Source organism: Chiloscyllium punctatum, chromosome 13, assembly GCF_047496795.1.
Source record: "Chiloscyllium punctatum isolate Juve2018m chromosome 13, sChiPun1.3, whole genome shotgun sequence".
In the NCBI taxonomy this organism is placed as follows: domain Eukaryota; kingdom Metazoa; phylum Chordata; class Chondrichthyes; order Orectolobiformes; family Hemiscylliidae; genus Chiloscyllium; species Chiloscyllium punctatum.
Window position 1 is genome coordinate 70,331,667 of NC_092751.1, and position 60,948 is coordinate 70,392,614.

At 45.0% G+C, this 60,948-nt stretch overlaps 1 long non-coding RNA gene across 1 annotated transcript; it reads right to left on the bottom strand.

Annotated features, from left to right (window-relative positions):
- Window positions 1–33,108: 33,108 nt before the first annotated feature.
- LOC140484510 (uncharacterized) lies at window positions 33,109–54,155 on the bottom strand. Its single transcript, XR_011962221.1, has 3 exons — window positions 53,711–54,155; window positions 36,106–36,238; window positions 33,109–33,614 (listed from the first exon to the last, which is right to left on the bottom strand). It is a non-coding gene; the product is annotated as an uncharacterized lncRNA (long non-coding RNA).
- Between the last annotated feature and the right edge of the window lie 6,793 nt (window positions 54,156–60,948).

A 60,948-nucleotide genomic window follows, 5' to 3' on the forward strand; every position in this document is an offset into this window, starting at 1 on the left:
TAGGAGATTTACCCTCTCCTCAGTTTATGGCACTGAGTCTGTGCTGGCTGGTTAAATATTTTTACCAGGGAGATTTACACTCTCCTCAGTTTAGGGCACTGACTCTTTTCTGGGCGGTTAAATATTCCTAACCAGGAGATTTACCCTCTCCTCAGTTTATGGCACTGAGTCTATGCTGCCTGGTTAAATATATATAACCAGTAGATTTACACTCTCCTCAGTTTAGGGAACTGACTCTGTGCTGGCTGGTTAAATATATATAACCAGTAGATTTACCCTCTCCTCAGTTTAGGGAACTGACTCTGTGTTGGCTGGTTAAATATATATAACCAGGAGATTTAAACTCCCCTGAGTTTCGGTCAGTGACTCTGTGCTGGCTGGTTAAATATATATAAACAGGAGATTTACACTCTCCTTAGTTTCGGGAACTGACTCTGTGCTGGCTGGTTAAATATTTCTAACCAGGAGATTTACACTCTCATCAGTTTCGGGAACTGACTCTGTGATGGCTGGTTAAATATATATAACCAGGAAATTTACACTCTCCTCAGTATAGGGCACTGAATCTGTGCTGGCTCGTTACATTAATTTAACCAGGAGATTTACACTCTCAGTTTAGGGCACTGAGTCTGTGCTGTCTGGTGAAATTTATATTACCATGAGATTAACACTCTCCTCAGTTTCGGGCACTGACTCTGTGCTGGCTTGTTAAATAGATGTAACCAGGAGATTTACACCCTACTCAGTTAATGGCACTGAGTCTGTGCTGTCTCGTTATATATATACACAACCAGGACATTTACTCTCTCCTCAGTTTATGGCAGTGAGCCTGTGCTGGCTGGTTAAATATACTTAACCAGGAAATTTACACTCTCCTCAGTTTAGGGCACAAACTCTGCGCTGGCTGGTTAAATATATATGACCAGGAGATTTCCACTGTCCTCAGTTTAGGGCACTGTGTCTGTGCTGGCTGGTTAAATTTATATAACCAGGACATTTACACTCTTCTCAGTTTAGGGCACTGACTGTGCTGGCTGGTTAAATATATATGAGCAGAAGATTTACACTCTCCTCAGTTGAGGGCACTAAGTCTGCGCTGGCTGGTTAAATATATACGACCAGGAGATTAACACTCTCCTCTGTTTAGGGCACTGACTCTGTGCTGGCTGGTTAGATATATATAACGGGTAGATGAACACTCTCCTCAGTTTATGGCATTGACTCTGTGCTGTTTAGTTAAATTTATATAACCAGAAGATTTACCCTCTCCTAAATTTCGGTCAGTGACTCTGTTCTGACTGGTAAAATATATATAACCAGGAGATTTACCCTCTCGTCTGTTTATGGCACTGAGTTTGAGCTGGCTCGTTATATATCTATAACCAGGAGATTTACACTCTCCTCAGTTTCGGGAACTGACTCTGCGCTAACTGGTTGAATATATATAACCAGGAGATTTACACTCGCCTCAGTTGATGGCACTGAGTCTGTGCTGTTTTGTTAAATTTATATTACCAGGAGATTTATAGTCTCCTCAGTTTCAGTCAGTTACTCTGTGCTGGCTTGTTAAATATATATAACCAGGAGATATACCCTCTCCTCAGTTTATGGCACTGAGTCTGTGCTGGCTGGTTAAATACATATAACCAGGAGATTTACACTCTCTGCAGTTTAGGGAACTGACTCTGTGCTGTTTCGTTAAATTTATATAACCAGAAGATTTACCCTCTCCTAAGTTTCGGTCAGTGACTGTGTTCTGACTGGTAAAATATATATAACCAGGAGATTTACCATCTCGTCAGTTTATGGCACTGAGTCTGTGCTGGCTGGTTAAATAAATATGAGCAGGAGATTTACACTCTCCTCAGTTGAGGGAACTGATTCTGTGCTGTCTGGTTAAATATATATAACCAGGAAATTTACACTTTCCTCAGTTTATGGCACTGAGTCTGTGCTGTCTGGTTAAATATATGTAAGTAGGAGATTTACCCTCTCCTCAGTTTATGGCACTGAGTCTGTGCTGGCTGGTTAAATATTTTTACCAGGGAGATTTACACTCTCCTCAGTTTAGGGCACTGACTCTTTTCTGGGCGGTTAAATATTCCTAACCAGGAGAATAACCCTCTCCTCAGTTTATGGCACTGAGTCTGTGCTGCCTGGTTAAATATATATAACCAGTAGATTTACACTCTCCTCAGTTTAGGGCACTGAATCTGTGCTGGCTGGTTAAATGTATAAAACCTGGAGACTGACACTCTCCGCAGTTTATGGCACTGACTCTGTGCTGGCTTTTAAAATTTATTTTACCCGGACATTTACACTCTCCTCAGTTGAGGGAACTGATACTGTGCTGTCTGGTTAAATATATACAACCAGTAGATTTACACTCTCCTCAGTTTAGGGAACTGACTCTGTGCTGGCTGGTTAAATATATATAACCAGGAGATTAACACTCTCCTCAGTTTATGGCATTGACTCTGTGCTGTTTAGTTAAATTTATATAACCAGAAGATTTACCCTCTCCTAAATTTCGGTCAGTGACTCTGTTCTGACTGGTAAAATATATATAACCAGGAGATTTAACCTCTCGTCTGTTTATGGCACTGAGTCTGAGCTGGCTCGTTATATATCTATGACCAGGAGATTTACACTCTCCTCAGTTTCGGGAACTGACTCTGCGCTAACTGGTTGAATATATATAACCAGGAGATTTACACTCGCCTCAGTTGATGGCACTGAGTCTGTGCTGTTTTGTTAAATTTATATTACCAGGAGATTTATAGTCTCCTCAGTTTCAGTCAGTTACTCTATGCTGGCTGCTAAAATATATATAACCAGGAGATGTACACTCTCCACAGTTTCTGGCACAGAGACTGTGGTGGCTGGATAATTATATGTAACCAGGAGATTTACACTGTCCTCAGTTTATGGCACTGAGTCTGTGCTGGCTGGTTAAATATATATCTAACCAGTAGATTTACACTCTCCTCTGTTTAGGGCACTGAATCTGTGCTGGCTGGTTAAATGTATAAAACCTGGAGACTGACACTCTCCGCAGTTTATGGCACTGACTCTGTGCTGGCTTTTAAAATTTATTTTACCCGGACATTTACACTCTCCTCAGTTGAGGGAACTGATACTGTGCTGTCTGGTTAAATATATATAACCAGGAGATTTACACCCTCCTCAGTTTCGGGAACTGACTCTGCGCTGACTGGTTGAATATATATAACCAGGAGATTTTCACTCGCCTCAGTTGATGGCACTGAGTCTGTGCTGTTTTGTTAAATTTATATTACCAGGAGATTTATAGTCTCCTCCGTTTCGGTCAGTGACTCTGTGCTGGCTGGTAAAATATATATCACCAGGATATTTACCCTCTCCTCAGTTTATGGCACTGAGTCTGTGCTGTCTGGTTAAATATATATAAGTAGGAGATTTACCCTCTCCTCAGTTTATGGCACTGAGTCTGTGCTGGCTGGTTAAATATATATAACCAGGAGATTTACACTCGCCTCAGTTGATGGCACTGAGTCTGCGCTGGCTGGTTAAATTTATATAACCAGTGAGATTTACACTCTCCTCAGTTTCGGGCACTGAGTCTGTGCTGGCTGGTAAAATATATGTAACCAGGAGATTTACACTCTCCACAATTTCGGGCACAGACACTGTGGTGGCTGGATAATTATATTAAACCAGGAGATTTACACACTCCACAATTTCGGGCACAGACACTGTGGTTTCTGGATAATTGTATATAACCCGGAGATTTACACTCTCCTCAGTTTAGGGCACTGAGTCTGTGCTGGCTGGTTAAATATGTATAACTAGGTGATTTACACTCTCCGCAGTTTAGGGGACCCCTGACTCTGTGCTGTTTTGTTAAATTTATATTACCAGGAGATTTATAGTCTCCTCCGTTTCGGTCAGTCACTCTGTGCTGGCTGGTAAAATATATATAACCAGGATATTTACCATCTCCTCAGTTTATGGCACTGAGTCTGTGCTGTCTGGTTAAATATATATAAGTAGGAGATTTACCCTCTCCTCAGTTTATGGCACTGAGTCTGTGCTGGCTGGTTAAATATTTTTACCAGGGAGATTTACACTCTCCTCAGTTTAGGGCACTGACTCTTTTCTGGGCGGTTAAATATTCCTAACCAGGAGATTTACCCTCTCCTCAGTTTATGGCACTGAGTCTGTGCTGCCTGGTTAAATATATATAACCAGTAGATTTACACTCTCCTCAGTTTAGGGAACTGACTCTGTGCTGGCTGGTTAAATATATATAACCAGTAGATTTACCCTCTCCTCAGTTTAGGGAACTGACTCTGTGCTGGCTGGTTAAATATATATAACCAGTAGATTTACCCTCTCCTCAGTTTAGGGAACTGACTCTGTGCTGGCTGGTTAAATATATATAACCAGGAGATTAACACTCTCCTCAGTTTACGGCATTGACTCTGTGCTGTTTAGTTAAATTTATATAACCAGAAGATTTACCCTCTCCTAAATTTCGGTCAGTGACTCTGTTCTGACTGGTAAAATATATATAACCAGGAGATTTACCCTCTCGTCTGTTTATGGCACTGAGTCTGAGCTGGCTCGTTATATATCTATGACCAGGAGATTTACACTCTCCTCAGTTTCGGGAACTGACTCTGCGCTAACTGGTTAAATATATATAACCAGGAGATTTACACTCGCCTCAGTTGATGGCACTGAGTCTGTGCTGTTTTGTTAAATTTATATTACCAGGAGATTTATAGTCTCCTCAGTTTCAGTCAGTTACTCTGTGCTGTCTGCTAAAATATATATAACCAGGAGATGTACACTCTCCACAGTTTCTGGCACAGAGACTGTGGTGGCTGGTTAAATATATATCTAACCAGTAGATTTACACTCTCATCAGTTTAGGGCACTGAATCTGTACTGGCTGGTTAAATGTATAAAACCTGGAGACTGACACTCTCCGCAGTTTATGGCACTGACTCTGTGCTGGCTTTTAAAATTTATTTTACCAGGACATTTACACTCTCCTCAGTTTCGGGCACTGAGTCTGTGCTGGCTGGTTAAATATATATAACCAGGAGATTTACACTCTCCTCAGTTTACGGCACTGACTCTGTGCGGGCTGGTTAAATATATATAACCAGGGAGATTTACACTCTCCTCAGTTTAGGGCACTGACTCTTTGCTGGGTGGTTTAATATTCCTAACCAGGAGATTTACCATCTCCTCAGTTTATGGCACTGAGTCTGTGCTGCCTGGTTCAATATATATAACCAGGGAGATATACACGCTCCTCAGTTTACGGCACTGACTCTGTGCGGGCTGGTTAAATATATATAACCAGGGAGATTTACACGCTCCTCAGTTTACGGCACTGACTCTGTGCGGGCTGGTTAAATATATATAACCAGGAGATTTACACTCTCCTCAGTTTAGGCTACTGACTCGTTGCTGGGTGGTTAATTATTCCTAACCAGGAGAATTTGTGGGCGGCACGGTGGTACAGTGGTTAGCACTGCTGCCTCACAGCGCCTGAGATCCGGGTTCAACTCCCGCCTCAGGCGACTGACTGTGTGGAGATTGCACGTTCTCCCCGTGTCTGCGTGGGGGTTTCCTCCGGGTGCTCCGGTTTCCTCCCACAGTCCAAAGATGTTCAGGTCAGGTGAATTGGCCATGCTAAATTGCCCATAGTGTTAGGTAAGGGGTGAATGTAGATGTAGGGGTATGGGTGGGTTACGCTTCGGCGGGGCGGTGTGGACTTGTTGGGCCGAAGGGCCTGTTTCCACACTGAAAGTAATCTAATCTAATCTAATTACACTCTCATCAGTTTACGGCACTGACTCTGTGCTGGCTGGATAAATATATATAACCAGGAGATTTACACTCTCCTCAGTTCAGGCAACTGACTCTGTGCTGGCTGATTTAATATATATAACCAGGAGATTTACACTCTCCGCAGTTTATGGCATTGACTCTGTGCTGGCTTGTTAAATATATATAACCAGGAGATATACCCTCTCCTCAGTTTATGGCACTGAGTCTGTGCTGGCTGGTTAAATACCTATAACCAGGAGATTTACACTCTCTGCAGTTTAGGGAACTGACTCTGTGCTGTTTCGTTAAATTTATATAACCAGAAGATTTACCCTCTCCTAAGTTTCGGTCAGTGACTGTGTTCTGACTGGTAAAATATATATAACCAGGAGATTTACCATCTCGTCAGTTTATGGCACTGAGTCTGTGCTGGCTGGTTAAATAAATATGAGCAGGAGATTTACACTCTCCTCAGTTGAGGGAACTGATTCTGTGCTGCCTGGTTAAATATATATAACCAGGAGATTTACACTCTCCTCAGTTTAGGACACTGTGTCTGTGCTGGCTGGTTTAATTTATATAACCAGTGAGAATTACACTCACCTCAGTTTATAGCACTGTGTCTGTGCTGGCTAGTTAAATATATATAACCAGGAGATTTACACTCTCCTCAATTTAGGGCACTGAGTTTGTGCTTGCTGGTTTAATTTATATAACCAGTGAGATTTACACTCACCTCAGTTTATAGCACTGACTCTGCGCTGGCTGGTTAAATATATGTAACCAGGAGATTTACACACTCCTCAGTTTATGGCACTGAGTCTGTGCTGTCTGGTTAAATATATACAACCAGGATATTTAACCTCTCCTCTGTTTGGGGCACTGACTCTGTGCTGGCTGGTTAAATAGAAATGACCAGCAGATTTACACTCTCCTCACTTTTGGGCACTGAGTCTGTGCTGGCTGGTTAAATATATATAACCCGGAGATTTACACTCTCCTCAGTTTAGGGCACTGAATCTGTGCTGGCTGGTAAAATATATGTAACCAGGAGATTTACACTCTCCACAATTTCGGGCACAGACACTGTGGTGGCTGGATAATTATATTAAACCAGGAGATTTACACACTCCACAATTTCGGGCACAGACACTGTGGTGGCTGGATAATTGTATATAACCCGGAGATTTACACTCTCCTCAGTTTATGGCACCGAGTCTGTGCTGGCTGGTTAAATATATATATAACCAGTAGATTTACACTCTCCTCAGTTTAGGGCACTGAGTCTGTGCTGGCTGGTTAAATATGTATAACTAGGTGATTTACACTCTCCGCAGTTTAGGGGACCCCTGACTCTGTGCTGTTTTGTTAAATTTATATTACCAGGAGATTTATAGTCTCCTCCGTTTCGGTCAGTCACTCTGTGCTGGCTGGTAAAATATATATAACCAGGATATTTACCCTCTCCTCAGTTTATGGCACTGAGTCTGTGCTGTCTGGTTAAATATATATAAGTAGGAGATTTACCCTCTCCTCAGTTTATGGCACTGAGTCTGTGCTGGCTGGTTAAATATTTTTACCAGGGAGATTTACACTCTCCTCAGTTTAGGGCACTGACTCTTTGCTGGGTGGTTAAATATTCCTAACCAGGAGATTTACCCTCTCCTCAGTTTATGGCATTGAGTCTGTGCTGCCTGGTTAAATATATATAACCAGTAGATTTACACTCTCCTCAGTTTAGGGAACTGACTCTGTGCTGGCTGGTTAAATATATATAACCAGTAGATTTACACTCTCCTCAGTTTAGGGAACTGACTCTGTGCTGGCTGGTTAAATATACATAACCAGGAGATTAACACTCTCCTCAGTTTATGGCATTGACTCTGTGCTGTTTAGTTAAATTTATATAACCAGAAGATTTACCCTCTCCTAAATTTCGGTCAGTGACTCTGTTCTGACTGGTAAAATATATATAACCAGGAGATTTACCCTCTCGTCTGTTTATGGCACTGAGTCTGAGCTGGCTCGTTATATATCTATGACCAGGAGATTTACACTCTCCTCAGTTTCGGGAACTGACTCTGCGCTAACTGGTTGAATATATATAACCAGGAGATTTACACTCGCCTCAGTTTCGGGAACTGACTCTGCGCTAACTGGTTGAATATATATAACCAGGAGATGTACACTCTCCACAGTTTCTGGCACAGAGACTGTGGTGGCTGGATAATTATATGTAACCAGGAGATTTACACTGTCCTCAGTTTATGGCACTGAGTCTGTGCTGGCTGGTTAAATATATATCTAACCAGTAGATTTACACTCTCATCAGTTTAGGGCACTGAATCTGTACTGGCTGGTTAAATGTATAAAACCTGGAGACTGACACTCTCCGCAGTTTATGGCACTGACTCTGTGCTGGCTTTTAAAATGTATTTTACCTGGACATTTACACTCTCCTCAGTTGAGGGAACTGATACTGTGCTGTCTGGTTAAATATATATAACCAGGAGATTTACACCCTCCAAAGTTTCGGGAACTGACTCTGCGCTGACTGGTTGAATATATATAACCAGGAGATTTTCACTCGCCTCAGTTGATGGCACTGAGTCTGTGCTGTTTTGTTAAATTTATATTACCAGGAGATTTATAGTCTCCTCCGTTTCGGTCAGTGACTCTGTGCTGGCTGGTAAAATATATATCACCAGGATATTTACCCTCTCCTCAGTTTATGGCACTGAGTCTGTGCTGTCTGGTTAAATATATATAAGTAGGAGATTTACCCTCTCCTCAGTTTATGGCACTGAGTCTGTGCTGGCTGGTTAAATATATATAACCAGGAGATTTACACTCGCCTCAGTTGATGGCACTGAGTCTGCGCTGGCTGGTTAAATTTATATAACCAGTGAGATTTACACTCTCCTCAGTTTCGGGCACTGAATCTGTGCTGGCTGGTAAAATATATGTAACCAGGAGATTTACACTCTCCACAATTTCGGGCACAGACACTGTGGTGGCTGGATAATTATATATAACCAGGAGATTTACACACTCCACAATTTCGGGCACAGACACTGTGGTGGCTGGATAATTGTATATAACCCGGAGATTTACACTCTCCTCAGTTTATGGCACTGAGTCTGTGCTGGCTGGTTAAATATATATATATAACCAGTAGATTAACACTCTCCTCAGTTTCGGGCACTGAGTCTGTGCTGGCTGGCTAAATATGTATAACCAGGAGATTTACACTCTCCTCAGTTTCGGGCACTGCCTCCGTGCAGGCTGGTTAAATATATATAACCAGGGAGATTTACACGCTCCTCAGTTTACGGCACTGACTCTGTGCGGTCTGGTTAAATATATATAACCAGGAGATTTACACTCTCCTCAGTTTAGGCTACTGACTCTTTGCTGGGTGGTTAATTATTCCTAACCAGGAGAATTTGTGGGCGGCACGGTGGTACAGTGGTTAGCACTGCTGCCTCACAGCGCCTGAGATCCGGGTTCAACTCCCGCCTCAGGCGACTGACTGTGTGGAGTTTGCACGTTCTCCCCGTGTCTGCGTGGGGGTTTCCTCCGGGTGCTCCGGTTTCCTCCCACAGTCCAAAGATGTTCAGGTCAGGTGAATTGGCCATGCTAAATTGCCCATAGTGTTAGGTAAGGGGTAAATGTAGATGTAGGGGTATGGGTGGGTTACGCTTCGGCGGGGCGGTGTGGACTTGTTGGGCCGAAGGGCCTGTTTCCACACTGAAAGTAATCTAATCTAATCTAATTACACTCTCATCAGTTTACGGCACTGACTCTGTGCTGGCTGGATAAATATATATAACCAGGAGATTTACACTCTCCTCAGTTTATGGCACTGAGTCTGTGCTGGCTTGTTAAATACATATAACCAGGAGATTTACACTCTCTGCAGTTTAGGGAACTGACTCTGTGCTGTTTCGTTAAATTTATATAACCAGAAGATTTACCCTCTCCTAAGTTTCGGTCAGTGACTGTGTTCTGACTGGTAAAATATATATAACCAGGAGATTTACCATCTCGTCAGTTTATGGCACTGAGTCTGTGCTGGCTGGTTAAATAAATATGAGCAGGAGATTTACACTCTCCTCAGTTGAGGGAACTGATTCTGTGCTGTCTGGTTAAATATATATAACCAGGAAATTTACACTCTCCTCAGTTTATGGCACTGAGTCTGCGCTGACTGGTTAAATATATATAACCAGGAGATTTACACTCGCCTCAGTTGATGGCACTCAGTCTGCGCTGGCTGGTTAAATTTATATACCCAGTGAGATTTACACTCTCCTCAGTTTCGGGCACTGAGTCTGTTCTGGCTGGTAAAATATATGTAACCAGGAGATTTACACTCTCCACAATTTTGGGCACAGACACTGTGGTGGCTGGATAATTATATATAACCAGGAGATTCACACACTCCACAATTTCGGGCACAGACACTGTGGTGGCTGGATAATTGTATATAACCCGGAGATTTACACTCTCCTCAGTTTATGGCACCGAGTCTGTGCTGGCTGGTTAAATATATATATATAACCAGTAGATTTCCACTCTCCTCCGTTTCGGGCACTGAGTCTGTGCTGGCTGGTTAAATATGTATAACCAGGAGATTTACACTCTCCTCAGTTTACGGCACTGACTCTGTGCGGGCTGGTTAAATATATATAACCAGGGAGATTTACACGCTCCTCAGTTTAGGGCACTGACTCTTTTCTGGGTGGTTTAATATTCCTAACCAGGAGATTTACACTCTCCTCAGTTTATGGCACTGAGTCTGTGCTGCCTGGTTAAATATATATAACCAGGGAGATTTACACGCTCCTCAGTTTACGGCACTGACTCCGTGCAGGCTGGTGAAATATATATAACCAGGGAGATTTACACGCTCCTCAGTTTACGGCACTGACTCTGTGCGGGCTGGTTAAATATATATAACCAGGGAGATTTACACGCTCCTCAGTTTACGGCACTGACTCTGTGCGGGCTGGTTAAATATATATAACCAGGAGATTTACACTCTCCTCAGTTTAGGCTACTGACTCGTTGCTGGGTGGTTAATTATTCCTAACCAGGAGAATTTGTGGGCGGCACGGTGGTACAGTGGTTAGCACTGCTGCCTCACAGCGCCTGAGATCCGGGTTCAACTCCCGCCTCAGGCGACTGACTGTGTGGAGTTTGCACGTTCTCCCCGTGTCTGCGTGGGGGTTTCCTCTGGGTGCTCCGGTTTCCTCCCACAGTCCAAAGATGTTCAGGTCAGGTGAATTGGCCATGCTAAATTGCCCATAGTGTTAGGTAAGAGGTAAATGTAGATGTAGGGGTATGGGTGGGTTACGCTTCGGCGGGGCGGTGTGGACTTGTTGGGCCGAAGGGCCTGTTTCCACACTGAAAGTAATCTAATCTAATCTAATTACACTCTCATCAGTTTACGGCACTGACTCTGTGCTGGCTGGATAAATATATATAACCAGGAGATTTACACTCTCCTCAGTTCAGGCAACTGACTCTGTGCTGGCTGATTTAATATATATAACCAGGAGATTTACACTCTCCGCAGTTTATGGCATTGACTCTGTGCTGGCTTGTTAAATATATATAACCAGGAGATATACCCTCTCCTCAGTTTATGGCACTGAGTCTGTGCTGGCTGGTTAAATACCTATAACCAGGAGATTTACACTCTCTGCAGTTTAGGGAACTGACTCTGTGCTGTTTCGTTAAATTTATATAACCAGAAGATTTACCCTCTCCTAAGTTTCGGTCAGTGACTGTGTTCTGACTGGTAAAATATATATAACCAGGAGATTTACCATCTCGTCAGTTTATGGCACTGAGTCTGTGCTGGCTGGTTAAATAAATATGAGCAGGAGATTTACACTCTCCTCAGTTGAGGGAACTGATTCTGTGCTGCCTGGTTAAATATATATAACCAGGAGATTTACACTCTCCTCAGTTTAGGACACTGTGTCTGTGCTGGCTGGTTTAATTTATATAACCAGTGAGAATTACACTCACCTCAGTTTATAGCACTGTGTCTGTGCTGGCTAGTTAAATATATATAACCAGGAGATTTACACTCTCCTCAATTTAGGGCACTGAGTTTGTGCTTGCTGGTTTAATTTATATAACCAGTGAGATTTACACTCACCTCAGTTTATAGCACTGACTCTGCGCTGGCTGGTTAAATATATGTAACCAGGAGATTTACACACTCCTCAGTTTATGGCACTGAGTCTGTGCTGTCTGGTTAAATATATACAACCAGGATATTTAACCTCTCCTCTGTTTGGGGCACTGACTCTGTGCTGGCTGGTTAAATAGAAATGACCAGCAGATTTACACTCTCCTCACTTTTGGGCACTGAGTCTGTGCTGGCTGGTTAAATATATATAACCCGGAGATTTACACTCTCCTCAGTTTAGGGCACTGAATCTGTGCTGGCTGGTAAAATATATGTAACCAGGAGATTTACACTCTCCACAATTTCGGGCACAGACACTGTGGTGGCTGGATAATTATATTAAACCAGGAGATTTACACACTCCACAATTTCGGGCACAGACACTGTGGTGGCTGGATAATTGTATATAACCCGGAGATTTACACTCTCCTCAGTTTATGGCACCGAGTCTGTGCTGGCTGGTTAAATATATATATAACCAGTAGATTTACACTCTCCTCAGTTTAGGGCACTGAGTCTGTGCTGGCTGGTTAAATATGTATAACTAGGTGATTTACACTCTCCGCAGTTTAGGGGACCCCTGACTCTGTGCTGTTTTGTTAAATTTATATTACCAGGAGATTTATAGTCTCCTCCGTTTCGGTCAGTCACTCTGTGCTGGCTGGTAAAATATATATAACCAGGATATTTACCCTCTCCTCAGTTTATGGCACTGAGTCTGTGCTGTCTGGTTAAATATATATAAGTAGGAGATTTACCCTCTCCTCAGTTTATGGCACTGAGTCTGTGCTGGCTGGTTAAATATTTTTACCAGGGAGATTTACACTCTCCTCAGTTTAGGGCACTGACTCTTTGCTGGGTGGTTAAATATTCCTAACCAGGAGATTTACCCTCTCCTCAGTTTATGGCACTGAGTCTGTGCTGCCTGGTTAAATATATATAACCAGTAGATTTACACTCTCCTCAGTTTAGGGAACTGACTCTGTGCTGGCTGGTTAAATATATATAACCAGTAGATTTACACTCTCCTCAGTTTAGGGAACTGACTCTGTGCTGGCTGGTTAAATATACATAACCAGGAGATTAACACTCTCCTCAGTTTATGGCATTGACTCTGTGCTGTTTAGTTAAATTTATATAACCAGAAGATTTACCCTCTCCTAAATTTCGGTCAGTGACTCTGTTCTGACTGGTAAAATATATATAACCAGGAGATTTACCCTCTCGTCTGTTTATGGCACTGAGTCTGAGCTGGCTCGTTATATATCTATGACCAGGAGATTTACACTCTCCTCAGTTTCGGGAACTGACTCTGCGCTAACTGGTTGAATATATATAACCAGGAGATTTACACTCGCCTCAGTTTCGGGAACTGACTCTGCGCTAACTGGTTGAATATATATAACCAGGAGATGTACACTCTCCACAGTTTCTGGCACAGAGACTGTGGTGGCTGGATAATTATATGTAACCAGGAGATTTACACTGTCCTCAGTTTATGGCACTGAGTCTGTGCTGGCTGGTTAAATATATATCTAACCAGTAGATTTACACTCTCATCAGTTTAGGGCACTGAATCTGTACTGGCTGGTTAAATGTATAAAACCTGGAGACTGACACTCTCCGCAGTTTATGGCACTGACTCTGTGCTGGCTTTTAAAATGTATTTTACCTGGACATTTACACTCTCCTCAGTTGAGGGAACTGATACTGTGCTGTCTGGTTAAATATATATAACCAGGAGATTTACACCCTCCAAAGTTTCGGGAACTGACTCTGCGCTGACTGGTTGAATATATATAACCAGGAGATTTTCACTCGCCTCAGTTGATGGCACTGAGTCTGTGCTGTTTTGTTAAATTTATATTACCAGGAGATTTATAGTCTCCTCCGTTTCGGTCAGTGACTCTGTGCTGGCTGGTAAAATATATATCACCAGGATATTTACCCTCTCCTCAGTTTATGGCACTGAGTCTGTGCTGTCTGGTTAAATATATATAAGTAGGAGATTTACCCTCTCCTCAGTTTATGGCACTGAGTCTGTGCTGGCTGGTTAAATATATATAACCAGGAGATTTACACTCGCCTCAGTTGATGGCACTGAGTCTGCGCTGGCTGGTTAAATTTATATAACCAGTGAGATTTACACTCTCCTCAGTTTCGGGCACTGAATCTGTGCTGGCTGGTAAAATATATGTAACCAGGAGATTTACACTCTCCACAATTTCGGGCACAGACACTGTGGTGGCTGGATAATTATATATAACCAGGAGATTTACACACTCCACAATTTCGGGCACAGACACTGTGGTGGCTGGTTAAATATATATAACCCGGAGATTTACACTCTCCTCAGTTTATGGCACTGAGTCTGTGCTGGCTGGTTAAATATATATATATAACCAGTAGATTAACACTCTCCTCAGTTTCGGGCACTGAGTCTGTGCTGGCTGGCTAAATATGTATAACCAGGAGATTTACACTCTCCTCAGTTTCGGGCACTGAGTCTGTGCTGGCTGGCTAAATATGTATAACCAGGAGATTTACACTCTCCTCAGTTTCGGGCACTGAGTCTGTGCTGCCTGGTTAAATATATATAACCAGGGAGATTTACACGCTCCTCAGTTTACGGCACTGACTCTGTGCGGGCTGGTTAAATATATATAACCAGGAGATTTACACTCTCCTCAGTTTAGGCTACTGACTCTTTGCTGGGTGGTTAATTATTCCTAACCAGGAGAATTTGTGGGCGGCACGGTGGTACAGTGGTTAGCACTGCTGCCTCACAGCGCCTGAGATCCGGGTTCAACTCCCGCCTCAGGCGACTGACTGTGTGGAGTTTGCACGTTCTCCCCGTGTCTGCGTGGGGGTTTCCTCCGGGTGCTCCGGTTTCCTCCCACAGTCCAAAGATGTTCAGGTCAGGTGAATTGGCCATGCTAAATTGCCTATAGTGTTAGGTAAGGGGTAAATGTAGATGTAGGGGTATGGGTGGGTTACGCTTCGGCGGGGCGGTGTGGACTTGTTGGGCCGAAGGGCCTGTTTCCACACTGAAAGTAATCTAATCTAATCTAATTACACTCTCATCAGTTTACGGCACTGACTCTGTGCTGGCTGGATAAATATATATAACCAGGAGATTTACACTCTCCTCAGTTTACGGCATTGACTCTGTGCTGGCTTGTTAAATATATATAACCAGGAGATATACCCTCTCCTCAGTTTATGGCACTGAGTCTGTGCTGGCTGGTTAAATACATATAACCAGGAGATTTACACTCTCTGCAGTTTAGGGAACTGACTCTGTGCTGTTTCGTTAAATTTATATAACCAGAAGATTTACCCTCTCCTAAGTTTCGGTCAGTGACTGTGTTCTGACTGGTAAAATATATATAACCAGGAGATTTACCATCTCGTCAGTTTATGGCACTGAGTCTGTGCTGGCTGGTTAAATAAATATGAGCAGGAGATTTACACTCTCCTCAGTTGAGGGAACTGATTCTGTGCTGTCTGGTTAAATATATATAACCAGGAAATTTACACTCTCCTCAGTTTATGGCACTGAGTCTGCGCTGACTGGTTAAATATATATAACCAGGAGATTTACACTCGCCTCAGTTGATGGCACTCAGTCTGCGCTGGCTGGTTAAATTTATATAACCAGTGAGATTTACACTCTCCTCAGTTTCGGGCACTGAGTCTGTGCTGGCTGGTAAAATATATGTAACCAGGAGATTTACACTCTCCACAATTTTGGGCACAGACACTGTGGTGGCTGGATAATTATATATAACCAGGAGATTCACACACTCCACAATTTCGGGCACAGACACTGTGGTGGCTGGATAATTGTATATAACCCGGAGATTTACACTCTCCTCAGTTTATGGCACCGAGTCTGTGCTGGCTGGTTAAATATATATATATAACCAGTAGATTTCCACTCTCCTCCGTTTCGGGCACTGAGTCTGTGCTGGCTGGTTAAATATGTATAACCAGGAGATTTACACTCTCCTCAGTTTACGGCACTGACTCTGTGCGGGCTGGTTAAATATATATAACCAGGGAGATTTACACGCTCCTCAGTTTAGGGCACTGACTCTTTTCTGGGTGGTTTAATATTCCTAACCAGGAGATTTACACTCTCCTCAGTTTATGGCACTGAGTCTGTGCTGCCTGGTTAAATATATATAACCAGGGAGATTTACACGCTCCTCAGTTTACGGCACTGACTCCGTGCAGGCTGGTGAAATATATATAACCAGGGAGATTTACACGCTCCTCAGTTTACGGCACTGACTCTGTGCGGGCTGGTTAAATATATATAACCAGGGAGATTTACACGCTCCTCAGTTTACGGCACTGACTCTGTGCGGGCTGGTTAAATATATATAACCAGGAGATTTACACTCTCCTCAGTTTAGGCTACTGACTCGTTGCTGGGTGGTTAATTATTCCTAACCAGGAGAATTTGTGGGCGGCACGGTGGTACAGTGGTTAGCACTGCTGCCTCACAGCGCCTGAGATCCGGGTTCAACTCCCGCCTCAGGCGACTGACTGTGTGGAGTTTGCACGTTCTCCCCGTGTCTGCGTGGGGGTTTCCTCCGGGTGCTCCGGTTTCCTCCCACAGTCCAAAGATGTTCAGGTCAGGTGAATTGGCCATGCTAAATTGCCTATAGTGTTAGGTAAGGGGTAAATGTAGATGTAGGGGTATGGGTGGGTTACGCTTCGGCGGGGCGGTGTGGACTTGTTGGGCCGAAGGGCCTGTTTCCACACTGAAAGTAATCTAATCTAATCTAATTACACTCTCATCAGTTTACGGCACTGACTCTGTGCTGGCTGGATAAATATATATAACCAGGAGATTTACACTCTCCTCAGTTTACGGCATTGACTCTGTGCTGGCTTGTTAAATATATATAACCAGGAGATATACCCTCTCCTCAGTTTATGGCACTGAGTCTGTGCTGGCTGGTTAAATACATATAACCAGGAGATTTACACTCTCTGCAGTTTAGGGAACTGACTCTGTGCTGTTTCGTTAAATTTATATAACCAGAAGATTTACCCTCTCCTAAGTTTCGGTCAGTGACTGTGTTCTGACTGGTAAAATATATATAACCAGGAGATTTACCATCTCGTCAGTTCATGGCACTGAGTCTGTGCTGGCTGGTTAAATAAATATGAGCAGGAGATTTACACTCTCCTCAGTTGAGGGAACTGATTCTGTGCTGTCTGGTTAAATATATATAACCAGGAAATTTACACTCTCCTCAGTTTATGGCACTGAGTCTGCGCTGACTGGTTAAATATATATAACCAGGAGATTTACACTCGCCTCAGTTGATGGCACTCAGTCTGCGCTGGCTGGTTAAATTTATATAACCAGTGAGATTTACACTCTCCTCAGTTTCGGGCACTGAGTCTGTGCTGGCTGGTAAAATATATGTAACCAGGAGATTTACACTCTCCACAATTTTGGGCACAGACACTGTGGTGGCTGGATAATTATATATAACCAGGAGATTCACACACTCCACAATTTCGGGCACAGACACTGTGGTGGCTGGATAATTGTATATAACCCGGAGATTTACACTCTCCTCAGTTTATGGCACCGAGTCTGTGCTGGCTGGTTAAATATATATATATAACCAGTAGATTTCCACTCTCCTCCGTTTCAGGCACTGAGTCTGTGCTGGCTGGTTAAATATGTATAACCAGGAGATTTACACTCTCCTCAGTTTACGGCACTGACTCTGTGCGGGCTGGTTAAATATATATAACCAGGGAGATTTACACGCTCCTCAGTTTAGGGCACTGACTCTTTTCTGGGTGGTTTAATATTCCTAACCAGGAGATTTACACTCTCCTCAGTTTATGGCACTGAGTCTGTGCTGCCTGGTTAAATATATATAACCAGGGAGATTTACACGCTCCTCAGTTTACGGCACTGACTCCGTGCAGGCTGGTGAAATATATATAACCAGGGAGATTTACACGCTCCTCAGTTTACGGCACTGACTCTGTGCGGGCTGGTTAAATATATATAACCAGGGAGATTTACACGCTCCTCAGTTTACGGCACTGACTCTGTGCGGGCTGGTTAAATATATATAACCAGGAGATTTACACTCTCCTCAGTTTAGGCTACTGACTCGTTGCTGGGTGGTTAATTATTCCTAACCAGGAGAATTTGTGGGCGGCACGGTGGTACAGTGGTTAGCACTGCTGCCTCACAGCGCCTGAGATCCGGGTTCAACTCCCGCCTCAGGCGACTGACTGTGTGGAGTTTGCACGTTCTCCCCGTGTCTGCGTGGGGGTTTCCTCCGGGTGCTCCGGTTTCCTCCCACAGTCCAAAGATGTTCAGGTCAGGTGAATTGGCCATGCTAAATTGCCTATAGTGTTAGGTAAGGGGTAAATGTAGATGTAGGGGTATGGGTGGGTTACGCTTCGGCGGGGCGGTGTGGACTTGTTGGGCCGAAGGGCCTGTTTCCACACTGAAAGTAATCTAATCTAATCTAATTACACTCTCATCAGTTTACGGCACTGACTCTGTGCTGGCTGGATAAATATATATAACCAGGAGATTTACACTCTCCTCAGTTCAGGCAACTGACTCTGTGCTGGCTGATTTAATATATATAACCAGGAGATTTACACTCTCCGCAGTTTATGGCATTGACTCTGTGCTGGCTTGTTAAATATATATAACCAGGAGACATACCCTCTCCTCAGTTTATGGCACTGAGTCTGTGCTGGCTGGTTAAATACATATAACCAGGAGATTTACACTCTCTGCAGTTTAGGGAACTGACTCTGTGCTGTTTCGTTAAATTTACATAACCAGAAGATTTACCCTCTCCTAAGTTTCGGTCAGTGACTGTGTTCTGACTGGTAAAATATATATAACCAGGAGATTTACCATCTCGTCAGTTTATGGCACTGAGTCTGTGCTGGCTGGTTAAATAAATATGAGCAGGAGATTTACACTCTCCTCAGCTGAGGGAACTGATTCTGTGCTGCCTGGTTAAATATATATAACCAGGAGATTTACACTCTCCTCAGTTTAGGACACTGTGTCTGTGCTGGCTGGTTTAATTTATATAACCAGTGAGAATTACACTCACCTCAGTTTATAGCACTGTGTCTGTGCTGGCTAGTTAAATATATATAACCAGGAGATTTACACTCTCCTCAATTTAGGGCACTGAGTTTGTGCTTGCTGGTTTAATTTATATAACCAGTGAGATTTACACTCACCTCAGTTTATAGCACTGACTCTGTGCTGGCTGGTTAAATATATGTAACCAGGAGATTTACACACTCCTCAGTTTATGGCACTGAGTCTGTGCTGTCTGGTTAAATATATACAACCAGGATATTTAACCTCTCCTCTGTTTGGGGCACTGACTCTGTGCTGGCTGGTTAAATAGAAATGACCAGCAGATTTACACTCTCCTCACTTTTGGGCACTGAGTCTGTGCTGGCTGGTTAAATATATATAACCCGGAGATTTACACTCTCCTCAGTTTAGGGCACTGAATCTGTGCTGGCTGGTAAAATATATGTAACCAGGAGATTTACACTCTCCACAATTTCGGGCACAGACACTGTGGTGGCTGGATAATTATATTAAACCAGGAGATTTACACACTCCACAATTTCGGGCAGAGACACTGTGGTGGCTGGATAATTGTATATAACCCGGAGATTTACACTCTCCTCAGTTTATGGCACCGAGTCTGTGCTGGCTGGTTAAATATATATATAACCAGTATATTTACTCTCTCCTCAGTTTAGGGCACTGAGTCTGTGCTGGCTGGTTAAATATGTATAACTAGGTGATTTACACTCTCCGCAGTTTAGGGGACCCCTGACTCTGTGCTGTTTTGTTAAATTTATATTACCAGGAGATTTATAGTCTCCTCCGTTTCAGTCAGTCACTCTGTGCTGGCTGGTAAAATATATATAACCAGGATATTTACCCTCTCCTCAGTTTATGGCACTGAGTCTGTGCTGTCTGGTTAAATATATATAAGTAGGAGATTTACCCTCTCCTCAGTTTATGGCACTGAGTCTGTGCTGGCTGGTTAAATATTTTTACCAGGGAGATTTACACTCTCCTCAGTTTAGGGCACTGACTCTTTTCTGGGCGGTTAAATATTCCTAACCAGGAGATTTACCCTCTCCTCAGTTTATGGCACTGAGTCTGTGCTGCCTGGTTAAATATATATAATCAGTAGATTTACACTGTCCTCAGTTTAGGGAACTGACTCTGTGCTGGCTGGTTAAATATATATAACCAGTAGATTTACACGCTCCTCAGTTTACGGCACTGACTCTGTGCGGGCTGGTTAAATATATATAACCAGGAGATTTACACTCTCCTCAGTTTAGGGCACTGAGTCTGTGCTGGCTGGTTAAATATGTATAACTAGGTGATTTACACTCTCCGCAGTTTAGGGGACCCCTGACTCTGTGTTGTTTTGTTAAATTTATATTACCAGGAGATTTATAGTCTCCTCCGTTTCGGTCAGTCACTCTGTGCTGGCTGGTAAAATATATATAACCAGGATATTTACCCTCTCCTCAGTTCATGGCACTGAGTCTGTGCTGTCTGGTTAAATATATATAAGTAGGAGATTTACCCTCTCCTCAGTTTATGGCACTGAGTCTGTGCTGGCTGGTTAAATATTTTTACCAGGGAGATTTACACTCTCCTCAGTTTATGGCACTGACTCTTTTCTGGGCGGTTAAATATTCCTAACCAGGAGATTTACCCTCTCCTCAGTTTATGGCACTGAGTCTGTGCTGCCTGGTTAAATATATATAACCAGTAGATTTACACTCTCCTCAGTTTAGGGAACTGACTCTGTGCTGGCTGGTTAAATATATATAACCAGTAGATTTACACGCTCCTCAGTTTACGGCACTGACTCTGTGCGGGCTGGTTAAATATATATAACCAGGAGATTTACACTCTCCTCAGTTTAGGCTACTGACTCTTTGCTGGGTGGTTAATTATTCCTAACCAGGAGAATTTGTGGGCGGCACGGTGGTACAGTGGTTAGCACTGCTGCCTCACAGCGCCTGAGATCCGGGTTCAACTCCCGCCTCAGGCGACTGACTGTGTGGAGATTGCACGTTCTCCCCGTGTCTGCGTGGGGGTTTCCTCCGGGTGCTCCGGTTTCCTCCCACAGTCCAAAGATGTTCAGGTCAGGTGAATTGGCCATGCTAAATTGCCCATAGTGTTAGGTAAGGGGTAAATGTAGATGTAGGGGTATGGGTGGGTTACGCTTCGGCGGGGCGGTGTGGACTTGTTGGGCCGAAGGGCCTGTTTCCACACTGAAAGTAATCTAATCTAATCTAATTACACTCTCATCAGTTTACGGCACTGACTCTGTGCTGGCTGGATAAATATATATAACCAGGAGATTTACACTCTCCGCAGTTTATGGCACTGAGTCTGTGCTGGCTGGTTAAATACATATAACCAGGAGATTTACACTCTCTGCAGTTTAGGGAACTGACTCTGTGCTGTTTCGTTAAATTTATATAACCAGAAGATTTACCCTCTCCTAAGTTTCGGTCAGTGACTGTGTTCTGACTGGTAAAATATATATAACCAGGAGATTTACCATCTCGTCAGTTTATGGCACTGAGTCTGTGCTGGCTGGTTAAATAAATATGAGCAGGAGATTTACACTCTCCTCAATTGAGGGAACTGACTCTGTGCTGTCTGGTTAAATATATATAACCAGGAGATTTACACTCTCCTCAGTTTAGGGCACTGTGTCTGTGCTGGCTGGTTTAATTTATATAACCAGTGAGAATTACACTCACCTCAGTTTATAGCACTGTGTCTGTGCTGGCTCGTTAAATATATATAACCAGGAGATTTACACTCTCCTCAAGTTAGGGCACTGAGTTTGTGCTTGCTGGTTTAATTTATATAACCAGTGAGAATTACACTCACCTCAGTTTATAGCACTGACTCTGTGCTGGCTGGTTAAATATATGTAACCAGGAGATTTACACACTCCTCAGTTTATGGCATTGAGTCTGTGCTGTCTGGTTAAATATATACAACCAGGATATTTAACCTCTCCTCTGTTTGGGGCACTGACTCTGTGCTGGCTGGTTAAATAGAAATGACCAGCAGATTTACACTCTCCTCACTTTTGGGCACTGAGTCTGTGCTGGCTGGTTAAATATATGTATCCAGGAGATTTACACTCTCCTCAGTTTAGGGTACTGAATCTGTGCTGGCTGGTAAAATATATGTAACCAGGAGATTTACACTCTGCTCAGTTTTGGGCACTGACTGTCTGCTGGCTGGTTAAATATATGAAACCAGGGGTTTTACATTCTCCTCAGTTTCGGTCAGTGACTGTGTGCTGGCTGGTTAAATATATATAACCAGTAGATTTACACTCTCCGCAATTTAGGGGACCCCTGACTCTGTGCTGTTTTGTTAAATTTTTATTACTAGGAGATATATAGTCTCCTCCGTTACGGTCAGTGACTCTGTGCTGGCTGGTAAAACATATATAACCAGGATATTTACCCTCTCCTCAGTTTATGGCACTGAGTCTGTGCTGTCCGGTTAAATATATATAACTAGGAGATTTACCCTCTCCTCAGTTTATGGCACTGAGTCTGTGCTGGCTGGTTAAATATATATAACCAGGGAGATTTCCACTCTCCTCAGTTTAGGGCACTGACTCTTTGCAGGGTGGTTAAATATTCCTAACATGGAGATTTCCCCTCTCCTCAGTTTTTGGCACTGAGTCTGTGCTGTCTGGTTTAATATATATAACCAGGAAATTTACACTCTCCGCAGTTTAGGGAACTGACTCTGTGCTGGCTGGTTAAATATATATAACCAGGAAATTTACACTCTCCGCAGTTTAGGGAACTGACTCTGTGCTGTTTAGTTAAATTTATATAACCAGAAGATTTACACTCTCCTCAGTTTATGGCACTGAGTCTGTGCTGTCTGGTTAAATATATATAACCAGGAGATTTACACTCTCCTCAGTTTAGGGCACTGAATCTGTGCTGGCTGGTAAAATATATGTAACCAGGAGATTTACACTCTCCTCAATTTCGGGCACAGACACTGTGGTGGCTGGTTAAATATATATAACCAGGAGAATTACCCTCTCCTCAGTGTAGGGCACTGACTCTCTGCTGGCTGGATAATTATATATAACCAGGAGAATTACCCTCTCCTCAGTTTCGGGCACTGACTCACTGCTGGCTGGATAAATATATATAACCAGGAGATTTACCCACTCCTCAATTTATGGCACTGACTCTGTGCTGTCTTTTTAAATTTATTTTACCAGGAGATTTACACTCTCCTCAGTTGAGGGAACTGACTCAGAGCTGGCGAGTTAAATATAGAAAACCAGGAGATTTACACTCTCCTCAGTTTAGGGCACTGAGTCTGTGCTGTCTGGTTAAATATATACGACCAGGATATTTAACCTCTCCTCAGTTTAGGGCACTGAATCTGTGCTGGCTGTTTAAATTTATTTCACCAGGAAATTTACACTCTCCTCAGTTTGGGGCACTGACTCTGTGCTGGCTGGTTAAATAGAAATGACCAGGAGATTTACACTCTGCTCAGTTTTGGGGACTGACTGTCTGCTGGCTGGTTAAATATATGAAACCAGGAGTTTTACATTCTCCTCAGTTTCGGTCAGTGAATCTGTGCTGGCTGGTTAAATATATATAACCAGGAGATTTACCCTCTCCTCAGTTTATGGCACTGAGTCTGTGCTGGCTGGTTAAATATAGAAAACTAGGAGATTCACCCTCTCCTCAGTTTATGGCACTGTCTCTGTGCGGGCTGGTTAAATATATATAACCAGGGAGATTTACATGCTCCTCAGTTTACGGCACTGATATAAATATATATAACCAGGACATATACACTCTCCTCAGTTTGGGGTACTGTCTCTTTGCTGGGTGGTTAATTATTCCTAACCAGGACATTTACACTCTCATCAGTTTACGGCACTGTCTCTGTGCTGGCTGGATAAATATATATAACCAGGAGATTTACACTCTCCTCAGTTTAGGCAACTGACTCTGTGCTGGCTGATTTAATAGATATTACCAGGAGATTTACACTCTCCTCAGTTTCGGTCAGTGACTCTGTGCTGACTGGTAAAATATATATAACCAGGAGATTTACCCTCTCCTCAGTTTATGGCAATAATTCTGTGCTGTCTGGTTAAATATATATAACCAGGAGATTTACCCTCTCCTCAGTTTATGGCACTGAGTCTGTGCTGGCTGGTTAAATATATATAACCAGAAGATTTACCCTCTCCTAAGTTTCGGTCAGTGACTCTGTGCTGGCTGGTAAAATATATATAACGAGGAGATTTACCCTCTCCTCAGTTTATGGCACTGAGGCTGTGCTGGCTGGAAAAATATCCATAGCCAGGAGATTTATACACTCCTCAGTTTACGGCACTGAGTCTGTGCTGGCTGGTTAATTTTATGTCACCCGGAGATTTACACTCTCCTCTGTTTACAGCACTGACTCTGTGCTGGCTGGTTAAATATATATAACCAGGAGATTTACCCTCTCCTCAGTTTAGGGCACTGACTCTGTGCTGGCTGGTTAAATATATCTGACCAGGAGATTTCCACTCTCCTCAGTTTAGGGCACTGAGTCTGTGCTGGCTGGTTAAATTTATATAACCAGGCAGATTTACACTCTCCTCAGTTTAGGGCACTGACACTGTGTTGGCTTCTTAAATATATATCAACAAGGAGATTTACACTCTCCTCAGTTTAGGGAAGTGACTCTGTGCTGGCTAGTTAAATATGTACAACCAGGAGATTTACACTCTACTCAGTTTCGGACACTGACTCTCTGCTGGCTGGATAATTATATATAACCAGGAGATTTACACTCTCCTCAGTTAAGGGCACTGACTCTTTGCTGGGTGGTTAAATATATATAACCAGGAGATTTTCCCTCTCCTCAGTTTATGGCACTGAGTCTGTGCTGTCTGGTGAAATAGAAATAAACAGGAGATTTACACTCTCCTCAGTTTAGGGCACTGACTCTATGCTGGCTGGTTGAATATATAAAACCAGGAGATTTACACTTCCGCAGTTTATGGCACTGACTCTGTGCTGGCTCGTAAAATATATATAACGAGGAGATTTACCCTCTCCTGAGTTTATGACACTGAGTCTGTGCTGGCTGGTTAAATATATATAACCAGGAGATTTACACTCTCCTCAGTTTATTTCACTGACACTTTGCTGGGTGGTTAAATATATATAACCAGGAGATTTACACTCTCCTCAGTTTAGGGAACTGACTCTGTGCTGGCTGGTTAAATATATATAACCAGGAGATTTACACTCTCCTCAGTTTCGGGCATTGACTCTCTGCTGGCTGGATAATTATATATAACCAGGAGTTTTACATTCTCCTCAGTTTCGGTCAGTGACTCTGTGCTGGCTGGTTAAATATATATAAACAGGAGATTTACACTCGCCTCAGTTTATGGCACTGAGTCTGTGCTGTTTGGTTAAATATATATAACCAGGAGATTTACACTCTCCTCAGTTTAGGGCACTGACTCTTTGCTGGCTGGTTAAATATATATAACCAGGAGATTTTCGCTCTCCTCAGTTTATGGCACTGAGTCTGTGCTGTCTGGTGAAATATATATAACCAGGAGATTTACACTCTCCTCAGTTTAGGGCACTGACTCTATGCTGGCTGGTTGAATAGATAAAACCAGGAGATTTACACTTCCCGCAGTTTATGGCACTGACTCTGTGATGGCTCGTAAAATATATAAAAAGAGGAGATTTACCCTCTCCTCAGTTTATCGCACTGACTCTGTGCTGGCTGTTTAAATTTATTTAACCAGGAAATTTACACTCTCCTCAGTTTAGGGCACTGACTCTGTGCTGGCTGGTTAAATAGAAATGACCAGGAGATTTACACTCTGCTCAGTTTTGGGCACTGACTGTCTGCTGGCTGGTTAATATATGAAACCAGGAGTTTTACATTCTCCTCAGTTTTGGTCAGTGACTCTGTGCTGGCTGGTTAAATATATATAACCAGGAGATTTACACTCTCCTCAGTTTTGGGAACTGACTCTGAGCTGGCTGGTTAAATATATATAACCAGGAGATTTACACTTTCCGCAGTTTAGGGGACTGACTCTGTGCTGTTTTGTTAAATTTATATTACCAGGAGGTTTCTCGTCTCCTCTGTTTCGGTCAGTGACTCTGTGCTGGCTGGTAAAATATATATAACCAGGATATTTACCCTCTCTTCAGTTTATGGCACTGAGTCTGTGCTGTCTGGTTAAATATATATAACTAGGAGATTTACCCTCACCTCAGTTTATGGCACTGAGTCTGTGCTGGCTGGTTAAATATGTATAACCAGGAGATTTACACTCTCCTCAGTTTACGGCACTGACTCTGTGCGGGCTGGTTAAATACATATAACCAGGGAGATTTACACTATCCTAAGTTTAGGGCACTGACTCTTTGCTGGGTGGTTAAATATATATAACCAGGAGATTTACGCGCTCCTCAGTTTATGGCACTGACTCTGTGCGGGCTGCTTAAATATATATAACCAGGAGATTTACGCGCTCCTCAGTTTATGACACTGAGTCTGTGCTGGCTGTTTAAATATATATAACCAGAAGATTTGCACTCTCCTCAGTTTAGGGCACTGAGTCTGTGCGGGCTGGTTAAATATATATAACCAGGGGATTTACACTCTCCTCAGTTTAGGGCACTGACTCTTTGCTGGGTGGTTAAATATATATAACCAGGAGATTTACACTCTCCTCAGTTTAGGGCACTGACTCTTTGCTGGGTGGTTAAATATATATAACCAGGAGATTTTCCCTCTCCTCAGTTTATGGCACTGAGTCTGTGCTGTCTGGTGAAATATATATAACCAGGAGATTTACACTCTCCTCAGTTTAGGGCACTGACTCTCTGCTGACTGGATAATTATATGTAACCAGGAGATTTGCACTCTCCTCAGTTTAGGGCACTAACTCTGCGCTGGCTAGTAAAATATATATAACGAGGAGATTTACCCTCTCCTCAGTTTATGACACTGAGTCTGTGCTGGCTGTTTAAATATGTATAACCAGAAGATTTACACTCTCCTCAGTTTAGGGCACTGAGTCTGCGCTGGCTGATTAAATTTATGTAACCAGGAGATTTCCAATCTCCTCAGTTTAGGGCATTGACTCTGTGCTGGATGGTTAAGTATTTGTATCCAGGGGATTTACACTCTCCTCAGTTTAGGGCACTGATTCTGTGTTGGCTGGTTAAATATATATAACCAGGAGATTTACACTCTCTTCAGTTTATGGCACTGACTCTGTGCTGGATGGGTAATTATTTATAACCTGGAGATTTACACTCTCCTCATTTTAGGGCACTGAGTCTTTGCTGGCTGGTTAAATATATATAACCAGGAGATTTACACTCTCCTCAGTTTAGGGCACTGACTGTGCCGACTGGTTAAATTTATACAACCTGGGAGATTTACCCTCTCCTCGGTTTCGCGCACTAACTCTGCGCTGGCTGGTTAAATGTATCCAACAAGGAGATTTCCATTGTCCTCAGTTTAGGGTACTGAGTCTGTGTTGGCTGGTAAAATTAATCTCACCAGGGAGATTTACACTCTCCTCAGTTTAGGGCACTGACTCTGTGCTAGCTGGTTAAATATATGTTACCAGGTGATTTACACTCTCCTCAATTTAGGGCACTGACTCTGTGTTGGCTGGTTAAATATATAAAACCTGGAGATTTATACTCTCCGCAGTTTATGGCACTGGCTCTGTGCTGACTGGTTAAATATAGATAACCAAGAGATTTACAGTCTCCTCAGTTTAGGGAACTGATCTGTGCTGTCTGGTTAAATATATATAACCAGGAGATTTACACTCTCCTCAGTTTAGGGCAGTGACTCTGTACTAGCTGTTTAAATATATATCACCAGGAGATTTACACTCTCCTCAGTTTAGGGCACTGAGTCTGTGCTGGCTGGTTAAATATGTGTAAAACCAGGAGATTTACACTCTCCTCAGTTCAGCGCACTGACTCTGTGCAGGCTGGTTAAATATATATAACCAGGAGATTTACACTCTCCTCAGTTTAGGGCACTGAGTCTGTGCTAGTTGGTTAAATAAATGTAAAACCAGGAGATTTACACTCTCCCTTGTTCAGGGCACTGACTATGTGCAGGCTGGTTAAATATACATAACCAGGAGGTATACACTCTCCTCAGGTTAGGGAACTGACTCTATGCTGGCTGGTTGAATATATAAAACCAGGAGATTTACACTTCCCGCAGTTTCTGGCACTGACACTGTGTTGGCTTGTTAAATATATATAACCAGCAGATTTCCACTCTCCTCAGTTTACGGCACTTAATCTGCGCTGGCTGGTTAAATATATATTATGAGGACATTTACACTCCTTCCCTTCCCCCTTCCTTCCCCTGTCTCCTTCTCCCCCTCTCTCCTTCCCCCACTCTCTCCTCCCTCCCTTCTCGTTCCCCCACTCCCCCCTCCTCCCCCTCTCTTTCTCCCCTCTCTCCTCTCCCCTCTCTCCTTCCCCCTTCCTTCGCCCCTCTCCTTCTCCCCTCTCTCCTTCCCCCGTCTTTCCGTTCTGTCCATTCCCCTCTCTCCTACCCCTTCCTTTCCCCCCCACCTTCTCCCCTCTCTCCTTCTCCCCTCTCTCCTTCTCCCCTTCATTCCTGTCTCTCCTTGTTCCTTCCCCCACCCTCTCCTTCTCCACTCTCTCCTCCCTCCTCTCTTCCCCCCTTCTCCCCTCGCTCCTTTCCACTTCCTTCCCCTGTCCCCTTCTCCCCTCTCTCCTTCCACCTTCCTTCTCCTCTTTACTTCACCACTCTATCCTTCTCCCCTCTCTTTTTCTCCACCTCTCCTTCCCCTTCCTTCCCCTCTCTCCTTCACCCATCTCTCTTTCTGCCTGTCTCCTTCTTCTCTCCCTTCTTCCCCCTTCCTTCTCCTCTTTTTTTCTCCCCTCTCCCCTACCCCCTTCCTACCCCCCTCTGCTTCTCCTCTCTCTCCTTCCCTCTTCCTTCCCCTCTCTCCTTCCCCCTTCTTTCTCCCCTCTCTCCTCCCCCCTTCCTTCCCCTCTCTCCTTCTCACCTCTCGCCTTCCCCCTTCCTTCACCTCTCTCCTTCTTCCCCTCTAGTTCCCCCTTCCTTCCCCCCTCTCCTTAAACCATCTCTCTTTCCCCCTCTCTCCTTCTCCCCTCTCTTCTTCCCCCCTCTCTTCTACCCCCCTCTCCTCTCTCCTTCCCTCTTCCTTCCCCTCTCTTCTTCTCCCCTCTCTCCTTCCCCCTTCCTTCCCATCTTTCCTTCTCCCCTCTCTCCTTCCCCCCTCTCTCCTCCCCCTTCCTTCCCCCCTCTCCTTCGGCCCTCTCTCCTCTCCCCCTTCCTTCCACTCCCTTCTTCTCCCCTCTCTCCTTCTCCCCTCTTTCCTTCCCCCTTCCTTCCCATCTCTCCTTCTCCCCTCTCTCCTTCCCCCCTCTCTCCTCCCCCTTCCTTCCCCCCTCTCCTTCGGCCCTCTCTCCTCTCCCCCTTCCTTACCCTCTCTCCTTCTCCCCTCTCTCCTTCCCTCTTCCTTTCCCTCTCTCCTTCCCCTTTACTTTCCCCCTCTCCTTTTCTACTGTCTCCTTCCCCCCTCCTTCTCACCTCACTCCTCCCCGCTTCCTTCACCTCTCTCCTTCTCCCCTCTCTCCTTCCCACTTCCCTTCTCTCTCTCTCCTTCTCCCCTCTCTCCTTCCCCCTTCCTTCCCCTCTCTCCTTTCCCCCTCTCTCCTTTCCCCCCTCTCTTTCTCCCCTCGCTCCTTCCCCCCTCTCTCCTTCCCCCTCTCCTTCCTCCTTCCTTAACCCCTCTCATTCCCCCCTCTCTGATACCCCCTCTATCCTTCTCCCCCTCTCTCCTTCCCCCTTTCTTCCCTTCTCTCCTTCTCCCCTCTTTCTTTCTTCCCGTCTCCTTCCCCCTTCCTTTCCCCCCCTCCTTCTCCCCTCTCTCGTCCCCACTCTCCTTCCCCCCTCTCCTTCTCCCCTCGCTCCTTCCCCTTTCCTTCCCGTCTCTCCTTCTCCTCTCTCTCCTTCCCGTCTCTCCTTCTCCCCTCCCTTCTCCCCTTTCTCGTTCCCCCTCTCCTTCCTGCCCTCCATCTCCTCTCGCTCCTCCCCCCTTCCTTCCCCTCTCTCTTTCACCCCTCTCCTTCTCCACTCTCTCCTTCCCCCTTCTTCCCCCTCTCCTTCTCCCCTCTCTCCTTCCCCCTGTCTCATTCTCCCCTCTCTTCTTCCCCCTTCTTTTCCCCTTCTCTCCTCCCTCCTTCCTTCCCCTCTCTCCTTCTCCCCTTTCTCCTTCCCCCTTCCTTCCCTCTCTCCTTCCCCCTTCATTCCCCTCTCTTCTTCTCCCTTCCTTCCCCCTCTCCTTTTCCACTGTCTCCTCCCCCCTTCCTTCCCCTCTCTGTCCCTTCTCCCCTCTCTCCTTCCCCCTTCCTTCTCCTCTCTCCTTTTCCCCCCCACCGTCTCCTCCCCCCTCACCTTCTCCCCTCGCTCCTCCCCCCCTCACCTTCTCCCCTCGCTGCTTCCCCTCTCTCTCTCCTCCTCCTCCCTCTCTCCATCCCCCTCTCTTATTCCCCCCCTCTCATACCCCTCTCTCTCCTTCTCCCCTCTCTCCTTCCCCAGTTCTTCCCCTCTGTCCTTTCCCTCTCTCTCTCCTTCCCCCTCTCTCCTTCTCCCCTCTCTCCTTCCCTCTCTACCTTGCCCCCTCTACCTTCCCCCCTTCCTTTCCCCCCTCCTTCTCCCCTCTCTCCTTCTCCCCTCTCTCCTTCGCCCCTCTCTTATTCCCCCTTCCTTCCACCCTCTCCTTCTCCCCCTCTCCTTCCCCCTCTCGTTCCCCACTCTTACTTCTCCCCTCTCTCCTTCCCCCTTCCTTCCTCTCTCTGCTTCCCTCCTCTTTCCTTCCCTCTCTCTCCTTCTCCCCTCTCACCTTGGCCCTTCCTTCCCCTCTCTCCTTCTCACCTCTCTCCTTCCCCCTTCCTCCCCCTGTCTCCTTCCCCATTCCTTCCCCTCTCTCTCGTCCCCCTCTCTGCCTCCCCTCTCTCCTTCCCTCCTCTCTCCTCCCTTCCTTCCCCCTTCCTTCCCCCCATTCCTTCTTCCCTCTCTCCTTCCCACGTCCCTTCCCCCTCGCCTTCTTCCCTCTCTCCTTCCCCATTCCCTTCGCTGTCTCCTCACCTCTCTCCTCCCCTCTCTCCTTCCCTCCTCTCTCCTTCTCCACTCTCGCCTACCCCCTTCCTTCCTCTCTCTTTCCCCCTCTCTCCTTCACCCCGCTCCTTCCCCCTCTCCCCTTCCCTCTCCTCTCATTCGCCGCCGTCTCCTTCCACCCCTCTGTCCTTCCCCACTCTCTACTTCCCTCCTCTCTCCTTCCCCTCCCTCTCCTTCCCTCTCCTTCTCTCCTCTCTCCTTCACCTCTCTCTCCTTCACCCCTCTCTCCTTCACCCCTCTCTCCTTTCCTCTCTCCTTCCCCCACTCTTTCCCCTGTCCATTTCCACTCTCTCCTTCTTCACTCTCTCCTTCTCCTCTCTCTCCTTCCCCCTTCCTTTCCCTCTCCTTCCCCCTTCCTTCTCCCCTCTCTCTTTCACCATTCCTTATCCTCTCTCCTTCCCCCTTGCTCCCCTCTCTCCTTCCCCCACTCTCTTTCCCCTCTCCCATTCCCTCTCCTCCCATTCGCCCCCATCTCCTTTCCCCCTCGCTCCTTCCACACCTCTGTCCTTCTCCCCTCTCTACTTCCCAACTGTCTGCTTCCCCCTTCATTCCGGTCTCTCCTTCCCCCCTCTCTCCTTCTCCCCTCGCTCCTTTCCCTTCTCTCCTTCCCACCCCCTCTCCTTCCTCCCTCTCTCCTTCCCCCCTCTCTCCCCTTCCCTCCCCTCTCTTTTGCCCCCGAGTCCTTCCCCCCTCGCTCTTTCCACCCCTCTGTCCTTCCCCACTCTCGACTTCCCCCCTCTCTCCTTCCACCCGCTCCTTCCCCACATCTACGTTTCGCCCTCTCCTTCACCCCCCTTCACTCTATCTCCTTCTGACAACCCTCCTCCCCCTCTCTTTCACTCCCTGACCATCACCCCTTCCCCCCTCTCCTTCCACCCCACTGCTTCACCCCTTCTCCTTCCACCCTTCCCCTCTCTCCTTACCACACTCTTTCCCTCACTCTTTCCCCTCTCTCCTTCCCCCCCCCCAACATCCCCTCCCTTCCTTCCCAGTCCTTTCCCCTCTCTCCTTTCCCCAACTCCTTCTGACATCTCTCCTCTCCACTCTCTGCCTCCGTCTCCTTGCCCCTCTCCTTCCCCCTCCTTCTCCCTCTACTTCCCCCCTTTCCCCCACTCACCTTCACCCCCTTCCCTCTCCTTCCCCCGCTCTCCTTCCCCCCAGTCTCAACCCCCTCTCTCTCCTTCCCCCCTTCCCAACTCTCCTTCCCCCCTCCGTACCCCATCTCTATTTTCACCGTCTCTCTGTCCGCCCCCTTCCCCCACTCTCCTTCCCACCTCTCCTTTCCCCCACTCTCCTTCCCCCCTCTTTTGGTCCCTCTCCTTCCCCCCTCTGCTTCCCCCTCACCTTACCCCGTCTCTACTTTCATCCCCTCTCCTTCCCACTTTCCTTCCCCCCTCTCTCCTTCCCCCCCTCTCCATCCCCACCTCTCCTTGCCCCTTCTCTCCTTCCCCACCTCACATTACACCCCTTCCCCCCTCCTTTCCACCCTCCCTCGACCCCCTCCTTCCCCCCTCTCTCCTTCCCCCCTTCTTCCCCCCCTCCATCTTATCACTCTCTATCTTATCCCTGTATCACTCCCTCTCTGACTGTAGCTTGTGTTTTTTTTTACCCCTTTGTCTCAGAAACAATCACCTTGTGCTACAAAATATTTCCATCTCCCCCACTTCAAATACCCACGAGTCACATTGCTGTGTGTGGGACGGTTTTATTTGTTTAAAATATCAACAAAAGAAGCTGGAGAGAGTGTGAGAGAGGGGACAGAGAGAGAGAGAGAGAGAGAGAGATCCCCTGCCAGATACTCAGGGAATTGAATTGAACCCAGGCCTGTACACATCCCACGTTACTCTGACATTAGAACAAGTCTTTGGGGAGAGATTCTCATTTAAGGTTTTAATTCCCTCCTTGGGGAGTCTGGTCTGTTAGACATTTTCTGCAGATTCATATATTTGTATTAAATCGCAAGTCTCCAGTTACTTTAACCCCAGGCTTCAAATCTGTTTTAAAAATGACAGGGCCGCAATCTGACAGGAACCAGTTACCCAGAGGCCCCTAAAACCCAGGGTCCCTCAGAGGAGATTAAACCTCGGGGTAAATAAACACACAACTCGCGTGGGCCCCCACAGGGTGCAGCCTGTCGACCAGGCCTCAGTCCTCAGGCCTCAGGCCCGTGCTTCCCCTCTGGAGGTTGTTCTTTCCTGGCCTCGAACATTTTGGATGTTCACGTTGCAGATTTCCAAACAAAGGTTCCTTGGGATAAAAGAGAGAAAAGATCATGTGAAAGGGGGAGCGAGAGCATTTTGAAGGCAAGCTTAAAATCCCAGGTTTAAAATCACCCTCGCCCATCCCCAATGTATCAAAATATCTAACACAGTCAAAAGTGGAACATGGTGTGGGAGCAGATCTTCCCAGGGATTGGAGGAGGATAGTGAGGGAATAGCATCAGATTCTTACACTCTGCAGTGTCCTGGGATCAATTGCCTTTTACTGAAAACAGTTCCCAACTTGTACGTGCCTGTAGCTCCCTCCAATCTGAAACCCTCATTGCCCTCTATCCTGTCTCCTGTCTCTGAGTCAATGGTGTCTTCATTCTGTTACTGACCCTTCAGTCCCTTCAGACACAGCAAGATCCCACAAGTAGCAGTGTGACCACAAACAGATTGTGTGTTTCACTGATGCTGGTTAAGGGTTCAATCCGGGCTTCAGGATGACAAAGATTCTGCTGTTTGACAAATTCAAACCACTTCCCACTTTCTTTCTTCTCTACGCACTCGCTTGCTCTCTCTCTCTCTCTCTCTCTCCACCATCCCCTTCTCCATCTCTCATCTTTTCCCCTTTCTCTGATTTAATCTTGTACATGGTAATCTTTATCTTACCTTTTAAAAGATTGCAACATTTATATTTGACAATATTCACTTTGATAAACAGTTTCCCAGCAGTCTCTGTGCTAGCAATGCTGTGGGCCATTGACGCACAGGGAGATCCCACAGGGTACTCCCTTCCTGCTCCAGAATGTGCTCCAATCCCACTTTCTGTCCAACAAGAGGCTGTGGATATCTTTGAGACACCTGTGTTTTTTTTTAAATCACCCCCTCCATCCCAGAATTTAACTTTGTGGATGGTACTTTCTAGAAGGAAGTGATTGGAGCTGGGCAGTGATGGGATATTGGAGAGCCCCGTTCTCTCCCCCCCTCTCCCAGATCCTGTCTCCTTTTCCCAGCCCAGCTACAAAGACACATCTTATCCCTCTATCACTCCCTCCTTCCCACAAACACTCTCTGTCTTTGTCTGCATCTTGTTTTTTTTTACCCCGTGGTCTCAAAAACAATCACCTTGTGCTGCAAAATATTTCCTTCTCCCCCACTTCAAATAACCACGAGTCACATTGCTGTGTGTGGGACGGTTTTATTTGCATAAAAAAATCAATAAATGAAGCTGGAGAGGGTGTGAGAGAGGGGACAGAGAGAGAGACATACAGACAGACAGAGAGATCCCCTCCCAGATACTCAGGCATTGGGCCAACCTGGGCCTTATTTATGTGATTATCACATTTGGTCACCCTTGCTGCAATGTAGGCCACTCTGCAGGTGGTTTGAGACACAGCAAGATCCCACAAGTAGTATTACTCTGATATTAGAACAAGTCTTTGGATAGAGTTTCTCATTTAAGATTTTAATTCCCTCTTTGGGGGAGTCCTGTCTGTCAGACACTCACTGGGAATTAATGTGTTTGTGTCAAATCCCAGGCCCTGGTTATTTTAACCCCACTCTTCAAACCTGTTTTAAAACTAACAGGGCCCCAATCTGACAGGAGCCAGTTTACCAGAGGCCCCGAAAACCAGGGTCCCCAAAAGGAGATTAATCCTTGAGGTAAATACACACAGAACCCCGCCCACACAGTGCAGCCTATCGACCAGGCTTCCAGCCTCAGACCGTGTCCCCTCCGGAGAAAGCTCTTGTTCAAAAGTCTCCTGATCTTAAAGTTTCTCTCTTTGACTGTTCAAGTGGCCCGTGGGAGGAAAGAGACAGCATTAGTTGAAAGGACGAAAATCATTACAGAATGATTGCACAGCAAGATCCCAAGTTTTCCTCTCTCAGTGACACAGACAATCTCTCAGCAACATCCAAACACAAATATATCGGAAAATGAGCTGCATTTTTATGCTAAAGCCTTGGAAAAACTTTGAAATGATGGGTTATCTGATTAAAACACTCACTGGCTGCAATGGTAGTATTGGGGGAGCTGGTGCACAGCAAGATCCCACATGCTACAATGCAGCAGCAGCTCATTACTCTGACCATTCCCCCCTCTGTGATCCTGCTTCAGTTTAATTACTTCCTGTCACCCCAGAATCAAACATTGCAGCAACTTCACAATCTCAAAATGCCCCTCCCTCCCTCTCCCCTTCTGTTTCCCCAGCTCTCTCAATTTTTTAAACGTTTCTCTCTCTCTCTTTCTCTCACTGTTGAATTTTCTCATCCTGCCCACTCGATAATCCCACATTTCTCTGACTCTATGAGGAGTCTTTAGAGAGGGTCAGATCATTTGGGGTTTAATTCCCCCCTAGGGTAGTCCTGCCTCTCAGATCCTGGGAATTGACATACTTTAGTCCCAGGCTTCAAACCTGTTTTAAAAATGACAGGGCCACAATCTGACAAGAGCCAGTTACCCAGAGGCCCTTAAAACTCAGAGTCCCCCCCAAAGGAGATTAAACCTCGGGGTAAATAAACACACAACTCACATGGGCCCCCACGGGGTGCTGCAGCCTGTCGACTAGGCCTCAGGCCTCAGGCCTGTGCTCCCCCTCTGGATGTTGTTCTTTCCTGGCCTCGAACATTTTGGATCTTCACGTTGCAGCTTTCCAAACAAAAGTTCTTCAGGATAAAAGAGAGAGAAGATGAATAGAAAAAAATACGTGGCTGCGCAGCTGGTGTCGGAGGGAGGGCTTCAGATATGTAGATAATTGGGATGCCTTCTGGGGAAGGTGGGACCTGTACAAGATGGACGAGTTGCATCTGAACTGGAAGGGGACCAAGGTCCTGGGTGGAAGGTTTGCTCGAGTAGTTTGAGAGGGTTTAAACTAGTATGGCAGGGGGTAGGGTCCTGAGCTGTATACCAGAGGTGAGAGGTGATGCAGATGAGGCAACAGCAAGAGGTAGACCAGCTAGTGGGAAGGATTTTCCTGGCAAGGAACCAAGGGATCAGTTAAAGTGTGTTTGCTTTAATGCAAGGAGTATCAGGAATAAAAGTGATGAACTTAGAGCATGGATCAGTACCTGGTGCTATGATGTTGTGGCCATAACAGAGACATGGGTTTCTCAGGGGCAGGAATGGTTGCTGGATGTTCCAGGGTTTAGAGCATTTAAAAAGAATAGGGAGGGGGGGGGAAAGAGGAGGGGGTGTAGCACTACTGAACAGAGAGGGTATCACAGCTACAGAAGCTTCCATTGTCGAGGAAGATCTGCCGACCGAGTCAGTATGGGTGGAAATTAGGAACAGCAAGGGAGCAGTCACCTCTTTAGGGGTTTACTACAGGCCCCCCAATAGCAGCAGGGAGATGGAAGAAAGCAGATTTTGGAAAAGTGTGGACGTAGTCGGGTTGTTGTAATGGGTGACTTTAACTTTCCCAATATTGATTGGAACCTCCTTCGAGCAGAAGATTTGAATGGAGCTGTTTTTGTAAGGTGTGTTCAGGAGGGTTTCCTAACTCAGTACGTTGACAGGCCGACGAGGTGAGAGGCCATTCTAGACTTGGTGCTCGGAAACGAGCCGGGGCAGGTAACAGATCTTGTGGTGGGAGAGTATTTTGGTGATAGTGACCATAACTGCCTCACATTCTACATAGCTATGGGGAAGGCAAAATGGGAGGATATTTAATTGGGGAAGAGGAAACTATGATGTGATTAGACATGAGTTAGGAAGCATGGACTGGGAGCAATTGTTCCAAGGTAAAGGCACTATAGACATGTGGAGACTGTTTAAGGGACAGTTGTTGCAAGTGATGAATAAATATGTCCCTCTGAGACAGGCAAGAAGGGGTAAGATAAAGGAACCTTGGATGACGAGAGCGGTGGAGCTTCTCGTCAAAAGGAAGAAGGTAGCTAACATAAGGTAGAGGAAGAGAGGGTCAAGATCAGCTCGAGAGGATTACAGGCAAGGAAGGAGCTCAAAGATGATCTGAGGAGAGCCAGGAGGGGGCACGAGAAAGGCTTGGCAGAACGGATTAGGGAGAACACAAAGGCATTTTACACTTATGTGAGGAATAGGAAAATGGTCAAAGAAAGAGTAGGGCCGATCAGGGATAGCATAGGGAATTTGTGTGTGGAGTCTGAGGAGTTTGGGGAAGCCCTAAATGAGATTTTTGCTTCTGTCTTTACAAAAGAAACAAACTTTGTAGTGAATGAAACCTTTGAAGAGCAGGTGTGCATGCTGGAATGGATAGAGATAGAGGAAGCTGATGTGCTGAAAATTTTGTCAAACATTAAGATTGATAAGTCGCCAGGCCTGGACAAGATTTGTCCTCGGCTGCTTTGGGAAATGAGAAATGCAATTGCTTTACCATCTTTGCATCCTCGCTCTCCACTGGATTCGCACCTGAGGACTGGAGAGAGGCAAATGTAATTCCTCTCTTCAGGAAAGGAAATAGGGAAATCCCCGGCAATTACAGACCAGTAAGTCTCACGTCTGTCGTCTGCAAGGTGTTAGAAAGGATTCTCAGGGATATGATTTATGACCATCTGGAAGAGCATGGCTTGATTTAATGCAGTCAACACGGCTTTGTGAGGGGCAGGTCATGCCTCACAAACCTTATCGAGTTCTTTGAGGATGTGACTAGAAAGGTTGATGAGGGTCGAGCTGTGGATGTGGTGTATATGGACTTCAGCAAGGCATTTGATAAGGTTCCCCATGGAAGGCTCATTCAGAAGGTCAGGAGGAATGGGATACAGGGGAACTTAGCTGTCTGGATACAGAATTGACTGGCCAACAGAAGACAGCGAGTGGTAGTAGAAGGAAAATATTCTGCCTGGAAGTCTGTGGTGAGTGGTATTCCACAGGGTTGTTCTTGGGCCTCTCCTGTTTGTAATTTTTATTAATGACTTGGATGAGGGGATTGAAGGATGGGTCAGCAAGTTTGCAGACGACACAAAGGTTGGAGGTGTCTTTGACAGTATAGAGTGCTGTTGTAGGCTGCAGCAGGACATTGACAGGATGCAGAGATGGGCTGAGAGGTGGCAGATGGAGTTCAACCTGGATAAATGCGAGGTGATGCATTTTGGAAGGTCGAATTTGAAAGCTGAGTACAGGATTAAGGATAGGATTCTTGGCAGTGTGGAGGAACAGAGGGATCTTGGTGTGCGGATACATAGATCCCTTAAAATGGCCACCCAAGTGGACAGGGTTGTTAAGAAAGCCTATGGTGTTTTGGCTTTCATGAACAGGGGGATTGAGTTTAAGAGTCATGAGATCTTGTTGCAGGTCTATAAAACTTTGGTTAGACCGCACTTGGAATACTGCGTCCAGTTCTAGTTGCCATATTATAGGAAAGATATGGATGCTTTGGAGAGGGTTCAGAGGAGGTTTACCAGGATGCTGCCTGGACTGGAGGGCTTATCTTATGAAGAGAGGTTGACTAAGCTTGGACTTTTTTCATTGGAGAAAAGGAGGCGGAGAGGGGCCCTAATTGAGGTATACAAGATAATGAGAGGCATAGATAGAGTCGATAACCAGAGACTATTTCCCAGGGCAGAAATGGCTAACACGAGGGGTCATAGTTTTAAGTTGGTTGGAAGAAAGTATAGAGGGGATATCAGAGGCGGGTTCTTTACACAGAAAGTTGTGAGAGCATGGAATGCGATGCCAGCAGCAGTTGTGGAAGCGAGGTCACTGGGGACATTTAAGAGACTGCTGGACATGCATATGGTTACAGACATTTGAGGGTGCATACATGAGGACCAATGGTCGGCACAACATCGTTGGCTGAAGGGCCTGTTCTGTGCTGTACTGTTCTATGTTCTAAGGGGATGGGGAAGAGGTAGTGCTTTTAAACCTGGGATCTTGCTGTGTAATTTGGCATCAAAGTGCTCTCACTCTCTGCTTTCAACTCATCTTTTATCTCTTTTATTCTGAGGAACTTTTGTTGGGAAAGCTGCAAAGTGAAAATCCAAAATGACAGGGGCCAGGAAAGCCTTGGATAAGAACAACCTCCAGAGGGGGAGCACGGGCCTGAGGCTGCACCCCATGGGACCCAGGGGAGTTGTAGTGTGTTTATTACCCCGAGATTTAATCTCCTTGGCGTTGGGGGGTTGGGGGGGGGAGCAACTACAGTTGGGCCTCTGGTTGCCTGGGTCTTGTCAGACTGCAGCCTTGTCATTTTTAAAACAGGTTTGAAGCCTGAGGTTAAAGTCACCGGGGGCCTTGGGATTGTGACACAAACAGGTTAACCCCCAGGATCTGGGAAACAGGACTCCCCGAGGAGGGAATTAAATCCTGAAGTGAGAAACTCTCTCCAAAAACCCGTTTTAATGTCAGAGTGATGTGAGATGTGTTTTGGCCGGGAGAAGAAATTGTGATAATCGTAGAAATAAGACACAGGCTGGCCATTTCAATTCAGTTCAGAGTCTCTGGGAGGGGGTGACTGTCTCTGTCCAGTTTTCTTTTGTTGAGTTTTCAAACAAGTAAAACCGTCCCACACGCTACAAGGTGAGTCGTCATTATTTAAAGTGGGGGTTGGGATAAAGATTACAGTGTACAAGATTACATCTGACAGACAGACAGGGAGACAGAGAGATGTCAGAGATGGAGAGAGAGTGAGGGGGAACAGAGAGAGAGAGGGGGTAGCAAAAGGAGGAACAGAGAGAATGTGAGAGGGGAACAGAGTGAGAAAGGGTGAAATGTTTGGAATTTGTCAAACAGTAGGATTGGTCTCTCTCTGTCATCCTGGAGACAGAATCAAACCCTTAACCAGAGTCAGTGACACATAATCAGTCTGTGGCCACACTGCTGCTTGTGGGATCTTGCTGTGCATGGTTATTCATGTTTCTAGCCTCTGGTCAACTGTTCAATGGTGATTTCTTTGTGTTTGGATGTTGCTGTGATGTTATGCAATGCCTTAATGATGCAATGATGCAATGCCTTAATGATGTGGGGGTGGCGGTGGGGGAAAAGGCAGTCAGACATAAAGAGAGAGAGAGAGAGCGAGAAACATAGAATAGAAAGAAACAGACTCAGAGAGAGAGATAGACACAGAGTTAGAGAGAGAGATAGAGTGAGAGAGCGAGAGGGAGAGGAGGAGCCATAGAGAGACACAGAGTCAAAGAGAGAGACAGACAGACAGAGATAGAAAAGTTATGAGGCAGAGACAACTCTGAGATAAAAGCAAATTGGTTAGGCCACTGTTGGAACACTGCATCCAATTCTGGTCTCCTTTCTATTGGAAAGATGTTGTGAAACTTGAAAGGGTTCAGAAAAGATATACAAGGATGTTGCCAGGGTTGGAGCATTTGAGCTATAGGGAGAGGTTAAATTAGGTTAGATTACTTAGTATGGAAACAGGCCCTTCGGCCCAACCAGCCCTCTGGCGAGGAACCCATCCCCCTACATTTACCCCTTCACCTAACACAATGGATAATTTAGCATGGCCAACTCAACTAACCTGCACATTCTTGGACTGTGGGAGGAAACTGGAGCACCCGGAGGAAACCCAGACAGACACAGGGAGATTGTGCAAACTCCACACAGACAGTTGCCTCAGGGCGGGAATTGAACTTGGGTCTCTGGCGCTGTGAGATAGCAGTGCTAACCACTGTGCCACCGTGCCACCCATGTTGAATAGGCTGGGGCTGTTTTCCCTGGAGCGTCAGAGGCTGAGGGGTGACATAATAGAGGTTTACAAAATCATGAGGGGCATGGATAGGATAAATAGACAAAGTATTTTCCCTGGGGTGGGGTAGTCTATAACGACAGGGCATAGGTTTAGGGTGAGAGGGGAAAGACATAGAAGAGACCTAAGGGGCAACTATTTCACACAGAGGGTGGTACGTGTATGGAATGAGCTGCCAGAGGATGTGGTGGAGGCTGGTACAATTGCAACATTTAAAAGGTATCTGGATGGGTATAGGAATAGGAAGGATTTGTATATTATGACAGGGACTAGTGTTTGCCACAAATAAAACGAAAGGCCCAACTGTTCTCTTTATAACGGTTCTCTGTACTGTGTGACAAAGACAATGACTGCTATTCTCTATGACAAAGACATGGACTGGTGTTCTCTACAGTAAGGCACAGATTGCTTTTCTCTATAAAAATGAAAGGGACTGCTTTTGTTTGACAATAAGGAGAAATACTGCTAGTCTCTATTAAAATGACAGGGCCTGCTGTTTCCTCTCATCAGCACAGGGCCTGCTGTTCTCTGCAATAATACAGGGACTGCTCTTCACTAATAAACACAGAGACTGCTGTTCTCCACAATATACACAGTGACGACTGCCACGGTGACTCAGTGGTTAGCACTGCTGCCTCACAGCACCAGGATCCCAGGTTTGATTCCAGCTTTGGGGGACTGTCTGTGTGGAGTTTGCACATTCTCCCTGTGTCTGTGTGGGTTTCCTGCGGGTGCTCCGGTTACCTCCCACAGTCCAAAGATGTGCAGGTTAGGTGAATTGGCCATGCTAAGTTAACCAGACTGTTGGGTACATTAGTCAGAGGGAAATGGGTCTGGGTGGGTTACTCTTTGGAGGGTCGGTGTTGACTTGTTGGGCCGAAGGGCCTGTTTCCACACTGTAGGGAATCTCATCTAATATACTATTTTCTATCATTAACACAGAAACTGCACTTCTCTGTAATATACAGAGGGACTGCTGTTCTGTTTCATCTGCACAGAGATGGCTGTTTAGTATAAAATACACTGGTACTGCTGTTCTATGCAATATTCACACAAATTGCTGTTCCCTGTATTAGAGACAGGGACTCCTCGCTCTCTGTATTATAGACAGGGACTGCTGTTCCCTGTATTAGAGACAGGGACTGCTATTCCCTATATTATAGACAGGGACTGCTGTTCCCTGTATCATAGACAGGGACTGCTGTTCCCTGTATCACAGACAGGGACTGCTGTTTCTTGTATCATAGACAGGGACTGCTATTCCCTATATTATAGACAGGGACTGCTGCTTCCTGTATCACAGACAGGGACTGCTATTCCCTATATTATCGACAGGGACTGCTGTTTCCTGTATCATAGACAGGGACTGCTGTTCCCTGTATCACAGACAGGGACTGCTATTCCCTATATTATAGACAGGGACTGTTGTTCCCTATATTATCGACAGGGACTGCTGTTCCCTGTATTATAGACAAGGACTGCTGTTCCCTGTATTATCGACATGGAATCTTTGAAGGTTGCCACTCAGGTGGATAGAGTTTGTAAGAAGGCCTATGGAGTATTATCGTTCATTAGCAGAGGGATTGAATTCAAGAGTCGTGAGGTGAGGTTGCAGCTGTACAGGACTTTGGTTAGGCCACAGTTGGAGTACTGTGTGCAGTTCTGGTCGCCTCACTTTAGGAAAGATGTGGAAGCTTTGGAGAGGGTGCAGAGAAGATTTACCAGGATGTTGCCTGGAATGGAGAGTAGGTCGTACGAGGATAGGTTGAGAGTTCTCGGCCTTTTCTCGTTGGAACGGCAAAGGATGAGGGGTGACTTGATAGAGGTTTATAAGATGATCAGAGGAATAGATAGAGTAGACAGTCAGAACCTTTTTCCCCGGGTACAACAGAGTGTTACAAGGGGACATAAATTTAAGGTGAAGGGTGGAAGGTATAGGGGAGATGTCAGGGGTGGGTTCTTTACCCAGAGAGTGGTGGGGGCATGGAATGCGCTGCCCGAGGGAGTGGTTGAGTCAGATTCATTGGCGACCTTTAAGCGGCATTTGGATAGGTACATGGATGGGTGCTTAATCTAGGATAGAAGTTCGGCACAACATCGTGGGCCGAAGGGCCTGTTCTGTGCTGTATTGTTCTATGTTCTATGTTCTATGAATGTTGTTCTCTGTAATATAGACAGGGACTGCTGTTCCCTGTATCATAGACAGGGACTGCTGTTCTCTGTATCATAGACAGGGACTGCTGTTCTCTGTATCATAGACAGAGACTGCTGTTCTCTGTAATATCGACAGGGACTGCTGTTCCCTGTATCATGACAAGTACTGCTGTTCCCTGTATGAAAGACAGGGACTCCTGGTTCTCTGTATTATAGATAGGGACTGCTGTTCCCTGTATTATAGACAGGTATTCCTGTTTCCTGTATGAAAGACAGGGACTCCTGTTCTCTAGAATATCGACAGGGACTGCTGTTCTCTGTATTATAGACAGGGACTCCTGTTCTCTATTATAGACAGGGACTGCTGTTCCCTGTATTATAGACAGGGACTCCTGTTCTCTATTATAGACAGGGACTGCTGTTCCCTGTATTATAGACAGGGATTGCTGTTGCCTGTATTATAGACAGGGACTCCTGTTCTCTTGAATATAGACAGGGACTGCTGTTCCCTGTATTCTAGACAGGGACTCCTGTTCTCTTGAATATAGACAGGGACTGCTCATTCTCTACAATAGACAGGGAATACTATTCTCTAGAATATAGAAAGGGACTGCTTTTCTCTATACTACAGACAGGCCATGCTGTTCTCCATGCAGAAGACAGGGCCTGTTTTTCTGTATTGTATTCCCAGGGACTGCTGCTCCCAACAATAGAGACTGCTGCTCTCTTGATTGTACACAAGAACTACTGTTCTCGTCTATACAAAGAGGAACTGTCGTTCTCTACAATACATACAAGGACTGGTGTTCAATGTCTGATACACGTGGACTGCTGTTCATATGCAAAGAGACTGTTTTTATCCCCCACATACACTGGGTCTGACACTCGGTCCAATATGCAGAGACCTCTGTGCTCACTAACATTCACAGTGACTGCTGGTCTCCTCAATACACACAGCGGTTGCTTTTGTCTGTAATACACACAGGAACTGCTGTATTTTGTTATATGCAGAAGAACTGCTGTTCTCTGCAGTATACGTGGGAACTGCTGTTCTCTGTAATATTCACAAGAAATGGTGTTCTCTGTAACAGACACAGGAACTGCTGTTCCTTTTAATACAGACTGGGACTACCGTTCTTTGGAATGTACACAGGGATTGCTGTTCTGTTTCACAGAAGCAGAGGCTGCTCTTTGGGATACTATCAACAGGGATGGCTGTTCTCTTTAGTATACACGGGTACTGCTGTTCACGACAAAATAGACAGAAAACTGCTCTTCTCTATCATTTAGATAGGGCATGCAATTCGGAGTGAAACAGACCAGCACTGCTGTTCTCTGTTTTATTGTCAGTGATTGCTGTTGTCTACATCATTCCCAGGACAACTGTTTTCTACAATATACACCGGGATAGCTGTTCACCAGGATATACACCGGGACAGCTGTTCACTACAATATACACTGGGACAGCTGTTCACTACAATATACACTGGGACAGCTGTTCTCTACAATATAGACCAGGACAGCTGTTCTTTAAAATATACACCAGGACAGCTGTTCTCTAAAATATACACCAGGACAACTGTTCACGACAACATACACCGGGACAGCTGTTCACTACAATATACACCGGGACAGCTGTTCACTACAATATACACGAGGACAGCTGTTCTCTACAATATACACGAGGACATCTGTTCTCTACAATATACACCAGGACAGCTGTTCACTATGATATACACCGGGACAGCTGTTCTCTACAATATATACCAGGACAGCTGTTCTCTAAAGTATACACCAGGACAGCTGTTCTTTACAATATACACCAGGACAGCTGTTCGCTACAATATACACCAGGACACCTGTTCACTACCATATACACCGGGACAGCTGTTCACTACAATATACACCAGGACAGCTGTTCACTATGATATACATCAGGACAGCTGTTCACTATGATATACACCGGGACAGCTGTTCTCTACAATATATACCAGGACAGCTGTTCTCTAAAGTATACACCAGGACAGCTGTTCGCTAACAATATACACCAGGACAGCTGTTCACTGCGATATACACCAGGACAGCTGTTCTTTACAATAAACACCAGGACAGCTGTTCTCTACAATATACACCAGGACAGCTGTTCACTACCATATACACCGGGACAGCTATTCACTACAATATACACCAGGACAGCTGTTCACTACAATATACACCAGGACAGCTGTTCTCTAAAATATCCGCCAGGACAGCTGTTCACTACGATATACACCGGGACAGCTGTTCACTACAACATACACCGGGACAGCTGTTCTCTACAATATACACCTGGACAGCTGTTCACTACAATATACACCAGGACAGCTGTTCACTACAATATACACCAGGACAGCTGTTCTCTAAAATATCCGCCAGGACAGCTGTTCACTACGATATACACCGGGACAGCTGTTCACTACAGCATACACCGGGACAGCTGTTCACTACAATATACACCTGGACAGCTGTTCACGACAATATACACCGGGACAGCTGTTCACTACAATATACACCTGGACAGCTGTTCACTACAATATACACCGGGACAGCTGTTCACTACAATATACACCAGGACAGCTGTTCTCTACAATATACACCGGGATAGCTGTTCACTACAATATACACCGGGACAGCTGTTCACTACAATATACACCAGGATAGCTGTTCACTACAATATACACTGGGACAGCTGTTCTCTACAATATACACCAGGATAGCTGTTCACTAGAATATACACCAGGATAGCTGTTCACTACAATATACACCGGGACAGCTGTTCACTACAATATAGACCAGGACAGCTATTCACTACAATATACACCAGGACAGCTGTTCTCTACAATATACACCAGGACAGCTGTTCTCTACAATATACACCAGGAAAGCTGTTCACTTCAATATACACCGGGACAGCTGTTCTCTACAATATACACCAGGACAGCTGTTCTCTACAATATACACCAGGACAGCTGTTCACTACAATATCCACCAGGACAGCTGTTCACTACAATATACACCGGGACAGGTGTTCTCCACAATATACATTGGGACAGCTGTTCACTACAGTATACACTGGGACAGCTGTTCTCTACAATATACACCAGGACAGCTGTTCGCTACAATATACACTGGGACAGCTGTTCCTTACAATATACACCAGGACAGCTGTTCGCTACAATATACACCGGGACAGCTGTTCACTACAATATACACCAGGACAGCTGTTCTCTAAAATATACGCCAGGACAGCTGTTCACTACAATATACACCGGGACAGCTGTTCACTACAACATACACCGGGACAGCTGTTCTCTACAATATACACCAGGACAGCTGTTCACTACCATACACACCGGGACAGCTGTTCACTACAATATACACCAGGACAGCTGTTCGCTACAATATACACCAGGACAGCTGTTCTCTAAAATATCCGCCAGGACAGCTGTTCACTACGATATACACCGGGACAGCTGTTCACTACAACATACACCGGGACAGCTGTTCTCTACAATGTACACCAGGACAGCTGTTCTCTACAATGTACACCAGGATAGCTGTTCACTACAATATACACCGGGACAGCTGTTCTCTACAATATACACCAGGACAGCTGTTCACTACAATATACACCAGGACAGCTGTTCTCTAAAATATCCGCCAGGACAGCTGTTCACTACGATATACACCGGGACAGCTGTTCACTACAACATACACCCGGACAGCTGTTCTCTACAATGTACACCAGGACAGCTGTTCTCTACAATATACACCAGGATAGCTGTTCACTACAATATACACTGGGACAGCTGTTCTCTACAATATACACCAGGATAGCTGTTCACTACAATATACATCGGGACAGCTGTTCACTACAATATACACGAGGACAGCTGTTCACTACAATATACACCAGGACAGCTGTTCTCTAAAATATCCGCCAGGACAGCTGTTCACTACGATATACACCGGGACAGCTGTTCACTACAACATACACCCGGACAGCTGTTCTCTACAATGTACACCAGGACAGCTGTTCACTACAATATACACCAGGATAGCTGTTCACTACAATATACACTGGGACAGCTGTTCTCTACAATATACACCAGGATAGCTGTTCACTACAATATACACCAGGATAGCTGTTCACTACAATATACACGAGGACAGCTGTTCACTACAATATACACCGGGACAGCTGTTCACGACAATATACACAGGATAGCTGTTCACTACAGCATACACCGGGACAGCTGTTCTCTACAATATACACCAGGATAGCTGTTCACTACAATATACACCGGGACAGCTGTTCTCTACAATATACACCAGGACAGCTGTTCACTACAATATCCACCAGGACAGCTGTTCACTACAATATACACCGGGACAGCTGTTCACTACAATATACACCAGGACAGCTGTTCACTACAATATACACCGGGACAGGTGTTCACTACAATATACATTGGGACAGCTGTTCACTACAATATACACTGGGACAGCTGTTCTCTACAATATACACCAGGACAGCTGTTCACTACCATATACACCGGGACAGCTGTTCACTACAATATACACCTGGACAGCTGTTCACGACAATATACACTGGGACAGCTGTTCTCTACAATATACACCAGGACAGCTGTTCACTACAGCATACACCGGGACAGCTGTTCACTACAATATACATGAGGACAGCTGTTCACTACAATATACACTGGGACAGCTGTTCTCTACAATATACACCAGGACAGCTGTTCACTAGAATATACACCAGGACAGCTGTTCACTACAGCATTCACCGGGACAGCTGTTCACTACAATATACACCGGGACAGCTGTTCTCTACAATATACACTAGGATAGCTGTTCACTACAACATACACCGGGACAGCTGTTCTCTACAATATACAGCAGGACAGCTGTTCACTACAATATACACTGGGACAGCTGTTCACTACAATATACACCGGGACAGCTGTTCACTACAATATACACCAGGATAGCTGTTCACGACAATATACACCAGGATAGCTGTTCACTGCAGCATACACCGGGACAGCTGTTCACTACAATATACACGAGGACAGCTGTTCTCTACAATATACACCAGGACAGCTGTTCTCTACAATATACACCAGGACAGCTGTTCACTACAATATACACCAGGACAGCTGTTCACTACAATATACACTGGGACAGCTGTTCTCTACAATATACACCAGGACAGCTGTTCACTACAATATACACCAGGACAGCTGTTCACTACAATATACACCTGGACAGCTGTTCACTACAATATACACCTCGACAGCTGTTCACAACAATATATACTGGGACAGCTGTTCTCTACAATATACACCAGGACAGCTGTTCACTACTATATACACCAGGACAGCTGTTCGCTACAATTGACCCTGGGACAGCTGTTCTCGACAATATACACCAGGACAGCTGTTCACTACAATATACACTGGGACAGCTGTTCACTACGATATACACCAGGACAGCTGTTCACTACAATATACACCAGGACAGCTGTTCACTACAATATACACCGGGACTGGTGTTCTCCACAATATACATTGGGACAGCTGTTCTCTACAATATACATTGGGACAGCTGTTCTCTACAATATACACCGGGACAGCTGTTCACTACAATATACACCAGGACAGCTGTTCACTACAATATACACTGGGACAGCTGTTCTCTACAATATACACCAGGACAGCTGTTCACTACAATATACACCGGGTCTGCTGTTCACTACAATATACACCTGGACAGCTGTTCACTACAATATACACTGGGACAGCTGTTCTCCAAAATATGCACCAGGACAGCTGTTCACTACAATATACACCAGGATAGCTGTTCATTATAATATACACCAGGACAGCTGTTCGCTACAATAGACACTGGGACAGCTGTTCTCGATAATATACACCAGGACAGCTGTTCACTACAATATACACCTGGACAGCTGTTCACTACAATATACACCGGGACAGCTGTTCACTACGATATACACCAGGACAGCTGTTCACTACAATATACACCAGGACAGCTGTTCACTACAATATACACCGGGACTGGTGTTCTCCACAATATACATTGGGACAGCTGTTCTCTACAATATACATTGGAACAGCTGTTCTCTACAATATACACCGGGACAGCTGCTCTCTAAAATATACACCAGGATTGATTGCGTTGATTCGGCTGTCCAGACTTCTTTCTCAACTGCAGCTTCCACTGGCCCTTTGATCAGAGTGTAGTGAGTCCAGCCTATCCCTACCATCCTTATTCCCTATCGGTCGTCAAAAGAGCCTGGTAAGGCCCTTCCCAGTCCGGCTGCAATTTAGTCTCTGTCCATGATTTCACTAAGACCCAATCTCCCGGCCGGATGGGATGAACAGTGAATTCAAGGGGTGGAGTCTGTGCCAATAAACCCTGTTCCCTGAGGAAAGACAAAGAGGAGGACAAGCCTAGTATATACTTCTTTAAGAACAAGTCTTTCGTTTCAGGAATTGGCAATTCCCCATTCGTTCCCAGATAAGGTAATCCAAATAAGATTTCATAGGGGGATAGTCCCAAATCTTTCCTCCGCCAAGGGACAAGCCCAAAAGGCATCCTTTAAATCTATCACACTAAACCATTTGTGGTCATGGGGGAACTTACTTAATCTCTAATCAGTCCCTCAATTACTGGCTGCAGTCCTTGTGTACCTTCTATTGTCGCTCACAGACAATGTCCTCTTTCCTTTTTAAATTTACTTCAAGGGGAGGGATCTGTAGTCCTCCACGATTCCCTTCTCTAGCCCATACAATAGGGTCTATCTCTCTCTCCATATCCTCTGTCAACATTTGTACAACTAATTCTTTTCCCTGAATGCCAATCTCCAGTCCTAAGAGGATAATTAAGTCTCTCCCTAGTAAGTTACTTCCTATATCAGGGAGAAACAGCAGTTGCCCTGTGACCCTATCCTCAGGACCTTCTATCATCATAGGTTCAAATACTGGAACAGTAAATCCTTCCCCTTTTATCCCAGAAACAGTAATTGACCGTGTTGACATTTCTACTTTCTTTGGTTTAAAATTCAGCGATGACCGTGCTGCCCCCATATCTACGAGGAAGACTACCTCTTCCCTACAGGGTTCCACCTTCAAGTTTATCAAGGGTTCCTGGTGGGCCCCCGGGGGCAGGAACCCCTGACACCCCTATTCTTCATCAAAATTCATAAGCGGAATTGCCCTCTCTTCCCTTTTCAGAGCCGGACACTCCCACTTAAAGTACCCTATCTTTCCGCAATAATAGCATCCTTTCTGTGGAGACCTCCATCTCTGCCCCTGTCGCTCGAACCCTCTATCAAATGCTCCCCCTTGTCCTCTCCCTCTCCCTCTCTGTCCTACATGCTGCCACCCACCGCTCCGATTGCTCAATATTGGTTCCATTCTTTTCTTAACTACCTCGTCAACCGTAGCTACCATCATTTTCACCTTCTGTTTCTGTCTCTCATCCTCTCTCTTTACAAACACTTTCTATGCCTCTCTTAACAATTCATCTCATGGTTTTTCACTCCACCCTTCTATCTTCTGTATCTTTCTCTGTATGTCTGGCCATGCTTTTGACACAAAATGTACTTTCAAAAGACCCTGTGCCACTGGGTCCTCAGGGTTCATTCCAGAATATTTCCACATTGAGTCTCTTAATCTCTGCAAAAAAAAGCTGAAGGAGTCTCATCTTTCTCCTGTCTAACTTCAAAGACTTTAGTCAAATTCTGTGACTTCAGAACTGCCTCTCTTATTCCTTTTAGAACCAGGTCTTTCAATTCCCTCATTCCTTCTCTATGCTCCGGATTTTGGTTTTCCCTCTGGCGGTCTCTGAGGGGAAACTTCACCTCTCCCTGTCCAGCATCCCCATCTCCAATCGGGTGTTCCCTGTCCCATATTTTATTGGCTGCTCCCCATATAAGTCCCCTTTCTTCCCCAGTAAATAGTATATTTAAAATAGACATTAACTCAGCCCAGGTACACAGACTGGGCCCCAAACGTTGATCAATTTGTTCAGACAACCCTACCGGATCCTCAACCAGGACCTTCATTTCCTTTTTTTAAAATGTTCTGACCTCCCCACTGCTGAGGGGGACACTTACAAACCCAATCTCTTTGTCCCCTATTGGTACCTCCCGAAGGGGATAAGTCATTACGTTCTTCCCCTTTTTCTTTTTTCAAAGAAATATTGCAATATTTCTAGCTCCCCATAACTTCAAACACCAATTCATCAATTCATGCTTGACTAACTTTAAAGCCTGTTCCAAACTTGTAAATATATTTATATATTTACATTCATTTATTCAGTATTTAATATTCAAAATGTATACAGTTCTCAATTTTGAAATCCACTGTAATCACCCAGTTTTAGTCCCTTAATTTAAATCCAAAATTAGTTTTCTTAAGTAGTCCTGACCAATCATTGCTCAATTACAATACTATAGGTCTTGAAATAATCAGAGCTGCCTTAAAATTATTTGTCTATTCAAGTTTAAAAAAAAACTTCTAATGCATGAACAATGGCCGAATCCAAGGTCACAGATATTAACCATAGGATCTTGTTTTTACTACAATCTAATGTTGAACTGAAACTTCAACTGTCCTCCATAAATCGCTTTCATGTAAAGATAAAAGAGATTAGTTAGAAACTGATAGTAAGGCAGTCATGACCTATAAGAAGAACAGGAGTTATCATTCTTTTTTTTTTCATAATCTCTATAGAATCCTTAACCTTAAAAGAAATCATGTTAAGTTTCCATAATAAAAATCAGATTCAAAACAGTCCCGGAACTCAAGCTCCAGGAAATAAAACACAAACATTCAATCACCAACAAACAAATGTGTATTCAAACCAAATCACAAAGGGTGAAACTTTCTACCAGCTGTACAGCTCTTTTCATTCTCTCTCTCTCTCTCTCTCACTCATTGACAAATAAATTCAGATATTTACAAACCCAGTCTTTGTCCGACCTGAATTTTGGCCAAAGAGGCGGGACGAAGAATGGATTCCTTAGTCCATATGAAGCAACAATATTTAATCATCTTTTTCCCCTGTACAAGTATTATTTTGCCAATTCCACAACATCCTCCCCAAAGGACTTTCTGGAGGTATGTTGTAAGGGACCCCGCCTCCAATTCCATTGCTTTTTCCTTCTTTTGTTTTCCCGGAGGCTTTTTCCTTACCCACGGCACAACCCATATTGAGTTCCTTCGTTAGTCCCTTATTAACTACTAAAACTCAATCCCGGCCACCAAGGTAATACTTAAAAGTCAGGTTTCTTTCCTTGGTCTGTGCACAGAGTTGCCTGGCCCCTTTTCGCCGTATTTTCTATCGAGCTCCTATCACCGTCTGATTCAGATGTCTCTCTTGTGGGATTCGTACCAGTCACCCAAGGGAGCGGACCAAACCAGGACACGAGACCACTCCTCAATGGGGAACGGGACGCGTCTTCCCAGTGTCCAAGGCCAGCCACTCACCCCGGTGATGGAAGAAAATCCCGGACAGCCCCCAATTCTGAGAAACAAAGCTCACACACTTCAATAATTTCAGTCCGAGACAAGATCTGAATCAGTAGTGCCATTTATTTTACACTTGCAAGTGGGTGTGATGTCCAGTGCCTATAAGGCAGAAGACATACACACACCAAGTTCAATTCATACATAACATTTATATGATTTGATGTCTATTGTTTTACACTGCTCCCACCCCTGTTTACATCCTCCACTTCCCTAAGACCGGCCCCCATTACCCCTGTTTATCTCTTGCCTTATCCAGCCTTGTCTGTGATAAAATGCCTATTCCTGGCCTCACAAGGCTGTTTGACCTCATCCTGCTGTAGGTCATTGTTAGGCATATTCTTTCTTCATCATTATCTACCCCCTTCATCTGTGCCTTTCCCGAGGCCGTTCTGATCCCTATGACCCTTTTAATTGGGGTTTGTTCCTGTGTTTTTGTAAAAGTGGCAAGCAGATGTTTATACCTACTGTTTATACAGGCGTATCTAGCTTAACTTCATCCCCTCACAACATCTTATCTACTTGCCCATAATGTCTACCTTCTGACATACAGTTTTAGCTAATACAAAAACAATTATGTATTTCCTCCACATTGTTTCCATTCTTGTTGACTCAGCTCGTGGCTAAAACAATTACACACTGGCGTGAGTTCATTTATTTTGTAAAATGGAATTGCAGAATTAACATTAATTTACCTATATCCCACGCTTGCATGGGATTTTGTACACTACATTAGTTTTGCTCATGTTGGGTATCAGGTCCTTTGTTCTGGTGAGTTGTTGTCTGAGCGTGGCTGTTGGTTTGTGTGCTGTTATGAGTCCTAGTGGTCGCAGTAGTCTGGCTCTCAGTTCAGAAATGCTCCTGATGTATGGTAGTGTGGCTCATCCTTTGGGTTGCGGCATGTCCTCATTCCGTTGTCTAGTCGATAGGTTTACTAGTCTATAGTTCTGATGATCTTTGTGCCCAGAAATTAGTCATGTTCTTTTTATATTCCGCCAAGAAATTAGAGAAAACATTGATGCCATTTGCCTATTCTCCCATATCCCCAGGTTTGGAGGGAGGCTGTTGAATGGGGGAGGTCTCTGGGTCAATAAACCCCGCCCCTCCCCCAGACTATTTATAGCAGCGCGCCCCCAAATCCAGCCGCATCACGTCACCGCGGCTCGGGGGGAATCCCACGCGCACATATTCGAACTCCCCGCCGTTGGCCACCAACCGCCGCCCGTCGCGTGTGAGCCCGTCAGAACTACAATTCCCATTAGCCCCCGTGGGCCAATCCTCCACGACACCAAGCTCACCAGCCCTTACTACGCAGGCGCTCTCTCCCAGGGCAGCATGGGTAATGTAGTCCACCAATGTGTGCTGCGGGAACTGAGTTGCTGAGGGACGTTGGGTGGAGAGATAAACAGGTAATGTCGAGAGTCTGATCTAACTCTTGTTCAGAACTGGAAGGAACTGCTGGAAAATGCTGGGGTTTGGATTGCAGAACGAGGGGAACAGATGGTGAGAGTGCCCAGAGCTAAAGATTTGGAGATGCTGGTGTGGACTGGGATGTACAAAGTTAAAGATCACACAACACCAGGTTATCGTCCAACAGATTTAATTGGAAGCACATTAGGTTTCGGAGTGTGCTTCCAATTAAACATGTTGGACTATAACCTGGTGTTGTGTGATTTTTAACAGAGCTAAAGAATGTACCTTTTTGTTGAATATTTGAGCCCGTTCCTTGCCATGTTTGTCCCTGATCAGTTGCAGCCAGACATTTCACTGTTTCCCTGTTTATCTCGGGCAGTGCTCCCTCTCAGATTCAACTCATGGCACTCTGCTTCTGGTCCCCAGTTAATGTTTGTCCTTTATGGGGATCACTTTAAAACTTCATCATCACTCTGAATTCCATTTTATTCCTCCCTGCTGTATTCCCATTCTGCAAAATGAGTACTCCAGAATATTTATGTCCCACCTTTTGTTCACATTAATCAAATCTCACTGGTGATCAGATCAAAGTCATTCACTCATGTCTTATTGCAGATACTTTGCACATTCAAGTAGAAAAAGTATAATTTTCACTCTTCTCAAAAGTTAAACTTGTCCTTCCTGTTCCTTTCTGCTTAGCTTCAGCCACATGATCATGTTATTCCTATGTTTCAACCTTTCTCTTTGTTTTCGGAAATATCCACTGACCTGACACCCTGCTCCTGTGTCACCTCTGTCAGTGTACACCGCTGTCCATAATCGTATTCATATGATTGACCAGGACACTGATCCCAGCACTGTTCTCGTGGAATCCATCACAATGGGATATCTCGCTTTTCCTGAATACTGATGCCAGTCCCCCCAATGAATCAAAACCACTTCTTCTGACAGTGTTGTTGCTTCCGAAATTTCCTTGAAGCTTTTGGGATCACTCAGTAACTCTGCATGTGGTATTCATCACTGTGTGGGTGTAACTGCTGCGTATTGCAGGTGCTGGAGATAAGAGTCAAGATTAGCGTGGTGCTGGAAAAGTACAGGTCAGGCAGCATCCGAGGAGCAGAAAAATCGACATTTCGGGCACTTGCTCCTGCTCCTCGGATGCTGCCTGACCTGCTGTGCTTTTCCAGCACCACTCTAATTGTAGCTGCTGCCTCAGTCTGCCACTTTCAGTTGCAGCTGCTCTGAGATCCTGGGCCCACAGAATTTTCCACTCTCGAGAGAAGAGCAGAAAGATGATGCAGCACAGGCCAGGAATGGGGATAGGGATTTTCCAGATCTCCAAGAGACTCAGTACCATTCCATCAGTGTAATCCTCACAATGTTAGTTTAATTTCTGAATCTATTTCTGCATCTACTCAGAATTTCTGACTTAGCAGAATTTCCAACTCCTGTCTCATCCAACACCACATTAAAGGTAATCAACCTGCCAGAAAGATGGAGAGTGAGATCTGCAGCCTTTAATAAATCCTACAGGTAACTTCACTTGTGTTGGATAAAGTGGAGATGAATTAGAGGGCTCAAAGCTGTAGGCCCACAAATGTGACACTGCTAGAGGGCTGAAGTGAGAGCACAAAGGCTCCACTGTCATCCTGTCAAGAGCGGCCTGCTTTCACCACTGCTTTACTGAGTTGACCTAAGACAGCACATGGCACAATTGATGACTGGGATGTTCACAGGCTGTTTTAATGAAGCTCCGTTCAACAGGTGAAAGCAGGCCTCTAACGAGAGGCTGGTCATAAAGTTTGATATCTTTTTATTCTATTCCATTCTCTGTCTTCAACACAGTATTTATGTCACGTTTTATAATCCTGTGTGTTTCATCTTTCAGACGTTTATAACAGCCCCAATCTCTGTCACCTCCTCCAGTCCCAACTACTCTCCCTATCTCTGTACCTTGCACCAGTCTCTAAAACATGCCCTATCTCAGCAATCCCATCCTCCAGTCACTGCAATCGTAACTATCTTTCCCATCTCCTTCAGTCTCTGCAACTTCCTACCAACCTCCTCATCTGTGCACCCTCCTCCAGTCTCTGCAACACTCCTTCCTCCCATCTTACAGCAACTCACTACTTCTGTAATCTCCTACCATTAATACAAATCTCCTGAACTGCTTAAAGTTCTTCAAACAATATCCTTCCCTCCATGTGTAACTTGCTCCAATCTCTACTAAACTCACTATTCATGTGACCTCCTGAAGCCACTTTGACCCTCCCCATGCCTGTCACCTCATTCAGTCACTACAATCTTCTCTATCTCTAACTTCTGACCGCTGCTCTCGTGTTCCCTATCTCTAGTTCCTCCAGTCATGACTAGCCTTCCTCACACTGTAATCTCCTGCAGCCTCAAAAACTATCCATGTTTCTGTAACTTGCTGTAATCACCTGGAGTCCCTACAGTTGTCTTTTGTCACCTCCTTCAGTCCTCCATTGTCTACAGACCTCCATGTCACGAACCTCATCCAGTCTTGACAACCATCTCTATCTCTGTAATCACCTGCAACCTTCCTATTGTTGTAACCTTCTTCCATCCTTCCAATAAACACTAATTTATTAACCTCTTTCTATGCTACATACTATGTCTACTTCTTCCTCCTGTTCCTGCAACCTTTGTGAACTCTGTAACCTTATCCAATTTGTACCTTTGTGTCTTATTGTCAAACTGCATAGAACTTCAACCCATGATGTATCTGCAGACAATCAGCAGCAAACTACACTAACCTCATTTCCCTGCACTTGGTCCATCAACTGCTTAATTCTGGCATTTTAATTACACATCCAGATGCTTTTTTAATGCTGTGAGATTGTTTCATCTATTTACCATCCTCTGAGAAGAAAAAAAGTACTTCTCAAAACTCCTCCAACTCACCTGCTCCTCACTTTAATCTTATGCCTTGTGTATGACAGTATGCAATGGCGAAGAGATTCTCATGATCTACTCATAGGTTTGGAAACATCAATCAAATTCCTCGCTCAGCCTCCTCTGCTTCAGTGAAAAAATCTCAGCCTATCAGTCACGCCTCATAACTGAAACCTTTCATCCAAGGCAACATCCTGATGAATCTCTTTTTCACTCTCACCAATGCAATCATGATTTTCTGACTGTGAGGCAAACAGATCTGGGCACAGTACTCCAGATGTTGTCTCACCAATGTTTGTAGAAAGCTTCGTTACTCATTCATTCCTGATGAAGAGCTCATGCTCGAAACGTCGACTCTCCTGCTCCTCGGATGCTGTCTGACCTGCTGTGCTTTTCCAGCACCACACACTCGACACTTGATAATGAAGACAAGTATCCCAGATGCCAGATTTGTCAAACTGACTACCTGCACTGACCCCTTCATGGATCTATAGACTTGGACGCCACTGAGTATGTCCTTAATTTCCATTTGCCAGTGCCCTGCCCAATTTACCAGCTGATCAGTATCCTCCTCACTATCAACAGCACCACCGATTTTTGTGTCTTCTGCAAACTTGTCAATTCCACCATCTGCATTCACACAGAGTCAGAGAGTAATACAGCATGGAAACATGCCCCTCAGTCTAAACTAGGCCATGCTGACTATGATGCCCACAAAGCTTATTCCAAGTGCCCACAATTCTTCTATATCCCTCTCATGTCTTCCCATTCCATGCACCTATAAAAGTGTGTTTTTTTATTATTGCTATGGTACCCACCTCAACCATTTCCTCTGGCAGCCCAGCCCATGTACACACCACTCTCTGCGTGACAAAGTTACCCCTCCGGTTCGTCTAAAACCTTTCCCCTCCCACCTTAAGCCAATGCCCTCTAGTTTTTCAGTTCTCCATCCCTGGGAAAATAACTATATGCATTCATCCTATCTGTGCCCCTCGTGATTTTATACACCTCAGTAGGGCCACCTCTCATTCTCTGACATTCCAAGGAATAAAATCCTATACTGGCCAATCTCTCCCTATACCTCAGGCCTACTTGTCCTGGCAACATCCTCAGACCTTCTTTGCACTCTTAGCAGTCTTCCATGTCATTAATTTAAATAACAAGCAGCAAGCATCCCAGCGCTGAACAATGTGGCACACTGCTGGTCAGAGACTGCATTACTAAGACAACATCCTTTGTCTCATATTTGTAAGCCAAGTTTGAATCCAGTTTGCCAACTTGTTTTGGATCCTTGTGCCCTTTCGTTTTGTGCCAGCTTTTCTAGTGGGACCTTGTCAAATGTCTTACTTAAGTTCATGTCAACCACATCAACTGCATTATCCTAATCAATATATTGAGTTTTCAAAAAACTCAAACTTAAATTAATCTTCCTCCAGTCCTATCATCCCTCTTTTTCACTTTGCCTCATTCGTACTACCCTCCCTGCCTCAGTAAATTGTATTATTCATAAAATACTTCTCGTCGCTATGAACTTCTGTTCTTGCAATGCTCCATATGACTGTAAACTCTTACCATCCCGAGAAACCTTTATGACTTTGTCATTCAATACAGTATTCCCCATTCCCTGTTAACTGCACCAGCCTCTAAAACTGTCCTGTCTCTCTAAGCGCATATAGCTTGTACAAATCTCCCTTTGGCTGCAACCTTCCCCTCAGTCCCTACAAAATTCTCTATCTGAATAATGTTGTCATGTCTCGACAACCCTCTTGATCACTGTAAACTCTTCCCATCTCTCCAAACTTTGCTCTATCTGTAACCTCCTCTAGTCCATACACACATCCTATCCCTGGAAGCTTCTTCAGTCTCTCAAATATTCTGTTTCAGAATAACTTTATCGAGTCAATACAATCATTCCTACCTCTGTAAACACCTCTGCCAAGACTAACTTCCCTATCCGTGTATTCACCTTCAGTCCCTACAAACTTCCCAGGAAGTTCTTGCCACAAGAATCTGTATTGGGACCACAGCTGTTTGCCTGCATCCAAGTCATTTATAAAATTGACAAAGGTGGATGGGTTAGTAAGTTTGCAGATGACACTAAAGTCGGTGGAATGGTGGACAGTGTGGAAGAATATTGCAGGTTCCAGGGGGACTTGGATAAACTGCAGACATAGGCTTAGGAGTTGGAAATGCAGTTCAATGCAGATAATTCCGAGATAGTTCAATGTCGGGGTGGTGAGGGAGGAGAGAGCGAGGGGGAAAGGTGGGAGAGAGTTAGACAGACAGCGAGCAAGAGAGAGAAACAGCGAAAGAGAGCAGACAGCGATAGAGAGAGACAGTGTGTGTGAGACAGAGAGAGGAACAGCAATAGAGGGAGAGAGAAATGAAAGAAAGAGAAAGACTCAGACAGAGAAAGATAGAAAGAGTGAGAATCAATGAGTGAGAGAGAGAGAAAGTGTGACAGAGAAAGACAGAAACAGAAAGAATGGCAATAGCAGAGACACGGAGAGAGACAGTGGTAGAGGGAGATACAATGGGAGAGGGAGGGACAATGAAAGAGAAAGGTGGGGAGTTGAGAGAGTGAAAGAAATACAGATAGTGAGATATAGATGGAAAGAGGTAGTCAGAGAGAATGAGAGTGAAAGAAAGAAAGAAAGGGAGATACATAGAGAGTGTGATAGTGAAAGAGAGAGAGAGACACTGAGACAGAGTCAGAGCAGGTTTATAAAAAAGCAGAAGGAGGGAGTGATGAAGTAAGAGAGAGAGACTGGCAGAGTCAGTTAGAGAGAGAGAGAAAGACAGTTTGAGAGAGACACTATTAGAGAGACAGAACTAGGAGAGAAAGACAGTGAAAGACAACAAGATAGAGAAAGATACAGTGAGTGAGAGAGTGTGAAAGTGAGAGAGAAAAATCACAGAGAACAAGGCAGACAGAGAGACAGACAGAGCGATAATGACAGACAGTGAGTGATATAAAGAGTGAAAGAACAAGAGAGTCAGAGAGTGAGAGCGAGATAGTGAGAGTGGTAGAGCAACACAGAAAGAGAGAGAAGGGGTGAGAGAGATTGTATCAAATGTAGACAGGCAGAGAGAGAGAGAGAGAGAGAGACAGAAAAGTTTCACCAACCTGAACCACCACTTCTCTGAATTAATTAACGACTCTGCCCTTGAGCCCTCAATTGATGTCACTGTCCCTGTTGGCCCATTCATTCATTTGATTTGGCCAGATACTTCCATATTGCAAAACAACCATCTTGGCCAGATGAACCGTGAACATCCAGCCATCTCTTGCGTCAATAGGGATCGACGCCAAGTGCAAAAGATAATTTAGATTGCAGTTGTATATTCCTTTCCTTCTGACCCATTTGATTCCTATAACCTGATACCTGGTTCCAGACTGTCCTAAAGCAATATATTTGTTCATTGTTCAAACATTCAATGGAAATAAGATGCCTCTGTATAAGAACTTGTCAGAAGGTAATACTTCATCTGAAGAAATACTTTTATGTTGATCTCTCCACTGGAAGCATAACTTCCCTCATAAGATCAGCGATACTGTGCATTTTACTCAAAGGCACAACCCAGCTGACATCTGGTTAGCTTC